This window comes from Salmo salar, chromosome ssa02, assembly GCF_905237065.1.
Source record: "Salmo salar chromosome ssa02, Ssal_v3.1, whole genome shotgun sequence".
Classification (NCBI taxonomy): Eukaryota; Metazoa; Chordata; class Actinopteri; order Salmoniformes; family Salmonidae; genus Salmo; species Salmo salar.
In genome coordinates, this window is record NC_059443.1 from 35,778,854 (window position 1) to 35,850,942 (window position 72,089).

At 41.5% G+C, this 72,089-nt stretch overlaps 1 protein-coding gene and 2 pseudogenes across 1 annotated transcript; all 3 read right to left on the bottom strand.

Annotated features, from left to right (window-relative positions):
* Positions 1 to 4,030: 4,030 nt before the first annotated feature.
* On the bottom strand, positions 4,031 to 25,951 carry LOC106581785 (uncharacterized; annotated as a pseudogene).
* On the bottom strand, positions 14,395 to 18,478 carry LOC106581792 (protein rapunzel-like; annotated as a pseudogene).
* A 12,760-nt stretch (positions 25,952 to 38,711) lies between the features above and the next one.
* On the bottom strand, positions 38,712 to 50,262 carry LOC106581796 (uncharacterized). The gene is made up of 10 exons (XM_014164113.2): positions 49,536 to 50,262; positions 49,022 to 49,438; positions 48,835 to 48,931; positions 47,402 to 48,607; positions 46,675 to 46,962; positions 46,373 to 46,469; positions 42,099 to 43,008; positions 41,889 to 41,958; positions 41,452 to 41,626; positions 38,712 to 38,954 (listed from the first exon to the last, which is right to left on the bottom strand). Exons 4-10 carry the CDS (start codon positions 47,718 to 47,720, stop codon positions 38,801 to 38,803), a joined length of 2,013 nt encoding a protein of 670 aa, XP_014019588.1. The 5' UTR covers positions 47,721 to 48,607; positions 48,835 to 48,931; positions 49,022 to 49,438; positions 49,536 to 50,262; the 3' UTR covers positions 38,712 to 38,800.
* Positions 50,263 to 72,089: the final 21,827 nt, after the last annotated feature.

Here is a 72,089-nt window from a genome sequence, read left to right on the forward strand (position 1 = left end):
GGCTACAGTAGATAAGTCCTCTAAATGAATTGGTTGATGTGCTGGACAGTATAAAAGAGGAACTATCCTGTGTGTAGTTTGGGGAGGATGTTAAGTGTGGGAGAAGAGAGCAAACAAGAAGTTCTGGAGAGAGAGAGAGAGAGAGAGGGCATATATGGCATAGAGAGAGAGATGACACAGACAAATCTGCTGAGATTCTTGGCTGCTGACGTGATGTATGAACAACTATGAGGAGAGGAATTTGAATGGGGGAAATCTATTCTATACTACTAACACAAACTTCATGGGGCATTGAGGGGAGAGCACTGAGGGCTTGAGGGGAGACCGGAAGTGTTGCCCAACATCAGGGAACTGTTTGAGGCAGTGCAGATGGCGAAAACATCTGGACACACTTTCTCTATGGTTTTTCACCATAAAGATGTGTTCTACAGACATTCCATACACTATTTCATAGAGTCCCATATACCACTACTCCTAGCTGAACACTCACAAGACTACAGCCCCAACTTCTAAATGCAGATCCTCCACACAGGAGAGAGACCTTTTAGAGAGTTGATCCTGAGTGCTGGGCTGGACCTGCTACCGTGTGTCACTGAACAAATGTTTTAATGCTTTTTATTGGATTAGCCCACTTAAAGAGCAGTGGGCTGGTCGATGGTCCACTCTGATGGGTAATAACATTATCCTGGCTGGGATTGGCAGAGACAGCCAGGCAGAGCCATCCTGCCATTGATCCAGACCCTACAGGGCCACTCTGATGCTGCCCTCCATCAAATCACTAATTTGTTTATGAAATATTGATATTGGCTGCGATCTCTTCCTGAAGACAGGTAAATGTGGCTAGTAAGGGAATAACATGTCTCTGAACAGGCCTTGGATCTACTAGATAGGGTTTATTAGAATTCCTAAGCAGGGTAAAATATTAAATCCAACAAACCTGTTGCTGATTTTTCGTTAATGTCTCCTAACATTCGGGGCTCAGCTATTCTGTGCAATCAACATGATGAATTTTGTTTCCTGTCTACTCAATGCTGATTGTCACAGAGTGGAAGTGTATAGGCATAGATTCCAATGGAAATGTCAGTCGTGGCTTCTTTTCTATTTCATCCGTATCTAGGAGCGATTTGGAGATGGAAGACAGGGATCAATACTCTTACATTCAGCAGTGCCACTGCTTACATCAACTACATGTGGTCCTGTTGAATTATGTGAATCTTTGAATACTTTATGAAAGTGAAAATAAAAATCAAGCCGTTTAGGAAAATATATTCAGATTAGGATTATTTTCTAGTTTTGAAAGGTTTAACATTTTACCACATATTGCAAATAAACTGGTATGAACAATCTAACACGGTCATGCACAATATGTGGTAAATGGCTTCAAATGTTAATCCCTAACTACTTTGAGACAGCTGTATATTGTGGCGAATCACCATACCAAATCTGTCATTCTGAGGGAGTCTTGGGGAAGACCATTGAGAAGCCTGTTGATCTGTTTGTTGATAGAGCCCTCTGTTTTCAGAGTAGCACTGACTCCATGTCACCATACAACCTTTCTTATATGGCCGACTCTTTTCTCTGTATACATCAATGATGTCGCTCTTGCTGCTGGTGATTCTCTGATCCACAGAGGACACCATTCTGTATACTTCTGGCCATTCTTTGGACACTGTGTTAACTAACCTCCAGACGAGCTTCAATGCCATACAACTCTCCTTCCGTGGTCTCCAACTGCTCTTAAATGCAAGTAAAACTAAATGCATGCTCTTCAACCGATCGCTGCCCGCACCCGCCCGCCCGACTAGCATCACTACTCTGGACGGTTCTGACTTAGAATATGTGGACAACTACAAATACCTAGGTGTCTGGTTAGACTGTAAACTGTCCTTCCAGACTCACTTTAAGCCTCTCCAATCCAAAATTAAATCTAGAATCGGCTTCCTATTTCGCAACAAAGCATCCTTCACTCATGCTGCCAAACATACACTCTTGTAAAACTGACTATCCAACCGATCCTTAACTTCGGCGATGTCATTTGCAAAATAGCCTCCAACACTCTACTCAGCAAATTGGATGCAGTCTATCACAGTGCCATCTGTTTTGTCACCAAAGCTCCATATACTACCCACCACGTTGACCTGTATGCTCTCGTTGGCTGGCCCTCGCTTCATATTCGTTGCCAAACCCACTGGCTCCAGGTCATCTATAAGTCTTTGCTAGGTAAAGCCCCACCTTATCTCAGTTCACTGTTCACCATAGCAACACCCACCCGTAGCACGAACTCCAACATGTATATCTCAATGGTCACCCCCATAGCCAATTCCTACTTTGGCCGCATTTCCTTCCAGTTCTCTGCTGCCAATGACTGGAACGAATTGCATAAATCACTGAAGCTGGAGACTCATATCTCCCTCACTAACTTTAAGCATCAGCTGTCAGAGCAGTTCACAGATCATTGCACCTGTACATAGCCCATCTGTAAATAGCCCAACCAACTACCTCATCCCCATGTTGCTATTTATTTTTTTGCTTTGAACCCCAGTATCTCTACTTGCACATTCATCTTCTGCACATCTATCACTCCAGTGTTTAATTGCTAAATTGTAATTATTTCGCCACTATGGCCTATTCATTGCCTTACCTCCCTAATCTTACCTCATTTGCACACACTGTATATAGACTTTTCTATTGTATTATTGACTGTACCTTTGTTTATTCCATGTGTAACTCTGTGTTGCTGTTTGTGACGCACTGCTTTGCTTTATCTTGGCCAGGTCGCAGTTGTAAATGAGAACTTGTTCTCAACTGGCCTACCTGGTTAAGTAAAGGTGAAATAAAAAATAATAATAATAAAATAATAATTCATTATGGAGAAACCCGGATAATGTTTTTTAACCAGATGAACTAAGTAACCTTAGCTCCTTTCCCACAAAGCAGATTCCCTCAATAGACCAGGCTGGCAAACAGAAGCTTTGGTCGTTCCATATTGGCAGTTGGAATTGACGTGCTATCACAGGGAAAGCTCTTTATACAGGAGTAGAGCTCCATGGATCAATAGATGTTACTCAGGAAAGCCCACAGAACCACTAATGAATACAAGAGGTTCCATGGGCTTATGCTGTATGGTTTCTGCAATAAGAGTTGAACTAACCACCAAGCTACAGTGAAAAACAGACCATGGAGACTAACAACATGTCTCCAATTCTGTATTTAAAAAAAATTTCAACAAACCCCACCAGCCTATGAATTGAGACGTTGCAATTATTTCCTTACTTATATACTATACTATAGCCTATAGCCTAGGCTGCATGAAGACCAAAATTACGTCCAGAGATGCCGTGTTTACTCCAATTTCCTGTCCTCCTGGGGAATATTTGACAATGGAATTCAACTTTGTGGCATTGTTTATCCTGTTGTGATGATGCATTTCACCAGTGGTCTGCAGGACAGGTTGTATGGTGTGTTTGAAGCAGTGGCGGTTCTAGCTTGTAAGGCTACCAAGGCAGTAGCCTGCCTAGCTCACAAACTAGAATCAGGGCGCCCACTCCGACAAGGTTAATTGAACCACAGTCCCACACGGTGACATGATATCATTGACGTGATGTGCAAATGAGCGATAGAAAACCGATCGCGCAAATGTCACCATTCCGATTTTTTGGGGGCGGGTGCCCTGTGACGCCCCCCGGCAAGATGCCGCACTGGGAGGCTGCCCATGTCTCGTATACCTAATTCTGCCACTGGTTTGAAGAGAAGTGCTCTTTCATGGTGACTATTTGACACACCCATTGGTCTGCAGCATTCTTTCTCTTTTCAACACCATCTGTTTTTCAATGGTGGTAAATGTATGATCAATGAGACCCTTCTTATGGAACTCATACCCTTGACTATGAAACTCAACCTTCAGAGAGTAGCAATGTTATCCCATAAAGCCACCCTAGTAAACAACAAGTAAACAACAAGAAATATCCTAACTCCTGTTTTCCTCACACAGCCCATAGACACATTAAGAAAGGGTGCACGGAAGACAAGGGGATGATTAAAATACATATATTTCCTACTGCACTGTGTATTACAGACTGCGCTCAATGAATTTTGACAGGCTTGATTTACGATAGCGTAGCACTGAGGCTAAAGCCCTGGCAGAACCATATAGCTACTCCACTGACACAGAACTGCTGGCCGTCTCCACCGCTCTCCACCTCCAACACGGCTAATGAGTGATTCCATCATGCTGATACAAGCACTTTGGAGCTCGTCCTCAGGATATTAGCTCAGCCAAAGATTACTCATAGACTATCAAACCAAAGCTGTGGACAGGAAACGCTGACTTATGTGCAAATATCAATTCAATTAGTAGGGGACCCGGTGAGTGCGGGTGCACTAGCTTGCTTTAATGGAAATAGACGTCAACATGTTTACACAAGACAGGCAAGACACACATATATACATCCAATAACAGCTGATGTGTTGCTGTTTATTGTCATGAAGCATAATGACAAATGTTGTTTTTATTATGACTGAATTGGTACGAATTAGAAAGATTAGTCAATTAAACATCACTTCACATCCATGCTGTAACAACTGGCATGAATAATGTGTTCACAAATAGGCACAGCTCGGGAGGTAATACAATTAAAGTTCTGCTACTGCAGCATGCTTGATATGAGTTCAGAAGCAAGAGTTTGAGTGTATTGTGAAGACAAGGCACAGTAGAGAACACTGAGTGCCAAGTTGTTTTCCCGGATGGCAGAACAGCTTCCATGCTCTCTTTCATTGTAATGTAGGCCAGCCTGTGTCGTAGAGAGACAAAATGAGAGCACAGCTCACCAGCTACCATCTCAGCAAAATCATCTCTGTGGAATTGTGGGCAGCAAGGTTATTTCTCACATAAACTGTGAGTATTTGGCAGCAGGGTAAGATGCATTGAGTTAAGCTATTTAACTATGAGAGAGTGTCTACTAAAATGTGGTCATAAGCTATGGTAGGAGTTAGTCACTTATAATAATAAAATGTATATACAGTTAATGAAATACTCTGCAAACACTGCCTCAAATTAGCAATACATTCAGATTTCTATGCAGTGAATCTAATTGCCACCAAAGCTACTTGCTATACACAGTGCATAGTATTACTTAATGGCTAGGACAAACTGCATGGTGTATTCACAAAACCTCATCACCATTTACCCTAATTTCCCACACATCCTCTTTGAGTTGGTCAATTCAGAATTTAGAATAACCCCTCAGGTTGATAACATAATGATCCCTATTTGTCTGACTTGTTGCACCTCTATCAGCATCACTCTGAGTGTACGCATAGTGCCACGGTCTTGTGCCTCTCCCAGTAGTGGCAGTCCTCAGGGAAGCTCCAGGTGGCCCCGCTCTCCTTGTGGTGACTGACAGCATGTACCACGTACCCCGCCAGCTGCTTCTCCAGGACCTCCACCACGGCCTGGGCATCACCCTTCTTCCCTGGCTCCACCATCAGTTGCCGGATGCAGTCGCGGGGCACCGGTTGGGGACTGGTGCTGTAGCACCTCAAACCAGTTCTGACCGGCCATGTGTTGGAAGTGGTACCCCGGCACGCCAGTTCCGATAGCTGCTGCCAGAGGGGTTGACCACTCGGACCGACCAGCTCACCCAGTTGTATTTCCTGGTGAGGAATTCCTGTACATCCTGAGCTGTGTCCTGAAGATTGCGTTCCTCTTTTTCCTGGAGAAGACGCTGGGCGTCAAGGCAAGCCTGTTCAGGGAAGGCTGCTACGCAGGCCTCGATGCATGCCTTCATTTTTGATTCCACTTCCTCGATTTTTCTGCTCCAGTTGTCGATGGTTTCCTCATCTGATCCCTTGGTGAGGGCACAGTGGCCCGGCAGGGCAATTAGGCCCAGGCAGAAGAGCTCCTTCATCCTCACACAGAAGTCCTCCAGTAGGTGCCTGTTCCTCGCCTCATACCTGAGACAAATGGAGAACCAACCACTCAGCTGTTGTGAATAACAATAAAATGAATCATCCTATTTACCATAATCACAAGTTAACAGTTCAAATTCATTCCACAAGTGTTCTCAAACTAAAATACTCAACCAATGACATGCTCCACAGATGCATAAATGCCCATTTAGCATGATTAAGAACACTTTACCTCTCCACCACCTCCAAAACTCCCCAAAGCTGTTGGTGTCATCAGAGCATCATACAGCACATACAGGTTCTTCCCCCTCCGGCTTGGAGAAGTGCTCAAAAAACAGCCTCTTCTTGACCTCCTGAAACTGTGGCTTGGCCTCCAGAATGTCCATGTACTTCCGGAACTGGTTCCTGATGTTCTCCTCCACTGAGAAGTACTGGGAATCCAGCCGGCCCTTCTTAATCTCACAGTCAATGTCCTCCAGCTGGATGGACAGTATGTCCAGCTTGTTCCTCACGGACAGGAACTGCTCTTTGACATAGAAGACCTCTTTGCTTTTCACGGTGTCCAGTGCTAGTCGTAGGACAGGGGCGGCTGGCTTACAGAGAAGGAAGAGCTCCCCTACTGCGCTGGCCAACACCTCAGCCCCTCACCTCAAAACTCTCCATCACAGCCTCGATGGCATCTTTCTTCTGGGCTAACACCTTCTCCAGAGGACTTGCCATGCTCTGGAGGGAGAATCAATATGAAAGTTGAACTATGTGTCAGTGCCTGTTTAGGTGTGCCGGTCTTCAGAAATCTGGCTCAAAATCTGGAGGGAAAAGCTGCACATTAACCTCAAATAAAGTGATGGAATGCCCTATAATAACAGTTGACATTCAATCCCTTATGGGGGCGCCATGTGTGAGTTTTCTCTCCAGAGTAACACAGATCAAATTATCAATTTCGATATCACTATTGGACATTTACAAATAAGATTGAGAACCTTGTTACAGACCAAAACATACATTTATGGGCCACATCACGATTAAATCTTAAAGGGGCAATCAGCAGTTCCTACACACATTTTTGGAATTATAAAGTAATGATATGTACCCATTGATTCCTGAAGAATATAACATATAAACGCCTGAGCTTAGTTCAACTATCTTACCGTATCAGAACCCAAAATATGAGCTGGTTTTACTCCAATGCTTGTCAACAAAGTAAATATAAACAAACACTATAAAGTCTCAAAACATGGTTAAAAGTATATTTTTTATATCATGTATGGTCAGTCCTTACATCCATAGCTCTGTTTATGATATTATAATTTTTTTAACGTTATGAACGTTATAGTGGAGGGGTGTTTTTTGTTATAGTTTCTACTGCTGTTTGTCCCTTTAATGATTGACAGTCAGTAAAAAGAAATGCATAGAATATCATAATTAACTCAATAAAGTGCTGTAGTCAGGCAGCAAGTGTAATCGCTGGCCATGAATGCCACTATGCCACTATTTACAGACACGTTTTAGAGATGCTTGTATACAAGAGCTACATTTTTATATCTGATATTGTCAAGGTCAAAGGTAAAAATCTGTATAATATTGAATGAGATGCAACATTTGCATGTAAAACAAATGACAATCTAAAGCCAAAAGAGGATGATACGTTTATCATGCCATAAAATGACTGAAATAGACAGAGGTGTGAGCAGACCCTTCACTGGGTCTGTTTATGCATAATTTGGTTTCAAAACCGACGAAGTCCAAGCAATAGATATAAAAAAAAATCCACTTTCATGCCTTGTCTGCAAACTCTAATAGGCTAAATTATTGTGTCCTTGGTCAGACCACAATCTGTAGAGGATGGATGGTCATACAGCCACTGCGTCATTTTCAAATACATGATGTCCAATTAACCAATTAGCCTAAATAAATAAATACCAATTAGATGTGTTTTATTGGAATATCTTAGACTATATTTTTGCCATCCATCTGTGTTGTAATTTCCAATGTTTGAGAAAAAAATGAATAACAACATGTAGTAAATTTTAATACTGACTTTAATTTACTTCTACAGTTGTATTACTCCAACTGCAATTAATAACGATTGTAGGTCGAATAATATAATAATTCAGTGTTTTCATTCATGCCCATGTATGATGGAGACACACTGTATAGGTACAATTACGCATGCACCACTATGTGGTGGAATATTTTTGGATTCCGTCTCCCCTGACTCAGCAGCCAGTGCTTACGTTTAGAGGTTTTTGCTAAACTCTTATGCGAGAGGGAAAGATAGATGTGTCTGTGTATTCTCGGGTACAGGCATTTGGTTGAAGATCTTCGAAGAGACTATTGCGCACTTTGCGTGAAAGAGTCAGCCATTGAAAATGGGTGCGGAATGTGCACACATTGTGTATTCTGAAATGGTCAAAAAATATCGGTTAGTACAGCACGTTTGTATAAATGTGTGACAGTGTAACATGTTTTAGCGGTTAAGACATTGATCGATGGGTGAGACGTCGATACCTTTTACCGAGTCCATCTCCCCGACAGGGAAAGCTTTACTCTGCTACCTATAACACATACAATATTTTCTAGCCTAATCTTTTTGTTTAGCCAGCATTGTATTCAGGAGTTTACTTACTGTAATCCAATTAAGGAAGTGTTGTATACAATTGTGTGTGCATGACTTTGACTTTTACTAATTATATGACAGTTCAATAATAGAAATTGGAATTTACAATGGATTGAAACAACTCCCTAGTGTCTAAAACAATTAATTGCATCTCTCTCTCTCTCTCTCTCTCTCTCTCTCTCTCTCTCTCTCTCTCTCTCTCTCTCTCTCTCTCTCTCTCTCTCTCTCTCTCTCTCTCTGCTCGCCATAGACTCATGAGCTACACCCCATCCCCGCATATCATTATTTATAAATCATTATAATCTGCTTATAGATTTGGTTAATGCACAATTGTACCTTTCTATTCATTGATATGCTATGAAACGGATGACAAAACACAATTTAATTTAATGGCATTTAATTGCCATTTAATAAAAAAATATATCTTATTTTTCGGTGTATTTGAAGCATGCAGTGGCCAATCTCAAAAGATGACTTCTGACTGATGCATAAAGTTGTGGGAGCTGCACATGTAGTCCAACTGCACATGAAACAAGTGAATCCGACACTTCATGAAGTTATGCAGGTAAGACAATATCCTTTCTCAGACAGTTGACCTACTTGTCTTAAAACCTGTTGGGGCTAGGGGGCAGTATTTGCACGGCCGGATAAAAAACGTACCTGATTTAATCTGGTTACTACTCCTGCCCAGTAACTAGAATTTGGATAGAAAACACTCTAAAGTTTCTAAAACTGTTTGAATGGTGTCTGTGAGTATAACAGAACTCATATGGCAGGCAAAAACCTGAGAAGATTCCATGCAGGAAGTGGAAATCTGATTTGTGGAATTACATTCAACACTTTGCCTATGAAACACACCGTGAGTTAGGATTCATTTAGCACTTCCTAAGGCTTCCACTAGATGTCAACAGTCTTTACAAAGTGGTTTGAGTCTTCTCCGGTAAAAACTGACCGAACAAGAGGCCTGGAAAGTTGGTCATAGGGGGAGGGCCATTACTACTATGACGCGTGCGCCCGTGGGTACCCTTTTGTTCCGAAACGTTTAGTAAGACAATGCAATCGTCCGCCTTGAATATTATTGAAGCTCTGATTGAAAAAGGCCCTAAAGATTTGTTATACAACGTTTGACATGTTTGAACGAATGTAAATATATATTTTTTGCACATTCGTGACGACAAGTCCCGCGCGCCTCGTACATTATGAGTAGCCTTCGGGAACGCGCTAACAAGAAGGAGCCATTGGGACATAAATTATTAACTTTTTCGAACAAAACTACATTTGTTGTGGATCTGGGATTCCTGGAAGTGCCTTCTGATGAAGATAATCAAAGGTAAGGGAATATTTACAATAGTATATTTGATTTTAGATGGTTCCAAGATGACGCAAACCTGTATCGCCTAGCCTATTTTTCTGAGCATAGCACCTCGTTTATTGCAAAGTGTGATTTCCCAGTAAAGTTATTTTTAAATCTGGCAATGCGGTTGCATTCACGAGATGTTAATCTATAATTCTTTGAATGACAATATTACATTTTAACAATGTTTGCGAATAGTAATTTTGTAAATTGTAGCGCTGATCCACCGGAAGCATTTGAGGGAAAATATTTTCTGAACGTCACGCGCCGATGTAAAATGCTGTTTTTATATATAAATATGAACTTTATCGAACAAAAAATGCATGTATTGTGTAACATGATGTCCTAGGAGTGTCAGCTGATGAAGATTGTCAAAGGTTAGTGCTGCATTTAGCTGTGTTTTGGGCATTTGTGATGCATGCTAGTTGCTTTGAAAATGGCAGTGTGATTATTTTTGGCAGGGTACTCTCCTAACATAATCTAATGTTTTTCTTATGCTGTAAAGCCTTTTTGAAATCGGACAACATGGTTCGATTCAGGAGAGGTGTATCTATAAAATGGTGTAAAATAGTCATATGTTTGAGAAATTGAAGTTATAGCATTTATGAGGTATTTGTATTTCGCGCGACGCGATTCCACTGGCTGTTGACTAGGGTGGGACGCAAACGTCCCAGGTTCCCAGACAGGTTAATAGATTTCAGTTTTGGTCCACCGACTCAGGGGAGGGGGTGTGGGGGGAAACCTGTTTTTCTGGCTGGCATGAGGACTACGACAGAGGCGTAGCCTATAGCTGTGTGCGCTGTCTAGATGTCTGTTCTTTAACCGTGTAGTGGCCTAAAATAAAAGCAGACTTTTGAGTAGGCCTACTCTCATGGTAATATATTTTCCTAAATTAATGTACTTTTCATTTAGCCCCACCATGAGGCTTATCAAAACGGCCCATAGACCTTTACATTGATTTGCTAATACAGTTTGGTATACACCGGGCCCTCTGGTGGAAATATACAGTACACTCTTAGATAAATGAGTTCTTTGGCTGTCCCCATAGGAGAACCCTTTTGGGTTCCATGTAGAACCCTCTGTAGAAAGGGTTATACATGAAACTCAAAAGGGTTATAGCCGGAAACAAGCATCTTCACACAACAGCATCTGCTGGTGACAAGAACATTCACACATTCACTAATACATCATAGTCATTTATTATAACGATGTTATAACTACTTGTGAGTTATGACAGCTAATAGCAAATGTTAAAATGCATTATATCATTAGGTATTAAATTCACTTATATGGCATCATATGTTGGTGCCTACAGTAGCAGTGTTACCAAATGTTTACTTATCAGGATTCCAAGTCTATTCTGACACCTAGAGGTATGAAATTATGCTACAGCAGGGATCTCCTACCCTTTTCCTGGAGAGCTACCCTCCTGTAGGTTTTCGCTCCAACCCCAGTTGTAGCTTATCAACCAGCTAATTATTAGAATCAGATGTGCTAGGTTAGGGTTGGAGTGAAAACCTACAGGAAGGCATCTCTCCAGGAACAGGGATGAAGAGCCATGTACTACAGTCACTACCCGATTGGCTTTATGCGACACATGGGCCCGATCCCAAAAGGACCACTAGACCTTTTACCTTATGCACTTGTGGAGATATGATAACATTAGACATATGCAATCCATATGATAATAGCTCCACCTTGCCCTCTGATAGCCTAAGTGGAAGTTTCACCATATTGCTTAAAATAATCAAATCCTCTCAGATCTCCGCAAGTGCATAGGGTCTAGGGGTCCATTTGCGATTAGGCCATTGACTCAGGGGCAGACTGGCCATAAGGCAGTTTAGACAAATGCCAGATAAATTGTTAGGTTTTTTTTGTTTCACAAAATTATTATTTGGCTAATAATTTGGGTCTTGGGGAAGAAAATGGGCCAGTGTGTTAGAAATGTTCATGCCTATTTCTGGTCCCAGTCCGTCCCTGCATGGACTTCTCAATACTCAGCTCCTACCTTTTTCAATGTCTCAGATACAGTCAGATCCATAATTATTGGCATCCTTGAAAAGATGAACAAAAAAAGACTGTATAAAATAAAATAGAAATACTGAGCTACAGTGCCTATAGAAAGTGTACACCCCCTTGAACTTTTTTCCCCTACAGATCTACACAATCTACTCCACATTTTCAAAGTGAAAGAAAGTAATACAATTTTTTTTTAAATATAATAATATGGAAATATCATAATTGGATAATGTGTATTTTGCATTAAAATGTGTGTAATTGTCCTGCAGAAAAATAAAATCCCAGGGTTAGGTTTTCAAAAGACTGAGGTGGGTTCTGTTGATCCTAACAAACTCCCCAGTCTCTGCCGGTGACAAAAATACCCATAACATGATGCTGTCACCACAATATTTGAAAATACAAAGGGATCAACAACATTGCATTCATTCCATATTACTGGCCTGTATGACAAAGTGAAAAGAAATGAGCCTGTCTTAAAAAATCCATTCCAAATAATCCATTCTGTTTGTAACAAGGCTGTTAAGTAATACTACCAGACAAAAGAGCAAATAAATTAACTTTTTGGCCTAAACTCAAAACTATATTGTGGTGGCAGCATCACGTTATGGGTATGCTTGTCATAGGCAGTGACTGGGGAGTATGTCAGAATCAAAATAAATATTAAAGGAGCAAAGCCAAGGGAAAAAGTTTGCGAAAATCCCAAAGTCATTTGAAAACCTCACCCTGGAATAGAGTTTTATTTTTCAGCGAGACAATGTGGTGGATGAATCAGAATTAGTTGGGTAACATAAGTAATTAAGATGTCTTATCTGCATAATATGCTTATGTGATATACTTGTTATTAGAATGTATTTCTTTGGACTCTGGTGTTGGCAGTTGCACTTCTTCCCTCAGCTGGGGCTCAGTCACTTGGGGCCCAGAGAGGGGAGAGGTCAGACTTGTCTTTTACATGTCTCTGGTGCTATGCAGAATATCAGAAAGGGAAGAGGACAGATGGAACATTGTCTTCATATGTGAATGTGTCTTTACCTATTCTTAAACCATGTGAAGGGATGGCGTGATTAATGGGTAACCAATTACTTGTCTCCACAATGTCTGTGCGCAAGTCACTCCCTCCTTTGGCATTGGGGGAGGTGTATGGCAGTGTCTGGAACCATTGTATGTCCTCTCTGATGTTGCACTTATCCTGGGATAGTGTATGACCTAGAGACTCACTCCACTCAGTGAGCTTGTCCAGGAGAGGGGTCAAGAAGGGGTTTTTCTTGAGATGGGAGTATCTAGAGTTGATAATTGAGTTATGCCATTGAATGAGCTAATGTTTTTGTGCTATACCGTACCAGGGTGAGAAGGTTCCAGTTTGGAGTAGGAGGACCAGACACGGGTCTTTACAATGAAAACTGTTGACACAGCAGTTGCTGTCTGCTATATTTTAGAGATATCTTTCATACAAATCTTAACCTTGTGACCATTCTATGTATCTGTTGTTCGTCATGTAGGTTGAGAGGGGTGCATCTTTGTACTTTTGTGTTGTCACTCTCAACGGTTCATTAGAAATGGAAAATCGTTGAAAGTCAGTGCTGTTGCAAAGCTCTTATTATTAAAGATGTAGTTTAAGTATAACTTTGACTGGTGTGTGAAGTTTGTAACTCTCCTCATTTGGTAATGCAGAAATTAACTACCACAACAATTACACATTTTAATGCCAAAGACACACCAGAATGGCTTTCCAAGAGTTGTACCTGAGTGGTCTAGTCTCAGTCCTGACTTAAATTTGCTTGAAAATCAGAGACAATATTTGAATATTGCTGTCCATCAATGATTCCCAACCAAATGTAATGAGCTTGAGCAATTTTAAACGAATCACAGCTGTAATGGCTGCCAAAGGTGCTTCCACCAAGCATTAACTCAGGGTGGTGGAGACTTACCCAATTATGATATTTCAGTTTAGGTTGTTTTGGTATAGAAACATTTCTATAACCTTCTTTCACTTTGAACATGTTGAGTAGGTTGTGTAGATCTGTAGGAAAAAAATATTGATTTTAATCACTTTTTAGTTTTCATTTTAAGGCATAAAAATGTGAAAATAATTGAAGATGGTGTAGACTTTATATTGCATGCTCAACATTTTTTGTAAATTATATTATTTTATACTAATACAATTGTTCAGAGAACAAGATTTTGTTTAACAAGTCTCAAGAGATAAGGTAAATACATATTGATACCCCTGTTTTCAATACTCTAGCAGCCTCCCCTTGTGAAGAAAACTACACTGATCCCTTTTCTAATTATATTATTTATAGAATTGTATTCTTTTTAATCAAGGGTGCCAAAAAATTCATGGAACTGACAGCATGTATTGACCCTCATCATCATTTTGAGATAAACCAAGTTAAAATGATAATACTATTGTGAATGCCTCAATATATTTTAATGCAAAAAATCTAATACAAGTGATATTTTACATTCAATCTTTATTGATAGTGCTGCATAGTACAACCATGCAACAAAGAAAATAACAAAAAAAATAGGCTATGACATTTAGATGAGGAGCATATATTTTCAGAAAGCCCTAAAGAGGTACATTTATTCCCATCTAATTCATTTTAACAGTGCAGAATTATAACTATTTAACAGCCATACTTCTCGGTTGTAACAATATTAGAGACAGGGACTGGTACCACAGAATAGCCATTCCATTGATATAGGGTTATGAATCATAGATATGGAGAGCTCTCTTGGATCTATGATCATAGAAATGGCATCAGTAACACTGGAAATCTGAATAGTGGGGTTAATAGCACAAAAGAGATCAAATCAAACTGCAGTGCTTTAGAGCACAAGAACAAATGAAGTAGAGAAAATAACTTTGTGAACCCTTTCTTAGGCAAAGACACAGTTAAGGGGACATGGAACATGAACCACAGTGTAAGAGGAGACATTGTTGGTCAGTTATGAGAGGATACTGATCAAAAACACATAAGAGAGGAAGCACTTAAAGCTAATGTATACTTTGACCTTTTGTATTGTTGTGTGGTTAGTTTAGTGTTGTCACTGCACTTGGTTGGCTTACATCACATCCAACATAATGTAGTGTGTTCATGAAAACAAACTGAAACACCATACAATATGGTTGAAAAGGAAACAGTAGTGTTTTTGGACAGTATAGTAACCCAGTTTTGGTATTACATTGAACAGGCTACAAGTGTTTAGCGTTAGTTACACTATGACTTTCATCCCACTGACTTCATTATCAGGGTCATAGCTCTTTGACAGACAGTCTAGTGTTGTTGAATAATTATGGAAGCAACATAATGCTAGTGTTGTGTGTGTGTGTGTGTGTGTGTGTGTGGCATTAATGATTGGATTCCCTCCATAAATACATTCTTAGATAAAATATCCAAAGTTAAGTTAGATTTTGGTAAAATTATTTATCAATTTTTTTTAATACTATTTCCAATTAAATGCTAAATAATAGTTAATTTAGGTGCCGATAATAAGTAAAGTAATACTAATTAACCCACAGTAAAGCCATTTTTGTTTTTGTTTTTTGTATTTAGATAATTGGCATGCTCTGTTAAGTGTCCACAGTATAGATAATGTTTTTATTTGAAAGTGCTAGGTTGCATCAGTGGCACTATTAGATTTGCATGGAGTATATATCTGTTCAAATAGATACCCATTATGGTGCATCTTACATTCATGCAACAGAATGAGCCCATTCGAACTGTCTCCCTCTAAATCACCAGCAAATACCTATGCAACACAACATATTTTTAAAAAGTGCTGAATATTGTCAGACATTAAAACCACTACATCTTACTCTTTAGAAGATAGGAATGACATAGTTAAATCTAATTAAGAGCCAGTCCAAATGTTGATATTCAGACTGCTGTGTATGCAGGTTTCCATATCAACATTCACATATATTATATAGGTCTGTTAATTGACTACTGCTGTGGATGAGGCAAATCCCTAACTGTTTTCATTCAATCTACTTACCACTAACTCATAGATACCAACAGTGAATAGCCATGTGATCATTAAAGAATCATTCATCCACATCACAGGAGGCTGCTGAGGGGAGAACGGCTCATAATAATGGCCAGAACAGAGCGCATGGAATGGCAAACACCAGTCCACTAATTCCGCTCCAGTCATTACCACGAGCCTGTCCTCCCCAGTTAATTAAGGTGCCACCAACCTCCTATGATCCACATTGATAGACAATTAACTGGTTGAATAAACAGACGTTGTATACACAGCTGTCCTGGAGTAAGGAGAAAATGGTGGGAAGGAAGGAAGGATGCGGGGTCCTAAGTCATAGAGGAAATGTGGAGAGAGTCCTGCATATTGAGGACAAGTAGCAACCTCTACACCTCCTTCTCCTCCTCTTCTTCTTCACTTGCATTTCTGGAGGGCCTCCTGCATCCTCTCCTGCACGTGCTCCATCTTCTCGGCCCACTCATCGCTGATGCCCTCCTCGTCGTCTCCGATGACAGCGGCGTAACCCATGAGGGCGATCAGGCCGATGCAGAAGAGGTATGTGAGGCGCGTGCACAGGTTCTCCATGGTGCGGCGGTCGCCCTGCGAGTGCTTCAGGTACACCTCCAGGATGGGCCGGCTGAACAGCATGGGCTTGCCCACCACACCCTCGTAGAGTGTGTGCAGGTTCTGGTCGCCTAGGTCGTTGGAGTAGCTCTCCTCGAAGTCATCCTTCTTGCGCTCACAGTGCTCGGGCCCCACCTCCACCATCTCCATGAACTTGCGGATTTTCCTCCACACAACAGTACTGGCCGTCCAGCGTCTCCTTCTTGATCTGTAGCAGGGTGCTGCGGTTCTGCTGGGACAGCTGGTCCAGGGCACGGTTGACCGAGCCAAACTCGCGCTTCAGCGTCTGGATGTCCTCATCGTCCACGTGGTGCAGCACCACTCGGATTAGAGAGCCGGCCACGCCAAATATGGGGTTGACCACAGCCGCAGCAGATGAGATGGTGGCCACACACTGCAGGACCTTCACCAGGCCCTGTTTCAGCTTGGCCCTGTCCTCCACGATCCCCATCTCCGACATGATGGCAAGCAGGGGGTCACGACACAGAAGTCAAAACCAGGTAGTGGTTTTATTATACAATCTAGATTTAATCCATTCCATTCATTGACAAAGAAGATTGCCCACCAGCCAAAAGGAAATTACTTTTCTTTTTAAATTGAGGGAAGAGGACTAGTTTAGTCTCCAAACAGCTTTTAACCTTACATGGATACTTCAGGATTTTGGCAATGAGGCCCTTTATCTACGTCCCCAGAGTTAGATGACTTGCAGATACCCATAGACTTCCAGTCATTGCGCTAATGCTAGTTAGCATTGACTCGCAAAATTACCTCTAACTTCCTTCATACTGGACACAGACATAAAAATGGTCTGACTCTGGTGAAGTAGATAAAGGGCCTCATTGCCAAAATCCCAAAGTATCCCTTTAAAGCCCTCATATGCCCACCTGACCCTGGGAGTGGATGAGGATCAGTTCCCCTCACACTGGGCCAGCGCCTCATCCATCTTGGCCTGAATCTTCTCCACCCTGGGGGCCCATTTATCCCTGAATTCAACGTTCACCCTCCTCTCTGACCAGCGTATATGCCATTAGTGTCATCAGGCCCATTTGAAAGACATTAGCCAGTTGGGAACACTTTTTCTCCATGAGGTCTCGGTTTTGCTTGTAGTGCTCTAGGTACACCTTCAGCAAACCTCTGTTCAAAAGTTGTATTCTCTTCTATGACACTGCTGTAGTACGTGTCTAGAGCAAGGGTATCCTTGTCTCTCTCATAGACCCTCTGGAACTCTGAACTCGTTTTTGATCTGTTCAATGGTGTTGAGGGCAGTGTACTGGTGCTTGATATACTCTTCATACTTGCTGTACTTCTCATTGACCTCGTTCAGGTGAATCTGCTTCAGAATCTGCTGGTTTGTCTTGGAGATGCTTTCCAGCTTGGAGTGGTTGTGGCCGAATTGTTGGGCGTCCAGGTTTTGGGTGAGGTCTTTGGCGACCAGGCCCTATGTCACCTTCACCACTGCAGTGACTATGTCAAATAGTGGGTTAATGGTAGCGGCGGCGGAGGAGACTTTCTCCATGCCTTGTAGGATTATGACCACTGTCTCCTTGTCCATGGCTGCTGCTGCACATACGACTTCACTGTCATCCTAGAGAGAAGAGTCTTTTAGTATGTACATCGCTCATGTCTGCAAGTAGTGCCAACTTTATTGAATGTGAATTATGTGGGGTGATTTACTTTAACTTGTATTCAGAATATTCACAAAGCAGCCTTGTGAATCCTTGATAACTTTTTGTGTACGCACATTCGGCAAATGCATCTGTAATTTAGCTGAATAATAATAGAATATTGTCATACAGCTGAAGAACAGATTAGCCTGCTCTTTGAACACCGACTGACTCTACAACATTGGGACACAACATTATACCCCTTATTTTTAACAAACAGAACAAGTATCCTGCTGCAGCCAATGGCAGATGGTTGCTGTCCAGTTCTGAAACTGGAGTTTAAAATACCATATATGCCCCACATTAGATGGAAATGTTAATTAAATAAATACTCTTCTCAGAGTATTGATGAATGTACCATATTTTATGCAATCATTGGAGGGGATTACGTATTTTGATATCAGTGCGATCTATAACTAGCACTATTCAATCTGAAATTGTGGACAAAAATATATGTTACTGTGCTAGATACATTCAATGTCCATTGATTTAATCTAAAATTATGATTAGTAATCGGATCTTACCAGAGTCAAGTCGGTAGCTGTTTCCATCCTTCTGGTTATGTAGTAGTACTCTTGGTAGTTGTGCTTCTGTAGTAGTAGTATAAGTAATAGTAGTAGTAGTAGTCTTGGTATTGTGGTTCTGTTGTCTCTGAACTAGCAGCCTTTACATCCATCAGTAGACCTTGGCCAGTCCTCCGTGCCATGTAAGGGCAGGGTGTGGGAGTGGCTCATGTATACACAATGCTGATTGGGTTACGGGGAAAAGGCTACTCTTCAATCCACTTTTGATTGGTTCACTATCCCACGGCCGCAGTGTCGAGTGATGCCAACTTCCATGGAAAGCTTCCATTAATGTGAATGGAACTAGAGGAATGAGGAGTGACAATGACAAAGTGCAAAAATATTTTTGAAATATTTTGTGGTTTTTTTGGCTGTGCTCTTCAGAAGGTTTAGATGGAAATGATCTTGAAAGTTATGATGCCAGACGACGCAACTGCACACAAAGCTACTGAGGTGAGGATGTCCATGGTTGCTGTTTCAAGACAGCTGCTAATGTAGCACCTTGGGATATGTAAATCTTACTCCTCAACCTGAAGTGTCCCCACTTGCGCCACCAAATAGCTAGTTGTGTGGCGTGACTGGTAAGACGCTTTGGGAGGGCAGTCACATGTGCTAGCAAACAAGAGATCCTGGGTTTGAGCCTCTGTGTGAGCCGAATTAGGAGGTGGTACTCACTAAGCAGGAAGCGTGACATCCATTATACTAACACCAGTACCACAGCTGTCGTGTAACTGATACCCATTGTCAGCTAAGGGGTGCACAGAGGTGTAGCAACAGCCAAAATAAAACTGTACACAGTACAGTAAGTTCGCAGTAAGTTTACTACGTAAAACAGAAATGTAGGTAAAATAGTGAAAGCTTTAATCAAAGTGGAGGTGATATGTAGGCTACATTAAGAAGTGTCAGAGCCTTTGTATCATTGCTGTGAGTAAAATATCTAAGTAAAATTCAGAGTAAAATTTTGAAAAAAGTATTTGTATCTGTTGACAAGTGAGTGGAGGAATTGTAATGGCTTACGCTGAGTCACAGCTCCTGGTCTGGGACTGATGTGATGCCTGAAATAAATAACATGCACTTATTACTACTAATCACCGTACCTGAGCACAGCTTATAGTGTCCATTCAATTTCCAGTTGATATTGGACAGCAGTGAAGCTGTTAACAGCCATCTCTGTTAGTGAAACCTAAATCAGTGTGCTGCTAACAGCTTTGCTTCCTCAACTGTCCCTGTGTCCACTTTACTGGGCTCAAACCAGTGACGCTCTAATCGCAAACACACGTGACCGCACTCCTTGACAACTTACCAACCAGTTGCGCTATAGAAAATGATCCGATACGATAGCACCATTGGCGACATTTAAGCTAGTTGTGTGGAGTAACCTCATGGCACTTTCTTACCTCCATTACATTAGCATAGCAGCCCTCCTTTCAGCACAAGGCCGATGTGAATGTGCCTTTATGGAGGGGACTGATAGCTCCAGTGAGGAAGTCATACATTTTGAGTGGTTGTTAGAAGCAATGGACGCTAACAGCCACTGGGCAGGACACTGAATCATACAGAGAAGCAGAGATGACAGAATATCTGAGCTCAATTTTGGTGGAAGAGAAACCTGTTGTAGGGCCCATAGTGTCAGATGATGCAACTGCACATACTGTACAAAGAGATACTGAGATGAGGGTGTTAACTGCTGCCAACAACCGTACCACAGCTATTGAGCAACTGACACCTAAAGTTGTAACCAGACAAAATTATGTTATACACATTGCAGTAAGTTTCTATAAAACACCATTATGACAGAAATGTAGGTAAAATAGTGAAAGCTTTAATCAAATTGGAGTTCATATGTAGGCTATATTAAGAAGTGTCAGACAGAGCCTTTGTATTATCCATGTGATTAAAATATCTAAGTAAAATGATCTAAGTAAAATTTGTAAAGAAGTATTTGTAGCAGTTGACAAGTGAGTGGAGGAATTGTAATTGCTTACGTTGAAGGGTTTGACAAGCTCCTGGACTGCGACTTCAGGCTCTGATCGATGTGACGCCTAAAGAAAAGATAACATCCATCAAGATTGGGGGAAAATATGAACTGCATCTGTGCACAGCTAATAGTGTTCTCAATTTCTAGATGAGATTAGACAGCATTTCTCTCTACAGCCTTTCATACAGTTTTTAAAAGGAGATCACATTGCCTACTATACAGAGACATTGTATTTGTCAGTGAAGGAGTTAACAGCTATCTTTGTTAGCATAACAGCCCTCGGTTCAACACTTCAGCACCACGCTGCTTTGAATGTGCCTCTAAAAAAAGACTGATCGCTCCAGTGTAGCCATGATATCAGCGATAGCAGGTGAAATGTGGAAGTCATGCCCCTCAAGTGGTGGTTAGAAGCTAACAGACACTGGACAAGACTGAGTCATACAGACAAGCAGAGACAACAGACTGAGCTTAATCTCAGTGGAAGAGAAACCTGTACTATGGCAACACAGTTGCTTAAACTGTTACATCAAAGACACTACTGTACATGAAGTAAAATAATTTCATGGTGCTAATTTAACCTGCATGAGTTGAGTGAGATTGATGGACGTTTTCAAAGATCGGCAGTTGCCAAAGGTGTACCTAGATCACTGCGACCGAAACCGAGGTGGCTTAGCGGCAAAATGCTGGGTCATCTCTTCCACATGTTTGAAATACAAAATATCTTGTTGGTTTTTTTAGCTGTGGGTTTACATGGACATTATCTTGAAAGTTATTATATGATTCCACATGATGCACACAAAGAGCTACTGAGATGAGGGTGTTTGTGGTTGCGTTTTTTGTTTTACAGCTGCTAACAGTCACACAGCTGTCGTGCAACTGACTTACATTGTCAGCTGTTTCTAAGGAGTGCACAGAAGTGATGTAGCCAAAGTAATATGGTGGGAGCTACTCTTCAATACACTTTTTGTTCGCTCACATGGCCACTACTGCAGTAGAACATACAGTAGCTACAAACCAAAACAGAAGTCTAAAATCTGAGTAGCAGTGGCATTTGGCAGTGAAGGAGTTAACAATTCTCTTTAAGCATAGCAGCGCTCTGTTTAGCACTTCAGCACCAGGCCGATTTGAATGTGCCTCTATGGAAGAGACTGATAGCTCCAGTGTTGCTGCGACAGCAACGCTAGCAGGCTGAATGAGGAAACGATGCCCTTCGAGTGGTAGTTAGAGGCAATGTGCTCTAACAGCCACTGGGCGGGACACTGAGTAATACAGAGAAGCAGAGACGACAGACTGAGTTCAATCTTGGTGGAAGAGAAACCTGTTGTAGGGCAGCACGGTTGCATAACTATAGTACTACATCAAAGACACTACTGTACATGAAGTTAAATCATTTCACTGTGTTCTAGTGGAGGAATTCAGAGGCTAATTTAACTTGTATGAGTTGAGGTGTATTGTCTGAGAAGTGCTTTCTCAGTCTACACAGTGGTTCTTATGCTCATGTTTAAATATGTTGCAAAAACACGTAACTGTTGACCAAGGTGTTTTTGAAAAAGCACAGCCTTAATGTACCACAGTCACGAGTTGAATTTGACAGATATCAGACTGAGAGCAGTGGCGGTGTCAAAGTGAGAGCCTGCTCATAATCTCTTTTAGTCTCTCAACTCACTGAGTGCAAATGATAGGATAGGAATGCCTACTGAGACCACAGCCACTACAAACATACACCCCAGTTGTGGGATTGCAGCAGTGGCTAAATGCCCATGGGTTCTGGCAGAGGTGCACCCACATATACAGGCGGAGACAAGGGTTTATCAAGAGTAGAGGCACTGCACACAATAGTGTGAGGAACACCCAGGTTGCCTGTCTTTGGTCCCACTCACTCTTTTCTGCCTGAATCTACCAGAGAGGGCAGTAAATGTACATATTTTTATGGGGTGAAAAACTCAGTCAGATTTCAGCACCAATGATGTGGACTGAGTAGCAGTGTCACTCCAGAGCACATTTTAACCCTTTACATTCAGGCAAATATGAGTTAGTAGGTTTGGATAGGATGTTATTGAAATTAAAAAGAAGCAAATGGGGAGATAGTAGCTTAACGTAATCTGATTAAAAGCCCAGTTTTCATGAGAATATGATCCCTTTCAGGACATTTTCTGCCTTCCGGTGCTCAATTAACCCTTACCACACCAGTGAGACAACATGTCACTTTCTGAGATCTGAAATATACCTATGGATACAATTTCTAATTACTTTGGATAATTATTTATATTTTTGTGTCTTTCCCTTTACAGATAACACTGCATCTGAGAGAGAACTCGTTACCCATCACCCATCAGTCAACCCAATACGGCTTTGAAATGTAGGTAATGAAAGTTCATTGTTTCATTTAACCTGGTGGGGAAAAAATGTACTTCTAAAACAACAAAAACAGCAAAGAGTGAAGTAATTTAAGAAACATAAAGCACTATTACAGACATTTTCACATTAGTAGTCTGTCTATCATCATCGCAGAAATGCCAGCAAGCGGCACTGTAATTTAACCCTTTGTACAAATGAAGCCTGTGTTTAATTGTTCCTCCCAATTGAATGCTTTATAACTGGTGGTTTCAATTCTACCCATCCCATAGTAAACTGTTGGTACACAGTAGAAAAGTGTATGCATGGAAAAGTGGATGTATATGGGCTGTTAACCCAATATGCTATTTCAGGGAAACTGCTGACCAGGCCCCACGGCCGTTAAACTAACATCTCCCTTTTAGGTTAACCGATCACCACTGTGCTACTGTATAGCTGAGCCTTCAGAGACTCAGGAAACAGCAGCACTCCCTGTTTGAAGCAGTTAGTCTAGGCCCATGTCCTGAAACCTCAAATACCACCATTATTTCCCAAATAATTAACTTAATTCTAAGTTAAAGATAGTAATTTGTATTCAAACAACATTTTTCCTGATCATGAGTACAAACAAAGCAGCTGCGATGGTGCTTCAATCAGGAAGTGGGCAGTTACTCTCACCACTCTCCCTAAGTGCAGCGGCAATCTTTACAGTCTCTAGATATGCACATAGCAGAGCAAGCTAAATAAATTCTACATGTTATCTCACACTAAAATCTTTACAAAGTTTACCATTTGCATGTTTGCTCTTTATTTGAATAATTTTGTGTCTCTTACTGTTCAATCATCACAGCTTCCCATCTGTCTTTATAGAGCACAGCCTGTGAAACAGTTTGGGCACTTCCCTTTGGACAACAGCCTTGAGACCAATGTAGAGCTGACAATAGCTGACTAACACAATAGACAACAATACAGTTTCTTCTGGAGTTTTACTGACTTTGTGCGTACTAAATCCAACCCACATCTCCTCTGCAGCAGCAGAGCCAGCAAGCTCCATTCCCTTCCCAGCTATGGCTACCCCTAGCCGTGCTTCCATATTTACTTAAATATGCACAGCATCATGGCCTGTCCCTCCCTTCTCTATAACATTATACAGACACCACCTAGCACCTGAAAATCTACATTTTTCTGGATACATTTTGAGATTAGAGTCTCTATATACCCCACATCCATCCAATGGCACCCTAACCATAGTAGAACATAGCTTTTCTTACCTTTACAAAGTGCCTCTCTATACTTCTCTCTCTCCAAAGTCCCAACCTCGATAGCCTCCTTCCCAGAAATCCCTGCAAAAGGGGCACTTCCATGTAAATTGAATGTGTAGAGGTGCTCATATTGGACTCAACCACTAGTGTAAAATATAGAAGGCACCAGATGCTCAGTAAGGGCCTATTTGGGTACGTAGTCCTACAAGTGCCAACATGTCCCTTTGAAATGGTATGACACTGGCCCTATAGTAAATACCCCTCCCCAAACTCCCTCTGTCCTCCCCCAATGACTTTCACATCATATGGCCCATCCACCAGTCATACAGCCAATATTGAGAAGAAATTGTCACTTGCTCAGAGAGTTTCCACTTGGGTTTTGTAGATTCACCAAGCCTTGGAGCCTCTTAGAGCGGCTCAAAATCATTGCTAGGGGATATTTTGGACACAGAGACCCCTTTTTATTGAAACTGACCACTTGAATGCAGAGGAAAATATGCTGGTGGGAATATGATGCAATCAAGCAAAAAGAGAGCACCGTCTCCAAGTGTCCCTCTCCAAAAGTCCAGAGATGTATCCAGTGGGACAAGGAGATTTCCACTCACACAACGAGAAGGTAATTAACTCCTGAAGTTTAAAATGTAATTTCTAAGAATGTTTTTCTTCATATATTACTGAACAAATCATCAGTTTAAGTGGTGGATGACAAATGCCAATTTTGGGGTCCGCGCTTTGAAAGCCCAACAGGTAAGCTCACTGACAGGACACACAGTAGTGCACAAGGTAAGGACTTCATTCTTGTTCAAAACTATATGTATATACATAAATAAACTATTTCTTTAAATAATTTGAAGGTGTCATATAATATCAATGGTGTATAATCTCAAATTTAAATTATACATATTTACCATATAGTCTACAATATACACCTACCACTTTATTATCATATTTTATTCAGCACTAGCCTTCAGTTGACAGCATGGTCCTGAAACAAGATAACATGCTAATGTTTCTAAAATAAACTTACATAAACGTTAAGTCTTTAAAATCAGAAAATGAACAAAACATAGCCTAGCAGTTTAAGACTTGACTGAACCAAATTTGATACAGCCTACCCGAATAAGCAGCTTTATTTCAGGATCTGGCAGTAGGCATCAAGACATGACATGAGTATGCTTTAGAAATGTCCAGTGTTTTAAAAACAAACACCAAAACCTTGTAGTCTTATTTCACAGTATTTCCAAAATAGAAGTGGTGGTAAAACAAATGCCAGTATTTTCCTGCGAGTCCAGACTTGAGATGATCTTTGTCCTAAAACAATAAGACCCCCAAACCAGTCGTCAACTGTCCAAAGCAACAGCAGATCAATCCAAACCTTCAGGGTCAAAATAGGGCGTAAAACGTGGTCTTTATTTTTAAAACCGTAAATAACAAACTCCTAAAAACCTGCCCAGAACGAATCTCAACACTACAGCACAGATATGCTATTTAAATTAAATTATGTATTCGTAAACAATGATAAATGATATTCAATCGAATAAAAATGAGACACTAGGTACATTTACCTAAGTCTTGTCAGAATATGGAGACAGGCTTCAGCGCCGGACTGGAGACGTCAGCTGCTGGCACGCGCCTGACGATTTTGTTCATGAGAACAGCTGCAACTGTCAGACTAGAATAGAGCACATTTATGAGCGGAATAAGCACCAGAAACAGAAATTAAGTGGGCATGTATCTGAACAGTAGCCAACAGCCATCGTGGTAATAAGCATCACATTTGAGTTGTCTGTCGGCGGTTTGAATGCGTAAATATGTACGTGTAGGCCTACACACACCTGGATGTTGCGAAAGACAGACGTCCTTGTTGATGGGGGTTTGTTTGCAGAGGCAGACCATTGCATGGGTTACAAGGGAAACGCTAACCTAAATACCGGTGCATACTATTCGATAAATTAGGTCTCTTATAAGAGCATATGATTTGAGCAGTTTACATTTTAAACCTTCTAGTTACCCAAGGTTGAATTATACATAAGGGATTAATGCTAGGCTAAATATTGCCTTTCACTACAAGTCCTAACACATATCAATTCAATCAATCAATAAATTCCTGCAGTGTAACAGTATCGCATTCCCATAATGATATGAGGCTACGCTATGGTCTGCGTGCGTAAAACACGCGCCAACGTCAATACGCTTCTACATTGGAACAGAGCATATGTATGAAATACAGTAAAGTGAATGAATGCTTTCACTTTTGTTTCATTAATGTTCTTTATAATGTTGTAACTTTTGAATATCTGTACTATTTATCAGTGGCGTCATGCACTCCAAACATCTGAGGGGCACAAAGTATGTGAGGATGGCTTGGTGGTGGTCAGGAGAGGGGCTTGCCCCCTGTTCATAAATTGGAGAAAATTGAATTTTTCAAACACATTTAACAGCTTTTCTTGCAATCTAGAGCCATGATCATTGTGCATAATTCTATGTCAAACCTTTTGTTTTTCTGCATATATAAGCATACAGTTGAAGTCGGAAGTTTACATATACCTTAGCCAAATACATTTAAACTCAGTTTTTCACAATTGTTGACATTTAATCCTAGTAAAAATTCCCTGTTTTAGGTCAGTTACGATCACCACTTTATTTTAAGAATGTGAAATGTCAGAATAATAGTAGAGAATGATTTATTTCAGCTTTTATTTCTTTCATCACATTCCCAGTGGGTCAGAAGTTTACATACACTCAATTGGTATTTGGTAGCATTGCCTTTAAATTGTTTAACTTGGGTCAAACGTTTTGGTAGCCTTCCCACAAGCTTCCCACAATAAGTTAGGTGAATTTTAGCCCATTCCTCCTGACAGAGCTGGTGTAACTGAGTCAGGTTTGAAGGCCTCCTTGCTCGCACACACTTTTTCAGTTCTGCCCACAAATGTTCTATAGGATTGAGGTCAGGGCTTTATGATGGCCAGTCCTATACCTTGACTTTGTTGTCCTTAAGCCATTTTGCCACAACTTTGGAAGTATGCTTGGTGTCATTGTCCATTTGGAAGACCCATTTGCGAACAAGCTTTAACTTCGTGACTGATGTCTTGAAATGTTGCTAAAATATATCCACATAATTTTCCTCCTCATGATGCCATCTATTTTGTGAAGTGCACCAGTCCCTCCTGCATCAAAGCACCCCCACAACATGATGCTGCCAACCTACGTGCTTCACGGTTGGGATGCTGTTCTTTGGCTTGCAAGCATCCCCCTTTTCCCTCCAAACATAACGATGGTCATTACGGCCAAACAGTTCTATTTTTGTTTCATCAGACCAGAGGACATTTCTCCAAAAAGTAAGATCTTTGTCCCCATGTGCAGTTGCAAACCATAGTCTGGCTTTTTTATGGCGGTTTTGGAGCAGTGGCTTCTTCCTTGTTGAGCGGCCTTTCAGGTTATGTCGATATAGGACTTGTTTTACTGTGGATATAGATACTTTTGTACCTATGTTCTCCAGCATCTTCACAAGGTCCTTTGCTGTTGTTCTGGGATTGATTTGCACTTTTCACACCAAAGTATGTTCATCTCTAGGAGACAGAACGCGTCTCCTTCCTGAGCGGTATGACGGCTGTGTGATTCCATGGTGTTTATACTTGCGTACTATTGTTTGTACAGATGAACGTGGTACCTTCAGGCGTTTGGAAATTGCTCCCAAAGTGTGAACCAGACTTGTGGAGGTCAACAATTTTTTTTCTGAGGTCTTGGCTTTTGTTTTTCCCATGATGTCAAGCAAAGAGGCATTGAGTTTGAAGGTAGGCACTGAAATGCATCCCCAGGTACACCTCCAATTGACTCAAATTATGTCAATCAGCCTATCAGAAGCTTCTAAAGCCATTACATCATTTTCTGGAATTTCCCAAGCTGTTTAAAGGCACAGTCAACTTAGTGTATGTAAACTTCTGACCCACTGGAATTGTGATACAGTGAAATAATCTGTCTGTAAACAATTGTTGGAAAAAATACTTGTGTCATGCACAAAGTAGATGTCCTAAGCGACTTGCCAAAACTATAGTTTGTTAACAAGACATTTGTGGAGTGGTTGACAAACAAGTTTTAATGACTCCAACCTAAGTGTATGTAAACATCCGACTTCAACTGTACCTTTTGAGCTGTCTGTATCCTCCTGACTAGTGGTTATTTTTTAAATAAACTAAATATGCTTCTCTGCATCTCTGCTAAAATATGGGTAAAATATTGAAAGGAATGTGAGTCTTATTCAGTACATTTAGTTATTCCTTGCTTTTCTAAAGTCTACCAATCTTGCCAGCAGGCATGCCAGCGAAGATGATAGTTAGACAAGCTAGCTATTCTAACTTGATTGATTGCCTCAACCTATCTGGGATAGCTAAAGCCAACTTCATAAAATTGCTAGGTGGCTAGTAGTATTACTTTTTTTAAATTAAATTCAGATGTTGTGTCACTGATCTACATAGAATACCCCATAACGTCAAAGTGGAATTGTGTTTTTAGAAATGTTAACAAATTCATAAAAGATTAAAAGCTGTCTTGAGTAAATAAGTATGCAATCCTTTTGTTATGGCAAGCCTAAATAAGTTCAGAAGTAAAAATGTGCTTAACAAGTCACATAATAAGTTGCATGGACTCATTCTGTATACAATAATACTGTTAAACATGACTACCCCATCTCTGTACCTCACACATAAAATTATCTGTAAGGTCCCTAAGTCAAACAGTGAATTTCAGGCACAGATTCAACTACAAAGACCAGGAAGGTTTTCCTGTGTTTTGCAAAGAAGGGCACCTATTGGTAGAAGGGTATAAAAAGCAGACATTGAATATCCCTTTGAGCATGGTGCAGTTATTAATTGTACACTGTATCAATACACCCAGTCACTACAAAGATACAGGTGCCCTTACTAAATCAGTTGCCGGAGAGGAAAGACACCCCTCTTGGATTTCACCATGAGGCCAATGTAACAGAGTTTAATGGCTGTAACAGATTTTAATGGCTGTGATAGAAAACTGAGGATGGATCAACAACATCGTTACTCCGCAATAGTAACATAAATGACAGAGTGAAAAGAAGGAAGCCTGTACAGAATAAGAAATATTCCAAAACATGCATCCTGTTTGCAGTAAAGTAATACTGCAAATAAATTGGCAAATACATTAACTTTTGTCCTGAATACAAAGCGTTATGTTTGGGCAAATCCAAACCATCACTGAGTACCACTCTTCATATTTTCAAGAACGGTAGTAGCTGCATCATGTTATGGGTTGGCATGAACTAGGGAGTTTTTTAGGATAAATAGAAATGCAATAGAGCTAAGCACAGGCAAAATTCTAGAAGAAAACCTGGTTCAGTCTGCTTTCCAACAGACACTGGGAGACAAATTCACATTTCTACAGGACAATAATTGAAAACACAAGGCCATTTATGCACTGGAGTTGCTTACCAAGACGTCATTGAATGTTCCCGAGTGGCTTAGTTACAGTTTGGACTTAAATCGGCTTTAAAATCTATGGCAAGACTTGAAAATGGATGTCTAGCAATGACCAATAACCAACTTGACAGAGCTTGACACATTTTTTAAATAATAATGGGCAAATATTGTACAATCCAGGTGTGCAAAGCTCTTAGAGGCTTACCCAGAAAAACTCACAGGTGTATTCGCTGCAAAAGGTGATTCTAACATGTATTGACTCAGGAAGTTTAATACGTATCCAATCAAGATATATTAGTGTTTTATTTTCCATTAATACAAAATGTATATACTTTTTCTTCCTCTGACATTACAGGGTATTTTGTGAAGATCATTGAAAATGAAATCAATTTGAATCCCACTTTGTAACAAAACAAAATGTGTAAAAAGTCAAGGAGTGTGAATACTTTCTGAAGGCTCTGTAAATACGGTATATAATGTAAACTCAGCAAAAAAAGAAATGTCATCTCACTGTCAACTGTGTTTATTTTCAGCAAACTTAGCGTGTAAATATTTGTATGAACAAAACAAGATTCAACAACAGACATAAACTGAACAAGTTCCACAGACATGTGACTAACAGAAATGGAATAATGTGTCCCTGAACAAAGGGGGGGGGCAAAATCAAAAGTAACAGTCAGTATCTGGTGTGGCCACCAGCTGCATTAAGTACTGCAGTGCATCTCCTCCTCATGGACAGCACCAGATTTGCCAGTTCTGTGAGATGTTACCCCACTCTTCCACCAAGGCACCTGCAAGTTCCCGGACATTTCTGGGGGGGAATGGCCCTAGTCCTCACCCTCCGATCCAACAGGTCCCAGACGTGTACAATGGGATTGAGATCCGGGCTCTTCGCTAGCCATGGCAGAATACTGACATTCCTGTCTTGCAGGAAATCACGCACAGAACGAGCAGTATGGCTGGTGGCATTGTCATGCTGGAGGGTCATGTCAGGATGAGCCTGCAGGAAGGGTACCACATGAGGGAGGAGGATGTCTTCCCTGTAACACACAGTGTTGAAATTGCCTGCAATGACAACAAGCTCAGTCCGATGATGCTGTGACACACTGCCCCAGACCATGACTGACCCTCCACCTCCAAATCGATCCCGCTCCAGAGTACAGGCCACGGTGTAACGCTCATTCCTTTGACGATAAACGCGAATCCGACCATCACCCCTGGTGATACAAAACCGTGACTCGTCAGTGAAGAGCACTTTTTGCTAGTTCTGTCTGGTCCAGCGACGGTGGGTTTGTGCCCATAGGCGATGTTGTTGCCGGTGATGTCTGGTGAGGACCTGCCTTACAACAGGCCTACAAGCCCTCAGTCCAGCCTCTCTCAGCCTATTGCAGACAGTCTGAGCACTGATGGAGGGATTGTGCGTTCCTGGTGTAACTCGGGCAGTTGTTGTTGCCATCCTGTACCTGTCCCGCAGGTGTGATGTTCGGATGTACCGATCCTGTGCAGGTGTTCCACTGCGAGGATGATCAGCTGTCCGTCCTTTCTCCCTCTAGCGCTGTCTTAAGCATCTCACAGTACAGACAGTGCAATTTATTGCCCTGGCCACATCTGCAGTCCTCATGCCTCCTTGCAGCATGCCTAAGGCACGTTCACGCAGATGAGCAAGGACCCTGGGCATCTTTCTTTTGGTGTTTTTCAGAATCAGTAGAAAGGCCTCTTTAGTGTTCTAAGTTTTCATAACTGTGACCTTAATTGCCTACCGTCTTAACGACCGTTCCACAGGTGCATGTTCATTAATTGTTTATGGTTCATTGAACAAGCATGGGAAACAGTGTTTAAACTCTTTACAACGAAGATCTGTGAAGTTATTTGGATTTTTACAAATTATCTTTGAAAGACAGGGTCCTGAAAAAGGGACGTTTCTTTTTTTGCTGAGTTTATTTATCTTTAAACAGGACAAATCTGAGTGGGCACGTGCCCCTGTGAGCATGACACCTCTGCTATTTATGTTTGTGTTATTGTTATAATAAACAAGGGGAAAATAAATACATCAGAGCAATATTTCAGGGTAAGGTTCTTCTGTCCATGATATGCCATGCATATTGATGTTTCTATGTCATTTTGATGTTTTCTATAAGCACTAGGGCTAGGCAATGGAAGATGGAGCCTAAATGCAATCGATTATTACACATTACATAGACTATCTATACTGTATGCTGCTTTAGTGACGATATTCAATGCAACATTGTACAGAGATTATTTTTTTGTCAATAAAATGTAATATTTCAAGACATTAAAGTGTAAAGTGTTATATTGTTCCAATAACCTCTTCTCATATACATTGTTTATAATTCAGAGACCATACTGTAAGTGATATATAGTTCCCTTTTGAGTCTGTAGAATACTATCGAATACAACCTATCATAATCAACATCTCATATCCCACAACCTGCCTTATTTCTGCTTGTGGTCCAAAAGGGGTTACTGTAATGCCTGTCAGACTACACTGGTACAACCTCTGAGTTACTCTGCATGCACATTTCCCATCTACAGTTACAATCACTCCATTCATAAGGAGGTTTGTCAAGATAGTTCATCTTCACAATGTTGTATCAAGCTGCATTTAGTCATGGTAAAGGATTCATAATTAAGTAATTTGTGCTTGTTCTTTTTGTGATGAGTAGAGTAGTACTTTATTGATCCCCATTTGGGAAATTGTTTTAGCACTCAGCATCATCAATAAATGACAAGGACAAGAGAAGACATGTAACAAACACATGATTAAAAAAAACAGACACATACAGTATGAAGGCACCTGCACCTTAGAGGCCTTAAAGTTCAATTCACTACAGTGCTGTGGAGTGGGTGCCGCATTACAGTGGTGTGTGTGTGTGTGTGTGTGTGTGTGTGTGTGTGTGTGTGTGTGTGTGTGTGTGTGTGTGTGTGTGTGTGTGTGTGTGTGTGTCATTGTCCATGATCATGTGTGTCTTAGCTTGCAGCCTTTTTATGAATATGTCCTATTCTAGACTGCAGCTGATTGTGGCACTGGCTTTCTTGATGATTTTGTCAAGCTTGTTTAAGTCCTCCTTGGCCATTCCAGTACACCACACTGCTGTAGAACATGCAAAGATTTTTGTCAACGATTTAAAATGATGATTTAAAAAAAAAATCCCCTAAAATCTACCACTTGGTCTTTAGTAGATTCAGGTCCGGGTAGTTGGCCTCACACCATTTCACAAAAGGACTCTGTTGTTTCCCTGTGGTGAGTATTGTCTCATCTCGTGACACAGCTTACTATAGCAGTCATCAGTTCATTGTTGTGTGTAAAGACATTTGTGTAAAGGATAAACAGGAAAGGTGACAGGACCGTTCCTTGCGGGGGGCCCCCATGTTTGTACATATCCGATCCGATACTGCCTGGTTCAGTCTTATGAACCGTGGTCTATTGGTCAGATCACAATCCATTTGATTATGTGTAGGTTGACATGAATGTCCTTTAGCTTTTGGGCCAGAAGGTGGGGTTGTATGGTATGGAAAGCACTGGAGAAGTCAAAGAACATTGTTGTCACCACACAGCCAGGCTTCTCCAGGTGCTCTGTGGAGATCGAGCAGAACCTCTTCAACACCAGTTTAAGGGTGGTATGCAAATAGCAAAGGATCCAGGTAGGCTGCCACCTCGGCTCTTAATAAGGGCATTCAACTTTGTTCGATCATAATGTAATAAAGATACAAATAAGTCATATTCTTCCAAAATCAAGGGGTTTATTTTGGTCATAATTCTATAACACCTATGCAATTGTTTCAGATCATGAGCATTTGAAATTCAGAAAAATACTTCAGTAAGTTAAATGTTATTAATGTGCAAAAGATGGACAGTATGTTTAAATGAAAAACATTTGTCTCACTTTATTGCTATTACAAACTGTACAATATTTTATGCTAAACTGAACACCTGATAGAATAACGCTGCAAGTATGGATGATGAGAAGGTATGGGGGGCACCTGTAAGTTCAACCTGTCAGGAAACTCCTCAACATGCACAAACAGTGCCTCCTGTTGATAGGCTCAATTACATACATTTCAGAGATGAACCAGGTATCTATTCAGTCCTGAAACTGTTTGTTACCGGCCATGCTCAACATCTCATTTTAAGTAAGTGGTCTGTATGGAATGTCAAAAGAAGACTGTCCAGTAGCTATCCAAACTTGCCACCCTACTGCCTGCCCCTGCGTCGTCCCCTAGTCCCCCCAGGTGTCTGTGTTCTGGGGGGGGTGGCAGGGCTGTGTGGGGTTCGTCTGAAGGGAGGACATTTTGCGGGCACGACGGCGTCTGGATGCTTCTCTCCAGGCCTCCCTCTGCTGTCTCTGGGTCTCTTCAGGTAGATCTGATATCAGCACCCTCTTCTGATAATACCTGAAGAGAGAATGAGTATGATCACAGGCTCCACAACACAGATACACACACACACACTAGGGCTGTCATAGTAGAACCGCCCAACCTTTGCTTTTGGAGAATGTGCTTATTGTTTTCTAGGTATTATCACTGCACTGTTGGAGATAAAAACACAAGCAATTCACTGCACCTGCGATAACATCTGCAAATAAACTTTGATTTGATAACCAGTCATAAATACAGACCGTACACAAATTGAAGTAAGCCTAAACCTTGGTGGACAGTCATTGGTTTACATTTCAGTAAATGCATTTATTTAGTTTGGAGTGGTACAGTTCCACATGGAGATTAAAAGAATGAATGACGCTGTTTTGCTGCCTTAAGTCGTTTATTTATCAGGCCTCTATAACCGGCAGATGCTTGATAGAAAACATGAACATGCATGCAGCTGTTGCACAACATTTAAAAAATACTCTTATGGCTAAACAGAGTTTGGAGAGCACGCCTCTGTGGAGTAGTGCAGCTCGCTCTACTTTGTCTTCTTGGCAGGTGGCTGGTAGTCAGGTTCCATGTCCTCTTCATCTCCCTCAGCTCTATCTCCATCATCTTCTCCCACTTCCACATCTGCAGCCCTTTCGTCCACTCCTTCCCCAGTGCTAACGTCACCCTCCTCTCCGTCCTGTCCCTCTTGTCCTTCCGGAAGACTACCACTGGTGGCTTCTGTGGAGTTGTTGGGGGGCTGGTTGACGGAGATATCTGATTGAAGAAAAATGCAAGGTATTTTTTATGCAAGGTATATCTTCAATAAAATAATGTAGCATACATTCTGAAATCTTCACTTTAATGTGCTGCTACACAGAGGGGAGTTGTTGGTATATGCTGTTGTATGTATGCTACTGAACGTATACTGACTGTACAAAACATTAAGGATACCTACTACCATACCCTGTTGAAAGACACTTAAATATTTTGTCTTGTCCATTAACCCTCTGAATGGCACACATACACAATCCATTTCTCAATTGTCGCAAGGCTTACAAATCCTTCTTTAACCTGCCTCCTCCCCTTCATCTACACTGATTGAAGTGGATTTAACAAGTGACATCAATAAGGGATCATAGCTTTCACCTGGATTCACCTGGTCAGTCTATGTCATGGAAAGAGCAGGTGTCCTTAATGTTTTGTACACAACATACCCTGAGTGTATGTGGTTGAGAGTGGAGAGTAACTTACGCTTCAGTAAAGATTCATAGTATTTGAGCAGCTCCTGGAGGCAGTCCTGCTCCAGACCTGGCCGAGGGTTAGTGGGCATCATGATTTCTACTCACCAGCAGCCTCCATGGGACTGCTTCCCTAAAAGGAGGACGGGCCTAAAGCCCAGAGCATGCACTTTCTGGAGCTGCGGAAGACAACAGGGTTTACAGAATTATAATTTCTAATCAGATGGCTGCTAATCATAAATACAAATGGAATTAGTTCAATTCAAATGGAATAAAGCTAAGAATGTGTCCAGAAATATGGAGGGTTACCATTATAAAAAGTGAGTCCAGGAACCTGGAAATGTTGTTTTACAGGATGGTCTTTCTTGTCCACTCTATCAGTGTCTTGTCCATTGCCTTATTTTGTAATTTGTAGTATTTGTTGAAAGGCTGCACAGATTTGCAGCTCTCACATATTTTAGAAGCATAATATAACAACCTTTTGCAGTTGTCACACACCTTCGTTGAGCCATAAATTGGTTACATTTGATAAAGAATGAACAAAGAAACAAACAGAAAGGTGTCAAGGAGAGCACATGGTTAGCACATTTGATTTGACAATAAACAGAAGTTGCAGTCAATATTACCACTTGAACAGGGACCCTGAGTGTGCCTTATTACAATCAGCTAGATTGGGTGGGTTTTGATAATAGCATAGCCTTAAGCATAGCCTCCCCACTCCCTATTAATCCCATTCAAGTGCAAAATAATTGAAATAACCTACTCAGCAGCAGAGCGCACACATCAAGTACAGGTTGAAGGAATGGGGGATTAATGGAGATTTGATTGATTTATGGCCAATTGTATTTTACTGTAATTTTACAGGTGCGAAATTGATTAGCTACCAGTCAGAGAAATACACTGCACTGTCAGGAGTAGACAAATTCCAATCCTCAAGCTCGATCGGCAATGGCAAAATGCAGTTTAATCCAAAACAGGATGTTTTATCACAAATAAATAATATTGAAAAAGATGACAGCTTAAGCCCCCATGCAGTCTTTGTAATTCTATTTTTAAATCACTGTAGGTCTAATAAATTACTGTGTTTATTTAATGAAAATAACTCCAACATATACTGTATGTTTAACGATTTATTTCCCTGAGCCTCCTTTGGCCCTTAAAATGCTCAGTCTGTTTATATGGGCGTTAGGAAACACATTTGAAGATACAGTATTTACATACACAGACCTGATTGGCTGATGGGTGGGTTCTAGACCATCCTCCTTACCCAGATGAACAATCAATTGTCTATTATAATCAGATCACATTGTGACGTCATGATGTGGGCCAAAAGTTCCATCCTACCTGAACAGGCTTATATTCCAGGCAATTTTCAAATAGCTCTTACACAAAACAGGCATCATTTACACAATTTCTGAGTTTTATTTCAACCTCATTGTGTGGAAATATTACAAAAAGCAGGAAAATCAAGTTTAACTTCACTGCCCCTTTAACACTGTAGTGAAATGGGAACTCGTTCCGAACAAAACTGAATTTATCACACTGATTTTGTTTACAGTAAGTCAACAAAACGTCTTAAAGAAATCTGTCAACAAAAAAAAAAAACACTTCCGGTAATCATTTAGATCATAACATAAGTTATAAAATCACGTTACCCCATCACAGACAGGGCCAGCCAACAGAAACATAGGACAAATATTCCAAGATGCATATCATGATAGAACTCAATTGCAATCTGTAGTGGTGATTGGTTGATATTAAACAAGAGCAACATTACAACATTTGAAGCTATGCATCATGTACAGTGGGGCAAAAAAGTATTTAGTCAGCCACCAATTGTGCAAGTTCTCCCACTTAAAAAGATGAGAGAGGCCTGTAATTTTCATCATAGGTACACTTCAACTATGACAGACAAAATGCGAGAAAAAAAAATACAGAAAATCACATTGTAGGATTTTTAATGAATTTATTTGCAAATGATGGTGGAAAATAAGTATTTGGTCAATAACAAAAGTTTATCTCAATACTTTGTTAATATACCCTTTGTTGGCAATGACACAGGTCAAACGTTTTCTGTAAGTCTTCAAAGTTTTCACACACAGTTGCTGGTATTTTGGCCCATTCCTCCATGCAGATCTCCTCTAGAGCAGTGATGTTTTGGGGCTGTCGCTGGGCAACACGGACTTTCAACTCCCTCCAAAGATTTTCTATGGGGTTGAGATCTGGAGACTGGCTAGGCCACTCCAGGACCTTGAAATGCTTCTTACGAAGCCACTCCTTCATTGCCCGGGCGGTGTGTTTGGGATCAGTGTCATGCTGAAAGACCCAGCCACGTTTCATCTTCAATGCCCTTGCTGATGGAAGGAGGTTTTCACTCAAAATCTCACGATACATGGCCCCATTCATTCTTTCCTTTACACGGATCAGTCGTCCTGGTCCCTTTGCAGAAAAACAGCCCCAAAGCATGATGTTTCCACCCCCATGCTTCACAGTAGGTATGGTGTTCTTTGGATGCAACTCAGCATTCTTTGTCCTCCAAACACGACAAGTTGAGTTTTTACCAAAAAGTTATATTTTGGTTTCATCTGACCATATGACATTCTCCCAATCCTCTTCTGGATCATCCAAATGCTCTCTAGCAAACTTCAGACGGGCCTGGACATGTACTGGCTTAAGCAGGGGGACACGTCTGGCACTGCAGGATTTGAGTCACTGGCGGCGTAGTGTGTTACTTTGGTCCCAGCTCTCTGCAGGTCATTCACTATGTCCCCCCGTGTGGTTCTGGAATTTTTGCTCACCGTTCTTGTGATGATTTTGACCCCACGGGGTGAGACCTTGAGTGGAGCCCCAGATCGAGGGAGATTATCAGTGGTCTTGTATGTCTTCCATTTCCTAATAATTGCTCCCACAGTTGATTTCTTCAAACCAAGCTGCTTACCTATTGCAGATTCAGTCTTCCCAGCCTGGTGCAGGTCTACAATTTTGTTTCTGGTGTCCTTTGACAGCTCTTTGGTCTTGGCCATAGTGGAGTTTGGAGTGTGACTGTTTGAGGTTGTGGACAGATGTCTTTTATACTGATAACAAGTTCAAACAGGTGCCATTAATACAGGTAACGAGTGGAGGACAGAGGAGCCTCTTAAAGAAGAAGTTACAGGTCTGTGAGAGCCAGAAATCTTGCTTGTTTGTAGGTGACCAAATACTTATTTGCCACCATAATTTGCAAATAAATTCATTAAAAATCCTACAATGTGATTTTCTGGATTTTTTCTCCTCGTTTTGTCTGTCATAGTTGACGTGTACCTATGATGAAAATTACAGGCCTCTCTCATCTTTTTAAGTGGGAGAACTTGCACAATTGGTGGCTGACTAAATACTTTTTTGCCCCACTGTATGTGCATCCTTGTTTGTGTGTTTGCATCTCCTATGAAACTGGTTCTACCATTCAAATTCAGTCAGGTCTTTGAGGAAGGTGGCAACTGCATCGGCCTTCCTTTGCACAACTCTTCCAGTCCTGCGGCTCACCCCGGCTTCTGAATCAAGGTATGAAGAGCATTTGGTTCCTTCATTTGGGTTGATCCCTACTAGAAACCTAAACAGTCAACATAGAAGCGTTAGTCAATCCAGGCAATCAGGCATTGCTTTCACAACTCTTTCAATTCGGGTTGCAAAGCTACGGGTAATTTAGAAATCTAACGGAATCTTCTGTAATTTTGGTAATTAAGAGAAAATGTATGGCAATCTATTGTAACTTTGGTAATTTATACTTGAATAAAAATATATGTATTCATATATAGTATTAGTTTTTTTTATATCTGTATACATATTATCCATGAGTTTCTAGTAGATATGGTTCAAGAGAAAATAGCCTAATTAATGAAAAAAGCATCTAATCAACGTTGGCATTATTTTCAGTTAACTCTGCAACTTCCAACGATTTACTTTTTTACAACTGCCACCAGTGTGACGCCAAAACATTGACAACAAATACATACGGGGCGGCAGGTAGCCTAGGGGTTAGAGCGTTGGACTAGTTGCAAGTTCGAATCCCCGAGCTGAAAAGGTAAAAATCTGTCGTTCTGCCCCTGAACAAGGCAGTTAACCCACTGTTCCTAGGCCGCCATTGAAAATAAGAATTTGTTCTTAACTGACTTGCCTAGTTAAGTTAAAAAAATTAATTAAAAAAAATACTGACATAGTAAAATAAGTGTGTAAAAAATATATGAAGGATACTTCATGCTGAAACCCTCATATGAAACACCAATGGTATTCACTAAATTGATGGTTTATATTTAGGATGTTTTACAGCTTTGTTTTTCTATTTTAAAATAATCTTCTTTAATTATTTCATATATTTACATGTGATAAGGCCACACAGAGGGCCAGAGATAATTACAGACACCTGTGATAATCTCAGGTACCCAAAAGAGCCACTATATGAATTTTAATAGATTACATAAAATCCTTGAAAGATACCAAAAATCTGTCAGTTTACTGGTAAACAAAAGTTTCCAGTAATATACCCTCCCTTTGTAACACTAGGTAAGAGTCTCAACACTGAGATGCGCAAAGACGAAATGTAATTTAACCTGTTAGGGCTAGGGGGCAGTATTGACACGGCTGGATAAAAAACGTACCCGATTTAATCTGGTTACTACTCCTGCCCAGTAACTAGAATATGCATATAATTATTGGCTTTGGATAGAAAACACCCTAAAGTTTCTAAAACTGTTTGAATGGTGTCTGTGAGTATAACAGAACTCCTATGGCAGGCCAAAACCTGAGAAGATTTCAAGCAGGAAGTGGCCTGTCTGAGAAGTAGTGTTTCATCTTGGCTCTTTTTATTGAAGAATCAGGATCTGTGCAATAACGTGAAACTTCCTACGTCTTCCATAGGGTCTCAGAGCCCAGGAAAAAGTTGAACGATATCGAGGCAGGCTCTAGCTGAAACACTTTATCGCTTTTGGCAAGTGGCCACTCAGAGTACTATGGGCTTAGGCGCGTGCCCGCTTCGACAGAATGCTTTCTTTTCCTTTGTCTGTTTATCTAAACGCAGATTCCCGGTCGGAATATTATCGCTTTTTTATGAGAAAAATGGCATAAAAATTTATTTTAAACAGCGGTTGACATGCTTCGAAGTACGGTAATGGAATATTTAGAATTCTTTTGTCACGAATTGCGCCATGCTCGTCACCCTTATTTACCCTTTAGGATAGTGTCTAGAACGCACGAACAAAACGCCGCTGTTTGGATATAACGATGGATTATTTTTGACCAAACCAACATTTGTTATTGAATTAGAAGTCCTGGGAGTGCATTCTGACGAAGACAACAAAGGTAATAACATTTTTCTTATAGTAAATCTGACTTTGATGAGTGCTAAACTTGCTGGGTGTCTAAATAGCTAGCCCTGTGATGCCGGGCTATCTACTGAGAATATTGCAAAATGTGCTTTCACTGAAAAGCTATTTTAAAATCGGACTTATCGAGTGCATAGAGGAGTTCTGTATCTATAATTCTTAAAATAATTGTTATGCTTTTTGTGAACGTTTATCGTGAGTAATTTAGTAAATTCACCGGCAGTGTTCGGTGGGAATGCTAGTCACATGCTAATGTAAAAAGCTGGTTTTTGATATAAATATGAACTTGATTGAACAAAACATGCATGTATTGTATAACATAATGTCCTAGGGTTGTCATCTGATGAAGATCATCAAAGGTTAGTGCTACATTTAGCTGTGGTTTGGGTTTATGTGACATTATATGCTAGCTTGAAAAATGGGTGTCTGATTATTTCTGGCTGGGTACTCTGCTGACATAATCTAATGTTTTGCTTTCGTTGTAAAGCCTTTTTGAAATCGGACAGTGTGGTTAGATTAACGAGAGTCTTATCTTTAAAATGGTGTAAAATAGTCATATTTTTGAAAAATTGAAGTAATATCATATCTAAGGTATTTGAATAACGCACCACAGGATTCAACTGGCTGTTGAGTAGGTGGGACGCAAGCGTCCCACCTAGCCCATAGAGGTTAACTGCAAGGCATGCAAGACAAATGTAAGTGCTGGATCAATAAATGTTCAATACTTGCCTCTGAATAAGCTCCAGTGTTGCTGAGGCTGTCTCCTGGTACTCTGTATTGAACACGTAGAAACATCCGAAGAGCACAGAGAGGGCAGCAGCAAAGTCGGACTGATTTTCCAAAACACAGACCACTCTCCCCTCGATCGACACCATCCACTTAGATGAAGCCAGCAGGGAACTCCCTGTAGTATACAGTAATAATGATTGTGTTACACAAGATATTTTTTTAATATAAGCCTACACAATATATTTCTGTTCCACCACAATTAAAGATTACAGTATTAGGCTAGAATTCATCTTATTGTTCTATTCTTCTGTGCAGTATTAACATTATGAAGTTAAGTACCAGTATGTATTTCTGGTGGTTTATCTAGCCCCACCGTCGACATAATCTGAGTTATGAATATGATCATCTCCAGTCCATACACAAAATGTTGTCATTACCAAGCATGATAAGTCTTGGAGTGGCCGGCAAATGCAACTGAGACTCTACATCCATCTGTGTGTCATTCACCTACATTAAACACAAAAAGAAGGTTGTTGAATCCTGATATGATCAATCATGTGTGTAAAAGCACAGTATAATGTATATAGTCCCAGTATAAAACAATCAGATTACGTTTTTTTTTAAAAATCACACACACAATAACTTACATCAGCCAAGAGGAAGAGAGAGTCCTCTTTCTCTCTGAAGTGGGACAGCACCAGAAGAATGGCAGCACAGGCTGTGAGGTTTCCACTGACGTCACCTTCAATGTCATTGAGGAGACTTTGGATGCCTCTCCTCCAGTTGGGTTTCTGACTTCGGAAGAAATTGACAATGGTCTTTCCTTTGCTCTGGAGAGAGTCCCTGAGGCAGCGGTCGATCTCAACTCCAGTGAGCATGTGGAAGTGGGCGCAGAGCCATCTCTTGGTAAAAAGAAAAGGCCATTGTTCCTTGACGTCACCAATGCTTGGGGCTGGCCATGCATTTATCATGTGGCGTTGGTTAATGTACGTAAGCCTCATGAATTCATCCACGTCTCCCCTGTCCACACCTCTGGGGCTTGCACTGTTGAAAATGGTGGCCATAATCTGTCTCTTATTTTCCAGGGAGTCAGGAGTCTCTCCTTCCGGAAGGTCCTGTGGGTGCCAGTTGATGCACCCATAACTGTCCACTTTTGTTCTTGCTGTTTTGACTTGTCTGTTGCCGTTTTCCCCTTTTTTGCTCGTCTTGGGTCTGCGTATTCTATTTTCAGTGTTCCGGTTCACATGCTCCACTCTGGTCTTTATTTGGGTGAGCAAGGAGGAGTACCTTCTGCTAAGCAGTTCCCCTTCTTTTGACAGGTCTGCAAAGCTCTCTGGATATTCTGAAACTATAGTTTTGGCAATTTCTGAACATACTTTCTTGTTGGGGTTGAGGCAGTGTACACGCATTGCATCAACGGTGATCCTCACCATCAGCCGCCTATCTGCCGCCTCGACTCTTCGTCCCTCTGCAATGGCTCGCCTGAGGCTTTCAGGTGTCTGCTGCCAAGGGACATGAAAGTTGCTGATCCAATCCTCATCATCATCATCATCCTCCCTAAAAAGCAATACCAATTGCATGGGATAAATTGATGGTTGCTTGTGTGGCAAGTGTTCACAGTGCTATACAAAGCCAATATGTTATTATATGTTTATTTATTGGAGGATTTGGTATCTCCAATGAATCCTGGTAGAGAATTATTGATAATGATGATGGGAGGCTCTTGTAAAAGTCCATTTTCTTTGAAATTTGACCATTTGTCATGTCCTCATTAGCAACAAGGTGGATCATTTTGTACTGTTCTTTCACTGTTGACAGTCCAAGAATAGGTGTTAAGAGTCTCTTTGATAGGGATCTACTGACAGAAGCGTATCCTGCCTGTCGCATCGGAACCAAGACATCTGAGCTGAATTTGCTCAACATAGTGTCTGGTTAGACCATAAACCTTTTCCATTTATACTGTACGCAGATCTTTCGTGACAATCAATGCTTTTTAAAATATCTATTAAAATATTTGAATAAAAATATCTGAGTGTCTCCCGACATGAAGCACTGTTGATTTTAACACAATTGTCATTTATCAGACGCTCTTATCCAGAGTGACTTAAAGGATCAATTAGGGTTAAGTCCCTTGCGCAAGGACACAGACAGATTTTTCACCTAGTCAGCTCGAGGATTTGAACCAGCGACCTTTTGTTTACTGGCCCAACGCTCTTAACAGTAAATATGTTTTTATGTGAAGTACAGTAATGTTAAAGTAATATAACAGCAAGCTTTATATTATGGAAGATTACAGTATTGTTTTCCCGCCTTCAAAAAATGTCCCATACTGTAATTAGAGATGCACGATATATCGGTGAACATATCGGAATTGGACGATATTAGCTAAAAATGCCAACATGGTATCAGCCTGATGTCTAGTTTAACGCTGATGTGTAAAACCAATGTCAAAGCTGACGTACATACCTATATAACGTAGGTGCATGGCGTAATGACGCCACGTAAAATTTTGCGCTACACGTGCAACACAGCATTCCTAACCTAGCCCACAATGTCTGCTGTGTGGATCAAGCAGTCAACAAGTCGAGCAGTCATTTCAAAGAGTAAGAACATTTCAGAGAGACAACTCAAAGGCGAAATCCATTGACGCCAAGATAATGGAATTCATTGCCCCTTGACAATCAACCGTTCTCTGTTGTGGGTGATGTTGGCTTTCGCCAACTGGTCAAGCACTGGTACACAAGTTGCCCTACCAGAGTTACACAGTAATAGCATCACTGGTATTAGCTTCACGACATACTATGGAACACCGTTTGGGTCTTTGTGTGTCAAAAAAATACGTCAAATAACACTATTTGACACGTTAAATAAGCTTTTAATTTGACACGTCAAATAACAGTTCTATTATAGAATGTTGTGTGTTCTGAATTTGCACATGCAAGCCAAGCGCCACCACTACTATCAGTAGCACTGTCAAAGCTGTACAAAAAAAAGTCTGCAAACAAGCAAACACCAGCCACAAACGATGTGTTTACAATAGCGCGTTGGTAATAAAGCATTATTTGTTCAACCACAACTTCTGGGGTAGCTAGCTTTAGCTTGGTACCTAGCTAGCACCAATACAACCAGCCTGAAAACAATGACCAGTACAAATTGCAGTCATTTTCATTATTCTTAGCAATGATTTTAGAATACTTGTGAGTAAGTATTAGCTAGGTAGCCACTTGTTGTTCGCCTATTGAAACTGAACTTCAGTTCATGAAAATAAATAGCTAGCCAGCTACTTAACCCTGTTGCCCAAAGCTAACGTTATAAGCAGCCAGCTAACTTCATCTGGCTAGTGACGCGCAACCGGACCGCGGACCCAGGTTATGTGTAGTGAAGCTAGCCACAATAAGGATTAAGCACAATAGTGGAATTTGCAGTTTGCCTTTAAAATAAAAGTACATCTTTGAAAGTGATGCAGAAGGTGGAATCATGCCATATTTAGACTAAATAATGTTAAACAAGGTTGGAATGTGAATCAATGAAATGGGGTACCAGTCTACTCGGTGATACCCACAGAACACAAATGTGAAGATTTTACACAAATAATAGCATTGTAGCTCTAATCGCGGGACTGTGAAAACACCTCCCCAGTCAACCTATTGTGTGTATTAACATTCATATTGCACTGTACAGCTTTACCTAAGGATTGGGGATCAATGAAATGAGGTATCAGTCTACTCAATACCCAAGATATTTTTTTACGTCCTCCTCAGAGTTATCAGACTCAAACATCCATGCAGAATTGTTTTTCCTCAGGAATAGTGTTCACGTAGATTGACAATAAATGTGGCTCAATTCACAGTTGTTTCAGAGTACCGCAATAAGAGCTACGATGCTAATGTTCTCTGGGTGTTACTGAGTAGACTGATACCTATGGATTGTGGATCAATGACATGGGGTAAGGCTGTACAGTGAAATAAGTATGCCCCCAATGCAATTCTAAATTTTAATACATCCAGTGTGATTTCAACAGATTTGTCAAATTAACAAATTATTGTCTTCTGTTGATTTTATATAACAACATTCCAACCTCATTTAGCATGATCTATTCAATTATGGCATAATTCTACTATTTGTATTAAATTTGCATCACTGTCAATTATACTTTTATTTTGAAGGCTAACCGCAAAGTAGACTATTGTGGCTAATCCTTATTGTGGCTAGCTTCACATAGATGGGTCTGACCACCATTAATCAGAACTGTCTTGGGGTTATGTCAGATGATGACACCTAGCTATATAGTTAGCTAGCTAACTATAGCTACTGAAACGTTTTGCTATGTTTTTGGGGAAGAACATTGTTTGCATACATAAGCTAGCTAGCTTTTATGACCAGCACTGTAGGTGCGCGAGACAACTTTACCAGCATCATAGCATACGTATCAATGAATCGTTGTGACATATGAAATACGAGTGATAGTTAGTATACATTGATTACACTATGTAAAAAATTTATGAACGCGTTAAATTATTATGTGACGTGCAGTCATGTTCAGGTCCTGATTGGTCAACAAGTTTATTTGACACTTCAAATAGTGTTATTTAACACGCAAAGACCCAAACAGTGTTTCATAGTATGAGAAATCCTGGTTGAGAAAGACACGACTGAACAAATAAACAACGAAACAGCACAGCAAGTAAGTGAAATAAATAGGTTTTGATGTTTTACTGGTAATGAGGACATGCGTAAATTCCAAAAAAATAACTTTTTGGTCAGTGTGGTGTGTATGTAACCTTTAACTAGACAAGTCAGTTAAGAACAAATTCTTATTTACAATGGCGGCCTACCCCGGACGACGCTGGGCTAATTGTGCATTGAATCACAATTTAAGTGACATTTTGGACAGCCAGACTGTGTGGATGAAAGGTCATACCTGCATTTTGCCCTCTCCTTGTAGGCCCGCAACTTCTCAGGGTCAGCACGGATTCTCTCTCTGTATTGCCGCTGTGTTTCTGCGCTTGACAGCCTCCCTGATGTCAAGAGACAATAGAACCGTATTGTTATTGGCATGATCCTCTTAAACCTAAAATTAACTTGGATTTTACCATGAACTTCATCGCAGACAGTTGTTTTTAAATCCATAAGACCCCTTACAACTTTACAATCCCCTCACCACTCCACTATAAAAAAACAACAACAAACAGAAGAGGACAGAGACAAAACACACAAGCATACTTTTCACACGCTCTGTCGATGTCTCCTCAGACAGTTCTGAACGTCTATCGCCTGGACTCTGGCTACCAGCAACAGAAGACGTTCCATCAGACTCTTTCCCCAAGACGTGCATCGGGCCTAAGCCCTCCTGTTGTTCCGCAATGCTCTCCTCACTCATCTCCCATTTGATGTAGAAGGACCCAGTGTCAGCAGGCTCCTCTTTTATCACTGGGCTGGTGACTGGACTGGCTGATGGGGACTGGCCTCTGGTTCTCTCTGCTGAAAGCCCAGGAGTCCCTGCATTGAGACCTGAGATTGAAACAAATACATTATATCTAAAGCTGGGGTTGGTCTCAAACTGGCCAGGTTTGGGCATAGACATGTTCAAGTAGCCTTTACCAGCAGATCAGTTACCATGAACAAGATGATGTCTCATCATAGGTGTCGCCATGCTAAATGGGGCAGTACCTAGTACACAATAATAATCTGCAGAACATATACTGAGGCAAGTAGGGTAGTTAGCTACATGACCTCATGGAAAACATTTTCTGTCATGTACCAGATTTCTCCCAGTATTGGCAAGGGCATAACTTTAGCATATGGGGGAAATCAACTATGAATGCATTCATCATGATATCATAGTGTCTATGATGATGTACACACTGACATTTATGCACCGGTGACCTGAGTGGGAATGTAAAGTATTATGAACTACTGATAACCAAGCAATTAGGACAGAGCTACTCACTGGGGAAATCCATTCTCCAATCAGTTTCGCTTCCCACCTCGTTCTCATTGCACATCGGTTTCCCAAAATCTCTTCCTGGTGAAAGTGCAGAAAATTCAAAGGATAGGCCTACTCGAAATGCTGTTAATTCGTCTTCAGCTTTTTTAAGCTTACATTTAAGCGTTTCATTTTCTTTGTCCCTCTCGGCCACCTTCCTTTCATATTCCAGTATTGTGCTGCTGTTCATATTGTAAATAACATCCATGACAGTATTTACCGCTTTTCTGATAGCATTTTCCACTGCACGAGCGTTTTCTTCGTTTTGTAAAAAGGAATTCATTGCTCTACTAGGGAGATAAAAAAAAAATGTAAAAAAATCACCCACACAGGCTAGCGTTACCTAGCTTGCTAAATTGGCCAAGTCACTGAGAATGAAGCAGCAATACCAAAGATACTGATAACTAGCTAGCTAACCCTTTTGTCTGTGGCACTGTAACGTTAACGTCACTAGCTAGCTCAGCTGGCTAAACAGCAGCCAACAACTTTACCGATGTGTGTCAGTTTGTAACACTTCAGTAACAATATTATCGAAGAGAGAAAGCGAACTAAAGTGTGGTATTTCTAAGGCACTTTCATAAAACATTAATTTGACATGTTTTAGAGAGCAACTGTATTACAGCTAAATGTTTACCTCGCAGTTCACTTCCGCCGCGTTGAACGCGCGCGTCACGTGTCAAATGTTTGCGGTGGCTCAATCACAGCACCATCTAGTGGTAAATCCGTGAATAATCAAATAGCAATAGGTGTACAATGTGAACTAATTTATTGACATTTCTAAAAAAATAAATAAACATAAAACATTAACAGCCCCAACCAATTAATTGAATAACTGGATTGTTAGAATATGATACAGAAATCATTCCCTCAACAAAGGAGATATCAATAATTATGATCCCCAAATCCCCATCTTTATTCAGTAGCCTAAACTCATCTGTGCAGGCCTAATCCCCCCAACGAATTCCACCCTACTGCCTGCCCCTGCAGTGTCCCCTTGTCCACCCAGGTGTCTCTGTGTTCTGGGGGAGGTGGCAGGGCTGTGTGAGGTTCGTCTGGAGGGAGGACATTTTGCGGGCACGACAGCGTCTGGATGCTTCTCTCCAGGCCTCTCTCTTCAATCTGCGTGTCTCTTCAGGTAAATCTGATATTGACACCTTCCTCTGCTGATTCCTGAAAAAAAAGGTGTGAGTATGAACACATATTATAACAAATACACATGATCATAACATTAAACATATTGCATGCTCTGTTTTCAAATGTCTATGAAATGAACGCCTTCATGCAGGACAATGGACTTAAGATAAATTGTATTCACGTTAATGTCAATATTCTCATCAAGACTGTATTGAAGGTGGACACCCAGACGGTGGTAGTGAAAGGTACTGTAACCTATTTACCTGCGTCGTTCCTTCTCCTTGTAGGCCCGGAACTTCTCAGGGTCAGCACGGACTCGCTCTCTGAACCTCCGCTGTGTCTCTGCGCTTGACAGCCTCCCTGAGACAATAGAACCATATTGTCATTGGCATGATCCTGTTAAACCTGATTTTTTTTTTATTATATAATTTAATAATTTCACATGCATACTTTTCAGATGCCTGGTTGGTCTCTCCCCATACTCATGTCCACTCTGGCTACCAGCAACAGGGTGAGTTCCATCTCTTTGCGTGGTTGGAGTTCCACCCCTCTGCTGGGCTTCGTAATCTTTTCCCAGGACGTCTGTCGGGCCTAGGCCCTCCCGTTGTTCCCCAATGCCCTCCTCACTCATCTCCCATTTAATGTAGAATGTCTCAATGTCAGAGGGCTCCTCTTTTATCACTGGTCTGGTGACTGGACTGGGTGATGGGGACTGGCCTCTGGTTCGCTCTGCTAAAAGCCCAGACTCTTCTGCAGAATGGGAGATAGGGTTCTGGTGATGGGACATATAAATAGTTGATGCCCCAGTGGGAAGAGCTGTGTCTTTGCACTGGGAAAAAACCTGTGGAGGAGTCCTTCCACCAAGACCTGTGATCAAAACAAAGATATTTGGACAAAAGCAGGGGTTGGTAAGTGTATGTCAGAGTTAAATATTGGGATAAAAATCAATCGGGACAATACTCACTGGGGAAATCTATTCTCCAATCAGCTCTGCTTGACACCTCGTTTTCATTGCAAATTGGTTTCCCTCTTTGCATTTCTGGTGAAAGTGTATAAGTGCTTGACCTGACTAGATGACATTCATTTCCAGAAAATTCAAAGGAGCCTCGCAATGCTGTGATCTCTCGTTCTGCTGTTTTAACTTTGCGTTTCAGCGTTTCGTTTTCTTTGTCCTTCTCGGCCAACTTACTTTGATATTCTTGTATTTTGGCACTGTTGATACTAGAAATAACACTCACAACAGTATGTATCGCTGTTCTAACTGCATGTTCGACTGCACGAGCGTCGTCTTCATTTTGCAAAAAGTTGAACGTTGCTCTACTATGGAAATAATTCATTTTTTTTTCAACATGAAAGCCGGCCACTAAAGACTGCATGTGCACCAAGCAGTGTTAGCCGACAGCTTCTAACACAGGTGATGAGATAACAACAAATTGGTAAGAGAACGAACCGGCGGTATTTCAAAAGAACACGTTAATACCAAAGAAAATAAGACAACAGACCCAGTTCATGTTGATTATCTCCAAACAACATTCACTTCCGCATGTATTTTAAAGGTGGTGGCGAAGTCACAGCGTCGTCTAGTGGTAGCTAACTCAATACTGATTTTGTTTCAAGTTTTAAGTCACATGCGCAAGTACAGTGAAATGCCTTTCTTGCAAACTCAAACCCCAACAATGCAATAATCAATAACAATGTATCACTAGAAAGGAACACACGAGAAATACTAATAAGAAATACGAAATACACAATTAAGCAAGTAAGTAGGCATACTATATACAGGAAATATTAAAAAAGTCAGTTCCAATACTATGCATGTGCAGGGATTCTGGAGTGATGGAGGTAGATAGGTATAAGGGTAAGGGGACTAGGCAACGGGATATACGATAGACAGAGTAGCAGCAGCTTGCATGTGAGTTGGCGTGCCGGTGTGTAGAGTCAGTTTAAATGTATGTGTGAGTGTTTGTGTGAGTGTTGGAGTGACAGTGTGTGTGAGTGTGGTGCCCTGTTAGTGTGCATAGAGACATTGCAAATATTGAAATAAAAGGGCTAACTTGCAGTAGCAGCTTTTCTCCACATGACGGTAGTATACAGCAAATAATATGGACATAAGGGAAGAAAGTTGCCCATTGCTCCATTGCTGTAGGTACCAGCCTTTGACGGATGGTCACAGTCCATCATATATGCACAGGTGCATTATATCATCAAAATAAAGCCAGAAAGTTTTATGGGAATATCTTTACAAATTGATGTGCATATATCCATATAATGTGGTTTGCTGGCTCATAACATTTCAGGTTATGGATATGCATGGAAATCTAAATCAATTGTTGTGAGCAGAAAGTATGGGGTAGATTGGGGTGGAATTACAAGTCTAACAATAGACAACCAAAAATATAACATGAAAAATTATAGCTTTGGACATTTTTTGATCATTAGAAGGATGGACCAATATGAGGTAAAGTCAGGTATGCTGTATACATATCCTGCTTAGTTCTTACTGTCTGACTGAAATAGAAAAAAACATGGAGTCATCACAAGTGCAAACAGTCACAGCATGTTCTTTTTTAGCCTTTTTGTGACCTGGGTGTTAGGGGAAGCGTTCTTTTCATTAGAAGTGGCTGAAATGACTCTCCCAGGTCTAGGGGTTTTAACGCTCTTGAGGCTGCTTCACCAAGTTGTTCTGTGACCCGGATACTAAAGCAAAGTGGTGGAGGTGTCTTATCGTGGGGGGTGGAGGACTTGTATGTTGAGAGTAGATGGAGGTGGTAGGGGGGAGATATGCAGTCTTGCAGCTGTGCGTGTGCTTGTGTGTCCGTGTGTTTGAATAAGGGGGGCAGAAAAGGTTCAGAAGTGTTGGAGCAGAAAATCTCTCTCTCTGTCCTCTTTTCTCTCATTCCTTTTCTCTTTCTCTCCCTCTGTCGCTGGGCCAGACGGTAAGCAACAGCAATTTGCGCGATTTCACAGCTCACTGGGTCCCTAAAACTCTGACTGCCCTGCAATGACAGAGGGAGAGGAGGAGGAGAAGGGAGAGGAGGGAATGAAGAAGAGGGCAGAAATAAAGGGATGGAGAGGCAGGGTGGCGAGGGTAAATAGAAGAGGAGGATTAAGAAAAGCAAATTAAAAAAGAACAGAGAATATTGTAGAGAGATGGAGGAAGATTTATTATAACATATACATATATTTGGCTAAATGTGAGGGCAGGGCAAGATGTGTACTGTATTGTGACGGAAACAAGAATACATGCATGTGTAGCACTGATCCAACACTGAAACTGTCAAACCTTGATGAAGACATGGGGCTATTATATTCCCATCTGTAAGAGCCTCCATCTTACTTAAACAGTGTAAACAGTTTGGTATCTCAGGTCTATAAGGAAATACTTGGACATTTCATGAAAATACTATGGACCTTTCTGGGAATATGTGTAAGAAATAATAAGAGCCATTTTGGATGCTAATCCCAGCATCTGACCCGGAGTCCTAATCCGTTCATCTCTCCATGCCCTCTTAGACATCAATAGGGTTCCCTTTGGGTGGTCATTACCCTGCCAAGTGTCTGTCCTTTGGAGCAAGGTCACCCTCGAGACTCCTCAAGGACCTGCACCAACTTCTGAAGACCTGCACCGCACGAGGTTAGCGCGGTCACAGACACATTCTTGAACAGAGTCACAGGCGGGTATACATACAGACCAACTTTTCCTTTCTTCATTTAACTTCATACAGATAGCGGATGTCTTTGTCAGTGGCTCTCGACCTTGGTCAGCTATTCTTAAACACCTTGCAGCAGGCATGCAGCGGAGGATTGAGACCAAGAGACTCATTTCCATCCTTAAGTCTTTCAGAACCCCAGACCGCGAGTCCAGTCGAGGGATAGTCGACAATCCGAACACCCTCTCTCAAGACTAGAGGGCAGGGAAAGCCGTTAAGAGGCTGAGCAAGAGAGAGAGAAAAGAGGGAGCCGTTGAGATAAGAGGTGTCACCTGAATGCTTTGTCTTGAGAGAGTTAAGAGCGAGTTCAGGGGTGGTTTAGGACATCTGGGCAGGGTTTGAAGGTTCAGCCAAGGGACAGGAAACCCTCCTAATCCCCCAGCTGGGCCTGGAGGAGAGGATTTGCCCCCACTCGGCCGACGGCCCCAATCCCAACACCCACAACAGTAGCTAATTGAGCCCCACTCTGATCACAGCACTCCCATCTAAAGCCTGAATGCTTTCACAGGCTTTTGGAGCTCAGCCTGGAAATCTGTGCTACTGTATCTGTTATGGTAGATTGATAACATCTATGTGCACAGCATATAGGAAGCCTGCGATTTGAATTCTAAGCACTTCACACAGATGTACAGATGGCTGCAAAGGCTTTGAATATGTTCTGCCTGCCTGTATGCATACAGTTAGACACTGTTGGCAGGCATGTTAAGAATATTGATAACAAAATAGGCGGATGGATGGACTTAGAGTTCAATGAAGGAATAGAGGGCAGTAGTTTGTATACAAAGATGTGTAAACATAGCTAAGGCAGGCTGGTACATAGTTAGAGGACACTGGCCTTGAGCTCATGTTGTGTGACCTCTCTCCTCTCAAATAACTGCCCCTCCCCCTACATGGCATTACCATACAGGCCGAGGGGTCAAGTGAAGGTGCTGTCCTCCACCAGCCAACTGGAAATCTAAAGAGTTCAGAGGTCATGGATAAGCAGCCCAGTTGGCTGGTTGGTCAGACAAGTCAAATTTCCATCATATTGTGTTCCCTCTTAATTAACAGTACATATGGAATTAGGTTGGAAGACTGCACATTTAATTTAGTTTAACCTGGTACTTGACCAAAATATTGATAAGAAATGACATTAGATCAATTGACAATGCTGAATTATTTTTTTTTAATTTTATTTAGCTTATCTGATAATATCATGCAAAATTATTTCAACTTTTGGTTCTCATGAAGCAATGTGTGTGCTTATACAGTGCATTCTGAAAATATTCAGACCCTTCACTTTTTCCACATTTCGTTACAGCCTTATTCTAAAATTGATTAACTTATGTTTCCCCTTCATCAATCTACACACAATACCCCATAATGACAAAGCGAAAACAGGTTTTTAGACATTTTTGCAAATTTATTGGAGTCCACCTGTGGTAAATTCAATTGATTGGACATGATTTGTAAAGGCACACACCTGTCTATATAAGGACCCACAGTTGATAATGCATGTCAGAGCAAAAACCAAGCCATGAGGTCGAAGGAATTGACCGTAGAGCTCCGAGACAGAATTGTGTTGAGACACAGATCTGGGGAAGGGTACCAAAAAATAAATCTGCAGAAGGTCCCCATACACAGTGGCCTCCATCATTCTTAAATGGAAGATGTTTGGAACCACCAATCTGGCCTTTATGGTAGAGTGGCCAGACGGAAGCCACTCTTCAGTAAAAAGCACATGACAGCCCGCTTGGAGTTTGCCAAATGGCATCTAAAGGACTCTCAGACCATGAGAAACAAGATTCTCTGGTCTGATGAAACCAAGATTGAACTATTTGTCCTGAATGCCAACCGTCACGTTTAGAGGAAACCAGGCACCGCTCATCACCTGGCCAATACCATCCCTACGGTGAAGCATAGTGGTGGTGGCAGCATCATGCTGTGGGGATGTTTTTCAGTGGGAGGAACTGGGAGACAAGTCAGGATCAAGAGAAAGATGAACAGAGCAAAGTACAGAGAGGTCCTTGATGAAAACCTGCTCCAGAAACTGATATTTCAGTTTTTTATTTCTAAAAACCTGTTTTTTCTTTGTCATTATGGGGTAGATTGATGAGGGGGAAAAATAATTGAATCTATTTTAGAATGAGGCTGTAATGTAACACAATTGTTGGTCAGGTCATGTCATAGTTCTTTGTCCCTGCTCTTTTGAACAGTGCTGAATAGACTGTTGAACAGCCATCACTAGCCATCTACCGTGTGATGCACACTCACTCACGCAAAACACACACACAAGCTATCACACACTCATACACACACAGCCAACGCTGCTGTCCCATGCTATAGAGACATTGAACCACTGGTCACTTCCCGTTTCACATTGTGTATTTAAATACTGTATCCCCAACATAGCTCATAATATTTCTACTACTGTACATTGTCTTTTAGTTACACTGTTTATACACACCACATATATATTTACAGTATACACTGGATTCTTGACATAGCTTACTCAAATATATCCCCTGCTATACATATGCTATTTGGGTTGTTAATCAGATTTGTCCCAGATTTCTTGATTTCTTGTCCTTTTTATTTTATTTCCTTACATTTTAATTGTTTGACATTTTACTGCATTGTTAGGCACTAGTAACATAAGCATTTCACTGCACCAGCTATAACACCTGCTAAACTGTACGCGACCAATAAACTTTGAATTGATTTTTCTTTGAATAACTTATTCAGTCCGTTTCATGTACAGAGGACAAGCTAAAAGTGAAGGGGTGTGGGTCCAGTTTGCCACCACCACCCACAGGGAGATGTGCATTACATGCTACATTGGTGTTGGCACCTCTCATCTGAACTCACTATCTCTGTAATTTCCTTTTTATCCCTTCCATGACTTTGACCTTCTCTGCACTGTGAGCATTTGGTAAGCAGTGATTTATCTGCCAAATAAATGTGTTGGCTCCATTGAAATGTGTTTAAGGTGGGGGTCATTCTCCAGGCCAAAGATGGCAGCTAATAAATCCAAGTTGGGGTGAGGGGCGAGAGGAGAGATAGATGGACCAGGAGATAAAAGGGGGGAGTTTACAATTCTGCGCAAAATGGGGGTGGGGGGGGGGGGGCATTCTAAAGAGATATAGGGTGTTTTATAGAGGCTTGAATGCTAAACGTCTCGGTAGAGTGCAGTGTGGGAGACCTCACCTTGAGTGAGATCCGACATTAAGATGGAGCATCATTCATGTTGACAGTTTGAGGTTGAGCCAGCAGGTTAGAGGGCTCATCTAAAGAGTAAAGGGCGGTGTCCCTCCCTCCCAGCTCTCTGGGTTTAGAATGCTTTAGTTACATCACCTGCCTGAAAAATGACTGGCCTCATTCACATTATTACCCACAAACACTTTTCTACTCCTAGCCTGTATCACTGGCATTATACATTACTTTGATGATCTGACTCTTTTAATGAGCATTTATGACAGTGTATATGATTTTATGAAGAAGGTGAAGGTTCGAATCTAGTTTGAATACTGTACTACTATCCCATATACACTCTTAGTAAAAAAGGTGCTATCTACAGTCGTGGCCAAAAGTTTTGAGAATGACACAAATATTAATTTTCACAAAGTCTGCTTGCCTCAGTTTGTATGATGGCAATTTGCATATACTCCAGAATGTTATGAAGAGTGATCAGATGAATTGCAATTAATTGCAAAGTCCCTATTTGCCATGCAAATGAACTGAATCCCAAAAATACATTTCCACTGCATTTCGGCCCTGCCACAAAAGGACCAGCTGACATCATGTCAGTGATTCTCTCGTTAACACAGGTGTGAGTGTTGATGAGGACAAGGCTGGAGATCACTCTGTCATGCTGATTGAGTTTGAATAACAGACTGGAAGCTTCAAAAGGAGGGTGATGCTTGGAATCATTGTTCTTCCTCTGTCAATCATGGTTACCTGCAAGGAAACACACTCCGTCATCATTGCTTTGCACAAAAAGGGCTTCACAGGTAAGGATATTGCTGCCAGTAAGATTGCACCTAAATCAGCCATTTATCGGATCATCAAGATCTTAATGGAGAGCGGTTCAATTGTTGTGAATAAGGCTTCAGGGCGCCCAAGAAAGTCCAGCAAGCGCCAGGACCGTCTCCTAAAGTTGATTCAGCTGCGGGATCGGGGCACCACCAGTACAGAGCTTGCTCAGGAATGGCAGCAGGCAGGTGTGAGTGCATCTGCACGCACAGTGAGGCGAAGACTTTTGGAGGATGGCCTGGTGTCAAGAAGGGCAGCAAAGAAGCCACTTCTCTCCAGGAAAAACATCAGGGACAGACTGATATTCTGCAAAAGGTACAGGGATTGGATTGCTGAGGACTGGGGTAAAGTCATTTTCTCTGATGAATCCCCTTTCCGATTGTTTGGGGCATCCGGAAAAAAGCTTGTCCGGAGAAGACAAGGTGAGCGCTACCATCAGTCCTGTGTCATGCCAACAGTAAAGCATCCTGAGACCATTAATGCGTGGGGTTGCTTCTCAGCCAAGGGAGTGGGCTCACTCACAATTTTGCCTAAGAACACAGCCATGAATAAAAAATGGTATCAACACATCCTCCGAGAGCAACTTCTCTCTACCATCCAGGAACAGTTTGGTGACGAACAATGCCTTTTCCAGCATGATGGAGCACCTTGCCATAAGGCAAAAGTGATAACTAAGTGGCTCGGGGAACAAAACATCGATATTTTGGGTCCATGGCCAGGAAACTCCCCAGACCTTAATCCCATTTGAGAATTTGTGGTCAATCCTCAAGAGGCGGGTGGACAAACAAAAACCCACAAATTCTGACAAACTCCAAGCACTGATTATGCAAGAATGGGCTGCCATCAGTCAGGATGTGGCCCAGAAGTTAATTGACACCATGCCAGGGCGGATTGCAGAGGTCTTGAAAAAGAAGGGTCAACACGGCAAATATTGACTCTTTGCATCAACTTTATGTAATTGTCAATAAAAGCCTTTGACACTTATGAAATGCTTGTAATTATACTTCAGTATTCCATAGTAACATCTGACAAAAATATCTAAAGACACTGAAGCAGCAAACTTTGTGAAAATGAATATTTGTGTCATTCTCAAAACTTTTGGCCATGACTGTAGAACCTAAAAGGGTTCTTCTGCTGTCCCCATAGGAGAACTCTTTGAATAACATTTTGGTTTCAGGTAGAATGGATATATAAAATCAACAAAACACAATTTGTTAATTTGACAAATCTGTTGAAATCACACTGGACTTTACTTTAGAATTGCATTGGGGGCATACTTATTTCACTGTACAGCCTTACCTATGGATTGTGGATCAATGACATGGGGTATCAGTCTACTCAGTGACACCCAGAGAACATTAGCTCTTATTGCGGGACTTTGAAACAACCGTGAATTAAGCCACATTTATTGTCAACCTATGTGGATTGAACACTATTCCAGAGGAAAACCATTACTGCGTGGATGTTTTGGAGTCTGATAACTCTGAGGAGGACTAAAAAAATCTTGGGTATTGAGTAGACTGATACCTCATTTCATTGATCCCCAATCCTTAGGTAAAGCTGTACAGTGCAATATGAATGTCAAAACACACAATAAGCTGACTAGGGAGGTGATTTCACACAGTCACAGTCCCGCGATAAGAGCTACAACGCTAATATTTGCGTAAACTCTTCACATTTGTATTCTGTGGGTGTCACTGTGTAGACTGATACCCCATTTCATTGCTTCACATTCCAACCTTGTTTCACAGTATCTAGTCTAAATATTGCATGATTCCACCAATTATAACCTTCTGCATCACTTTCAAAGAGGTACTTTTATTTTGAAGGCAAACTGCAAATTCCACTATTGTGCCTAATCCTTACTGTGGCTAGCTTCACAACACATAACCCGGTCCGGTCGAGCCTCCCTAGCCAGATGAAGCTAGCTGGCTGCTTATAACGTTAGCTTTGGGCAACAGGGTTAAGTAGCTGGCTAGCTATTTATTTTCATGAACTGAAGTTCAATTTCAATAGGCGAACAACAAGTGGCTACCTAGCTAATACTTACTCACAAGGATTCCTAAATCATTGCTAAGAATAATGAAAATGACTGCAGTTTCTACTGGTCATTGTTTTCAGGCTGGTTGTATTGGTGCTAGCTAGGTACCAAGCTAAAGGTAGCTAGCTACCCCAGAAGTTGCGGTCGAACAAATAATGCTTTATTACCAACGCGGTATTGTAAACACATTGTTCGTGGCCGGTGTTTGCTTGTTTACAGACTTTTTTGTACAGCTTTGACAGTGCTACTGATAGTAGTGGTGGCGCTTGGCTTGCATGTGCAAATTCAGAACACACAACATTCTATAATAGAACTGTTATTTGACGTGTCAAATCAAAAGCTTATTTAAAACCTCTCTGGGACATGTGGGACGCTAGCCACCCGCGGTACAGCCAGTGAAATAGCAGGGTGGCAAATTCAAAACAACAAAAATCTCATAATTCAAATTTCTCAAACACACAAGTATTATACACCATTTTAAAGATAAGATGCTCCTTAATCCAACCACAGTGTCCGATTTCAAAAAGGCTTTACGGCGAAAGCATAACATTAGATTATGTTAGGACAGCGCCTAAACATGAAAAACCACACAGCCATTTTCCAAGCAAGGAGAGGCGTCACAAAAAACAGAAATACAGCTAAAATTAAACCCCTACCTTTGATGATCTTCATCAGATGGCACTCCCAGGACTCAATGGTACAAAATACATGCATGTTTTGTTCGATAAAGTTAATATTTATATCCAAAAACCCCATTTTACATTGGCGCGTGATGTTCAGAAAATGTATTCCCACCAAAACCTCCGGTGAATGAGCACATCAATTTACAAAACTACTCATCATAAACGTTGATAAAATTTACAACAGTTATTGAAAGAATTATAGATACACTTCTCCTTAATGCAACCGCTGTGTCAGATTCTAAAATAGCTTTACGGCAAAAGCACATTTTTCAATATTCTGAGTACAGAGCTCAGCTATCAAAGCTATACAGTTACCCGCCAAGTTCTGGAGTCAACTGAACTCAGAATTAGTATTATAAATCTTCCCTTACCTTTGCTGATCTTCATCGGAATGCACTCCCAGGACTCCCACTTCCACAAGAAATGTCATTTTTGTTCGAAATACTCCCTATTTATGTCCAAATACCTCCATTTTGTTCGCACGTTTCGATCACTAATCCAAAGGCATAACGCGCAAGCGTAAAACCAGAGACAAAAAGTCAAATAGTTCCATTACCGTTCGTAGAAACATGTCAAACGATGTTTACAATCAATCCTTAGGGTCTTTTTAACATAAAACTTCAATAATATTCCAACCGGACAATAGCGTATTCATTACAGAGGAAAAAGAAGGAGCGGCGCGCCAGCGTGCCTGCGCAGTAAACAACTCACTGGTCCCAGGCAGTCCACTGATTGACTGAGCTCCTATTCTCTGCCCAGTAACAGTAGAAGGATGAAACAAGTTTCTAAAGGCTGTTGACAGCCAATGGAAGCCTTAGGAAGTGCAAAATGACCCCACAGACACGGTAGTTTGAATAGGGATTAGATAGAAAAACTACAAGTCACTTCCTGGTTGTTTTTTCCCCCAGGTTTTTGCCTGCCATATGAGTTCTGTTATACTCACAGACATCATTCAAACAGTTTTAGAAACTTCAGAGTGTTTTCTATCCAAAATACTAATAATATGCATATCCTACCTTCTGGGCCCAAGAAGCAGGCTGTTTAATTTGGGCACGTATTCTTCTGAATACTGCCCCCTATCCCAAAAAAGTTAATGCATCGAATAGTGTTATTTGACATATATTTTTTGACACGCAAGGACCCAAACGGAGTTCCATAGTATGTCGTGAAGCTAATAGCAGTGACTTTATTACTGTATAACTAGTAGGGCAACGTGTGTACCGGTGCTCGACCAGTCGGCGAAAGCCAACATCACCCACGACAGAGAACGGTTGATTGTCAAGGGCAATGAATTCCATTATCTTGGCGTTAATGGATTTCACCGTTTGAGTTGTCTCGCTGACATTTTCTTACTCTTTCAAATGACTGCTCGACTTGTTGACTGCTCGATCCACACAGCAGACATTGTGGGCTAGGTTAGGAATGCTGTGTTGCACGTGTAGCGCAAAATATTACACGTCAGCTTTAACATCGGTTTTGCACATCAGTGTTAAACTAGAGACCGGACCAATACCGACGTTGGCATTTTTAGCTAATATCGGCCGATTCCGATATGTTCACCGATATATTGTGCATCCCTAGTATATACATATGAAGTGGGTTAAACAGTATATTATTAGTGACCAGTGTTCAATGACAATGTACATAGGGCAGCAGTCTCTAAGGTGCAGGGTATCGGCTAATAAAAGTGACTAAGGGCAGGGTAATGGGCGGAGGCCGGATAGTGGTGACTATTTAATAGTCTGATGGCCTAGAGAAAAAAGCTGTATTTCAGTTTCTCGTTCCCAGCTTTGATGCACCTGTACTGTTTCTTCTTCAGCCTTCTAGATAGTAGAGGGCTGAACAGGTCATGGCTGGAGTGGCTGAGGTCCTTGATTATCTACTTGGCCTTCCTGTGACATCGGGTGCTGTAGATGTCCTGGAGGGCAGGCAGTGTGCCCCCTGTAATGCGTTGGGCTAACTGCACCGCCCTCTGGAGAGCCCTGTTGTTGTGGACGGTGCAATTGACATACCAGGCTGGGATACAGCCCAACAGGATGCTCTCAATGATGCATCTTTAGAAGTTTGTGAGGGTCTTAGGGGCCAAGACTAATTTCTTCAGCCTCTTGAGATTGAAGAAGCGCTGTTGCTCCTTCTTCACCGTCTGTTTGGACGGACCATTTCAGGATGTCAGTCGAGGAACTTGAAGCCTTTCACCCTCTCCACTGCGGCGCTGTCTATGTGGATGGGTTAACTACTCTCTCTGCTGTCTTCTGTCCACGATCAGTCCACGATCAGCTCCTTCATTTTGCTGACGTCCTCCATGGATTTGTTGGGGCGGTATGCAAATTGTAGTGGGTCTAGGGTGTCGGGTAAGGTGGAGGTGATATGATCCTTAACTAGCCTCTCAAAGTACTTAATGATGACAGAAGTGAGTGCTACTGGGCATGCAGCCTCTTCTGTGTTAAAGATACTGGACTCACATTACATGCGCGGACAGCTACATTTGTATGTGTTCATCTACAAAACCCTTCTGGGTAAACTCCCCCTCTATCTTGGTACTCTGCTCCTCTTCACCACTAGCATTTATCAGATGCTTTCTGCTAGGTGGTTGATACTAAAAGTCCCCAAGGCCGTTACAGAGTTAGGCAAGTCTGCCTTTTCTTATTGTGCATGGGAGGAATGGAACAGTCTGCAAAATACGCTTCACCTATATGTACTAGTGCCCCTTAGTGAGTTTAAACTCTGTGTAAATGTTTCCTGTAGGCCGGATCAGCTCTTAATGATGTGCTGTTTGTATTGTATGTTTTAAATGTTGTAATGTTGTATTGACTGCTGCTGCTTTCTTGCCTAGGTCTCCCTTGCAAAACTGTGTCTCAGTGTGTATCTTCCTGGTTAAAGAAAGATTAAATAAAACAAGATGGTGCTACATATTCTAAAATATTTCTAAGCATTGATCAAGAAACATCAAACATTCTGCAATCTTAAACTAAACCAAGGCCAATACAGCACATGACTGTACAAGCAACTTGTTGGCGAGCGTTGCTCAGTGTCAGTATATCCATGATTGCCCTTTTGTTTACCTTAATTCACCACCAGCAGTTTCGCCACAAATGAGGTGGCCAGCACTGGTACCAGGGGTCGTTTGGTTGGTTCACGCTGCTCTGTATTGCGTCACCATGGGAGGAGAGGGGAGTGCAAGTGGCCAGAACCCCGAGCAGATGTCAGCAGCTCACCATTAATGAGGCCTAATCACTAATTAGGGAGGGGTGGCTAATGAAGGTTACTACTGAGAGGGAGCCAGGGAGCAGCCTGGAAAGGGAGGATAGGACAGTCTTATCAAAACAGGGCTGTTATGGAAGGTTCATGGTAAACCGTTGACATATCCAAGCTAAATGTGCTCCATTGTTGTCCTTGGACCAGATGCGGTGTCTGTGAACGTTTGAGTTCTGAACTGTACACGACCGTCGACCGGGGGTCAAGCACACGCTTGTTTGTCTTGGAATAGGAATAACTTTGTACTGGGGATTGCATTGCTCGTGAAGGCAGCACAATGAGGAAATCAAAAGCGGTAGTAGCAGATGGAGACAGAGATGGATGGAGGGTCCTAAGAGGCAGATGTTTATGGGCCATTATTTACAAGCTCTTTAATCTGGGCTATTTCCTCGCCCTTGGCAATGGACAGGTCTATGGGTCACGCTAGCTGAACCCTTCCACTCCTGGTCATCCATCTCCCACTGGCTATGAGATACAGAGGGATGAAGGGATAGAGAGAGGGAGGGAAAGAGGGGGAGAGAGAGAGGAGTAGTGGAGGGAGGGAGAGAGGGGAGATTGATAGATGGAGATAGAGAGAGACATGGAGCCACTCCACTGAAAATCTGTCACAGCCATTATTCATTCATCTTTCTGTCGTTCTTTCACTCTTTTTCTCCCTCTGCATACATTTAAATTAGTGGAGCCCTTACAGTGCTGTTGCAATGCCAACAGCGCTCCTCTGGCCCAACTCTCGCCTAATTTTCCCATCTGCAAGATGAATATCAGCCGAATTGCTGTCCATATCGATTTGAGCTAAGGTTAAAAGTTTTGAAAACCTTGGCTTGAATATGAGTCGCCTAGCAACCGGCCCTTCGACCCCCCCACTGTTTGACTGGGGTCCCGGCCTACCAAGACAGCTTAAGCCTGGACCTTGATTTCCTCTCCCATTTGTGATTAAATGCAGCCCCTTCTGCCTGACACGGCCACCTTAACCCCGGACCTCCCTGCTCCAGGGTCACTTAACCTTGAACCCAATTACAAGATAAGGTTACTTAAGTGTGACCCACGCCTTGCTTCACTCAGTTAATAGAACAGTCAGGAAAAAGGGCCAGCGCAGCTGATTCGCTTCTAGCTAATTCGCTGGTTTGACAAAGGTCGGGTGGCTTCCATAAAGAACGGGCAGCTTCGATTTCTCATGCAAAATGAGACTCAGCAATACAATATTGCTGTGGACTAAACAGCAGCGCTAGCAAACCTGGTATTCAGATAGGGCGGTTTCATCACTTCAGACACTCTGCTGAGCCTTGTCTTCTGTGTTGCATATCAAGTAGGAACTGTCTTGTAGTCATAGAGCTATGCTCTACTAAACAAATATATTATCTATTGTCAGTCCAACATTGTTCTAACAATGCCAGTTTGCTTTGCTATGATGCTTGGGACCCGTTATGACTGAATTAACTAGTCATTCTCTTGTTCTGCCGTTCACCCCTCCAATCTGGCTCTACTCCTGTTGGAACCTGGCCAATGGGCTGGTTTAACAAGCTGTGCAACATCCATAGCAGACCAGAGGGAGGGAGATCAAAGTCTACAACTGATGAGCTAGCATTAGCAGCTAATCCTGCTAGCTTGCTAGTTTTAATGCTGCTACTGGTGTTGCTGCTACAATGTACAAATGTATTCAAAGACTAAAATAATACAAATATATTAATATGGACCGCAACTGTCAAACACTACAACTACCAAGCTAGCAATACATCATTACAGTGTGCTTGTTCTAGTGCCGCTACTGCTTGTTAATGTATCATTATGGGATGCGTTACTGTTATTGGTGTTACACTTTGTATTATTCTCCTGATCAATTTAAGATAGACTTAAGCTAAGACTTAATAGCTGTGTATGCTACTAGCACCATGTATTTTATGCACTTGCCGTCATAGCAAAATATCTTCAAACTCCAGTTCAAATACAAATAGCCATGTATACGAAACAATGATCTTTGACCACAATGAGCAATGCGACAAGGGAATGACAATAATGTGAGCACATCGGCATGCGTAATGGCAACAACTGGCATATGTTCAGCCACTGACTGTAGAGGACACACTGTATTATAGTGGTCTGGTTTAGCCTATGTGGTCTTTGGGCTTGTTTTTCCCTGGGTTGTTGTGTCACAGTGGTCCTGAACTCTCTGGAACTGCCCACAGATCAACACATGGTTAACCTTATCAACACATCGCCTTTTTTAACAGCTCCCAAAATAGGTCACACATTTTACCCATAGTGAAAGACAAAGGATTTCTGATAAAATTTTGCGACCATGTTTGCCGACATATGGATTTAACCAGATCACAGCATGTCAGGTCATACAGACGTACTGTACAACCTAATCACAATCTCCCTTGTGAAATAAATATTTTCATATGGCGGACCACAATGTACCGTAACACAAGTTTTGTTAAATTTGATAAAATCTCAACTACAACCACTTTACTTTGGGTATAGTAAAACGGTAAACAGGCAAAAACATTTACACACAGACAAGCATGCACTTAAACACTTAGCCAAACACACAGTGTATATCTCCCTCGATCGAGCATGCATAGAGGGAACAATATGGCTGTTGTGTTGGCTATGGCAGTAAAAATAACACTCGTTTTTAATACACTCCTTTGGAGAGAGTGCTGGCTGATTACTTAACACAGTCAAAAAAGAGACGGAGAAAGGAGAGGGAGAATAAGAAAAACAGAGTAGGGTGGGGAGCGAGCAAGCGAGAGAGTGCCCTGGTAGCGGCTTGCTGACCGCCAGTTGAACCTATCACTGAACTGAGGATGAACCCTCAACTTGAGGAGCGTCCGTCACAGATCTCCCTGGGAGCTACAAGCGAGGGCAGCCACCGCTGGGACACACACACATTGGTACGTCATACACGCATAATCCTAATTCATTCGGTACTGGGTGTGCAAACATACGCACAGCGCACGCACGCACACACACACACACACACACACACACACACACACACACACACACACACACACACACACACAGCAATGTAATAATGACACACTCACATGCACACTTTCGATCCCTAACACACAGGTCGACCCTGCGTGCCATTTTCACAGGCACATGCCCTCTGGTACGCAGAGGTGTGCGTGTACAAGCAGACATGCAAAAGCATCACGCACAGTGTTTGTGTGTCACACACGCAAGCACGCACATACACAAGCGCACGCTAACAACAGCTAACACTTTACCAGACACATTCGCGGCAGCTAGCCCTTTAACCATCCCACTGTGACACGCCCATGGGGACATGGCAGAATGCACCTCGGGGTCATGGACAGGTCAGCACAGAGCATACCAACCATGTCCCAGTTTGGCATTCATCTCCAAATGTCAGGGGAGGGGAAAGAGAGAGATGGAGACCGAGAGAGATGTAGGGGAAAACGGTTAAATGTTGCAGAAGGGGCACTGGTTTTCATGTTCTCTGACTTTTCTGAGGGGTATTTTGTGTTACCATGAGATCCCAATGGAAATCCCCACTGTACAAAGTGGGGCAAGAGGGAGCTTCGGGGTGAGGAAGGACGGTAAACAGGAGGGTTTCGGATCACAAACCCCGCCAACCCCCCTTGTCTGGTCTGGCGGTGTGCTGTCAACATGTCAGACACAAAAGCACCAGAGTTCCACGTACTGGATCCCCCGTCGGTTAGCCCGCCCCTTCACCCCAAATGTGACTTTTCCTTTTGTTTATTTTGATTCAATCACATTATGGCGACCTTGAATCTAAACACCACCAGGATGCACTGTGGTGGAAATTCGGTCTGTTGTTGAATGGTTTGACACGGCCACAGACTCATAGGATTACAGTTTGCGTGGTATGTACTGTGCGTTGAGTTATTGTCACAGATGCTTGCAGCAGATATACAATATTCCAAATCCATTTTGTCTACAACAGATTGTCTATCCTGAAATACACAACAATATATTATGTAACCATTTATGTTGTAATATAAATGCAGTGATATATGTGTATGGTATTAATTACATATTTATCAACATATATTATTCATTGCCCAACAAAAATCCTAAATTCTAGTGTAAATAGATTTTTGTGAATTAGCATTTGCTCTGTAAAGGTAAGAACTATTGTCCACATATGGAATTGACTCTGGCTTGGACACAGTCAAGCTTCTTGTAGAATTTACAATATCTCATTGTTTGAGAATAGCTGAGTATTTAATTGAATGGGTGGATGAAATAAAGACATTTCCTACGTTTCCTCTGATAATTTATTCATATCCCAGAGGATGGATGTGGGAAGGAAAATAACAGAAGCTTGGTGTACTTGTACAAATGGTCTTACCCCAGGGACAATCATCACACAATCATTTCCTCTTATATTGGTGTTATGTTCTGTCTTTTTTCTTGTAATGTTTTTTAGTCACTTAAGTGGATCCCAATTAAACTGGAGTTGTGTCCGCCTCCTTACACTACATGTGTAATGGATGAGGCACTGCATAATTGGATAACCTATTACAGGGTAACTACACATAGGTCATTCCACTGGCTGTATCTGGTGTAGGGCTTATTCAATTTAAATTGTGACCTCTTTATTTTAAATAATAAAATGATCTTGAACCTCTTTGCAGAACATGCATCTGTCAAAATGATAAAGACATAGGTCTGTGTAAATGATAAACGGTTTGAAAGACAAAACACACACAAGTGATTTTTAGGAGTGATGCGAGGTAAGAGGATTTCCAATTGATCCCCTGTTGTTTCCTAACTGTAGATGGATATAAGTGTCATCTCAGGTCAGTAAGTTATTTCAGACATAGGTCACGGAAGCATGTCTTGCCCTTTTTGCTATCCAGGCCAGCAGGCATCACATTGAGAGTCCTCACAGAACATTTTAGGTTTACTTGTGATAGATATCACACACTGTGAGTGAAAAAGTGACTGTGTGGCCCCTGGCGGGGCTGGTGTGGGGCCCCCGCTGTGTTGTTCTGTCCTCCGTACAGGGACACTGAGGTCTTTATTGAGTACTGAGGAGGTTTGAACATTGGCTCATGAGGTCTATCATGTTGGGAAGCGTGTTTGTGAGTGTATAATTACAATTCTGTGGATGTAATATAAAACATGTACAGTATGATTGCGTATCGGAACGTCCACATCTAATCGTAAATTAAGTTCTAAAACCAAGACAATAGTTAGTCTATTGACCTGCAGTGTCTAAGTTTTTGTCCTCATTGTTTCAATACTGAATGAGACCTCTCGAACCAATGACTCTCACCATTAATGAGGAATAAATATCAACCAGCAGACATTTGGGCCTTCATGGAAACGTGGCAATTTTCTGGACTTTATAAAAACAACAACTGGGAGTCAGGCTGTCCCTGAGGTAATGGCAGGTGTTGGTATGTCCGGGTAACGTCCCTATCGACAGCTGCCATGGAGACCTGGCTGGGCGTTGGCCACACAGACACAGTGCAGGGAAGGCTGACAGGTGGTGGAGAGGGAACCGCTGTCAACATCCCTGTCATGAGTCATGACCTAGGATGGGGTTTCACCTCCAGGCAACTGGTAGGTCATTGATACACATACACAATTCCCTTTGATAGAACGGTGGTGGTTGCTTTGTTATCGTTCCTCACAAATACTGGAATAGTGTCTATACTGGTTATTTGAGGGTGACTCTCACCCTCACTTTCTCACTTTCTCACTTTGAGTTTGTGTGTGTGTGTGTGTGTGTGTGTGTGTGTGTGTGTGTGTGTGTGTGTGTGTGTGTGTGTGTGTGTGTGTGTGTGTGTGTGTGTTCAGTGTCCAAGCCAAATAACACATAATTTACAGCATTGATGGAATTGCTTTCATTCTGACCCCTGTGGAGAATTCATACACTCACAAAATACTAATTTCACCAACACACACGTGCACACCAACATACATACATACATACACACACGCGTGCACCCAAAAGTCTCACTCTTTAATCACACCCGATGAAGTACTCAGGAACATACAGCTGCATCACCCAGCACCAATTACCACGGTGGTGACCTCACACATCCAGGTCAGTGATTCTCACAACAGGAACAAAAAGAAAGCTCGTCCTGGAATCTCTGTTCCCAATTACTCTACAGTGAGCTGCCCAGTGGACAATGCTGCAGGTGAGAAGTTGGATGGGGCCTCTGTTAGAGCTTGACAGAGACACAATGGAACACTGTGGCTTCGGCTGGAACATCTAGGCTACATGCTTGCTGGCGATTTGACCCTCACCCTGCTCTTGTATCATCTGATATTTCATATAAAGTATGACAAGTCACAATGCTGGAAATGGCTATGCTAGTTTTACTACCTGTCCTGATCTGGCGTCTCTCTCTATAACTTCTATTTAACTGACAGTGCAGTCTTTATTCAATTTCAGATAACATAATGATCCATAAGGACATCAAATGTTAATTATCAGATTTTAAACTATTTCAAATCTGTTCTATACTTCACTAATACATTCTATAGGGTTACATGGAAACAAAGAAGATGAATGTATGGTTGCAATGCACAGACCATCTGAGTGCAAAAACAACAGAGCTCTCCATTGATCCCACACACAGTGGGGGAAAAAAGTATTTGATCCCCTGCTGATTTTGTACGTTTGCCAACTTACAAAAAAATGATCAGTCTATAATTTTAATAGTAGGTTTATTTGAACATTGAGAGACAGAATAACAACAAAAAAATCCAGAAAAACGCATGTAAAAATGTTTATAAAATGATTTGCATTTTAATGAGGGAAATAAGTATTTGACCCCTCTGCAAAACATGACTTAGTACTTGGTGGCAAAACCCTTGTTGGCAATCACAGAGATCAAACGTTTCTTGTAGTTGGCCACCAGGTTTGCACACATCTCAGGAGGGATTTTGTCCCACTCCTCTTTGCAGATCTTCTCCAAGTCATTAAGGTTTCGAGGCTGACGTTTGGCAACTCGAACCTTCAGCTCCCTCCACAGATTTTCTATGGGATTAAGGTCTGGAGACTGGCTAGGCCACTCCAGGACCTTAACCTGTTAGGGCTAGGGGGCAGTATTGACACGGCTGGATAAAAAAACATACCCGATTTAATCTGGTTACCACTCCTACCCAGTAACTAGAATATGCATATACTTATTACATATGGATAGAAAACACCCTACATTTTCTAAAACTGTTTGAATGGTGTCTGTGAGTATAACAGAACTCATTTGGCAGGCAAAACCCTGAGACATTTTCTGACAGGAAGTGGATACCTGATGTGTTGTATTACCTTTAAACCTATCCCATTGAAAAACACAGGGGCTGAGGAATATTTTGGCACTTCCTATTGCTTCCACTAGATGTCACCAGCCTTTACAAAGTGTTTTGAGTCTTCTGGAGGGAGATCTGACCGAACAAGAGCCATGGAACGATGATGTCCCATTAGACACCTGGCGCGCGAGTTCATGTTGGGTACCCTCGTTCCAATACGTTATAAAAGAGTATGCATTCGTCCACCTTGAATATTATTCATGTTCTGGTTAAAAAGGCCCTAATGATTTATGCTATACAACGTTTGACATGTTTGAACGAACGTAAATATATTTTTTCCCCTCGTTCATGACGAGAAGTCCGGCTGGCTTAGATCATGTGCTAACAAGACGGAGATTTTTGGACATAAATGATGAGCTTTTTTGAACAAAACTACATTCGTTATGGACCTGTGATACCTGGAAGTGACATCTGATGAAGAGAATCAAAGGTAATGGATTATTTACATAGTATTTTCGATTTTAGATCTCCCCAACATGACGTCTAGTCTGTATCGCAACGCGTATTTTTCTGGGCACAGTGCTCAGATTATTGCAAAGTGTGATTTCCCAGTAAGGTTATTTTTAAATCTGGCAAGTTGATTGCGTTCAAGAGATGTAAATCTATAATTCTTTAAATGACAATATAATATTTTACCAATGTTTTCTAATTTTAATTATTTAATTTGTGACGCTGACTTGACTGCCGGTTATTGGAGGGAAACGATTTCCTCAACATCAATGCCATAGTAAAACGCTGTTTTTGGATATAAATATGAACTTGATAGAACTAAAAATGCATGCATTGTCTAACATAATGTCCTAGGAGTGTCATCTGATGGAGATTGTAAAAGGTTAGTGCATCATTTTAGCTGGTTTTATGGTTTTGGTGACCCTGTCTTTGACTTGACAAAACATTACACACAACTCTTGTAAATGTACTGTCCTAACATACTCTAAATTTATGCTTTCGCCGTAAAACCTTTTTGAAATCGTAAAACGTGGTTAGATTAAGGAGATGTTTATCTTTCAAAGGGTGTAAAATAGTTGTATTTTTGAAAAATTTGAATTTTGACATTTATTTGGATTCAAATTTGCCGCTCTTGAAATGCACCTGCTGTTGATGGAGTGCACCACGGGTGGCACGCTAGCGTCCCACCTAGCCCATAGAGGTTAATGTGCTTCTTCTTGAGCCACTCTTTTGTTGCCTTGGCCGTGTGTTTTGGGTCATTGTCATGCTGGAATACCCATCCACGACCCATTTTCAATGCCCATTCCAGCCTTGTGTAGGTCTACAATCCTGTCCCTGACATCCTTGGAGAGCTCTTTGGTCTTGGCCATGGTGGAAAGTTTGGAATCTGATTGATTGCTTCTGTGGACAGGTGTCTTTTTTACAGGTAACAAGCTGCGGTTAGGAGCACTCCCTTTAAGAGTGTGCTCCTAATCTCAGCTCGTTACCTGTATAAAAGACACCTGGGAGCCAGAAATCTTTCTGATTGAGAGGGGGTCAAATACTTATTTCCCTCATTAAAATGCAAATCAATTTATAACATTTCTGACATGCGTTTTTCTGGATTTTTTGTTGTTGTTATTCTCTCTCACTGTTCAAATAAACCTACCATTAAAATTATAGACTGATCCTTTCTTTGTCAGTGGACAAACGTACAAAATCAGCAGGGGATCAAATACTTTTTCCCCCCACTGTATGTGGCATGGGTCAAAATACATCATGGGACATTTACTCCTGGGCCCATTGTAATTGTTTATGTTTCTGGGAAAACTTGCACCATGTTTTCAGTCCAATGGCCGCTCATCTCCGTAACAATTACCCTGCCCTCTCTGCATCCTGTGCGCTCAATGCAACATGCATGTGATCTAATATTCCTGATCTACTGCCACTGGTTTGAGGGCACTGGAACCAGAGGACCATAATTAGTCTACTGTACAATAGAATGGAATGTTTCCTTTGCACAAAGAGTAGTTACAAAATCTATATGGTATAAAATGTTCTCTCCAAACATAAAAAACAATGTTGATCTGCGAACCGAAACGGACTATATGACTGACACTATTCACTCCAAAGACCAATCCTGAAATGGGTCTGATAGGGGCATAGTGGATGATGGTTCGCATTGACCCCAGCAGTCAAGGCTTCAGTGTCACAACCTCTGTGGCTCTTCTGTGGTTGTATGTTTACGCTCAGTTCACAACCAATTACAGAGGGACCCTTCTGCACACAATGCGCGATTGATATGCCTCTGGGCCATGTGAAGATGACTTAGTGGGTCAAATGGAGCCTGCAGACATGGCAGTGAATGAGAGAGAAACAGAGGGAAAGAGAGATGAGATAAGAGAGGGAAAGACAGAGGGAGCAAAAAAGAAAACTGAAAAAGAGAGGGGAACAAGAAAGAAAGATAGAGGGGGAGGGAGTAATGGAAAGAGACAGGGAACAAGAGAGAAGGAAATAGAGAGGGAATGATAGAAAGAGATAGAGAGGGAACAAGAGAGAGAGAGATG

Excerpts from the sequence above, each read along its gene's own strand:
- LOC106581796 (XM_014164113.2), bottom strand. The coding sequence starts at position 47,720 with ATGAATTCCTTTTTACAAAACGAAGAAAACGCTCGTGCAGTGGAAAAT. Across the intron at positions 46,963-47,401 it reads TTGGAGAATGGATTTCCCCA|GTCTCAATGCAGGGACTCCT; the intron begins GTGAGTAGCTCT and ends TTTCAATCTCAG. Across the intron at positions 46,470-46,674 it reads ATCGACAGAGCGTGTGAAAA|GGAGGCTGTCAAGCGCAGAA; the intron begins GTATGCTTGTGT and ends TCTTGACATCAG.